The following is a 72089-nucleotide window of genomic DNA, read 5'->3' as shown; positions in this document are numbered from 1 at the left end:
CGAAAATAATACACAGCTGAAACAATTCTAATCGTTTCCTTTTTATACAGAACTGTGTCGCTCCAAACAATCAATGTAACTTATGTGCAGAGTTGTGCATGCATTGACCTATCTCGTAAGAAGTTTTCGGGACAATATATGTAAAGAGTTGTATATGCAATGACCTATCTCATAAGACGCTATGAACAATTAATACATGCAGAGTTGCGCATGCATTGATCTACTAGTATCTCATCAGAATTTACTGTAAACAACATATATGTACAGAGTTGTATATGCATTGATCTATCTCATCAGACGTTTCCGTGAACAACATATGTGCAGAGTTGTACATACATTGGCATATTTCATCAGCAATTTCTAGGAGCAACATATGTGCAGAGTTGTGCTTGCCTCGACCTATCTCATTAGAAACTTCCGTGACAACACATGTGAAGAATTGCGCATGCATTGACCTATCTCATCAGACGTTTCCGTGTGAACAACATATGTGCAGAGTTGTGCGTGCATCGACCTATCTCGTAATACTGTTTACTCCTCAATACAAAAAGGACATTTTAACAAATTTATTACGGTTATTGTTTACATTAAAACCCATTAGTAGACCAAATTTAAATAAAAGGACCGCCTAAATGCGAAACAAAAATATTATCACAAGTGTCGTTGCGTATTATCGAAGCATGTAATGCTGTGATAATCAGTTTTAAGAGAACAAAAGCTACCATTTCGCCCTCAATGCATTGGTCAATTGAAGAGTTTAATTACAATAACTGACAATATGTTTGACTAATACCACCATACTTAGGCGCTATTCCATTACTCCCGACAAAGCCTGTAAATACCCTTGGAATGTTCTTCTATACAAATTTTATTGGATTCGATTAATACTTTAATTAATACACTTTGAATTTGATAGATACAACTTCGATAAGACGAAAGTTTAATGAAGTAGTGAAAATGTACATTTTAATAATTCATTAACAAGAATAATATTTTATCAAACATTATATATGATTCGATTTTCCCCTTGTAAATAACTATTTAATTTAAGTTTTAAAAATCTGATTGAAGAGTCAACAATTTATTTTGTTTTCGTCGTGATTAATGTAGGAAAAAGCTTTGTATAAGAAACGTCTTTGGCATTGTCTCGAAATCGTACACATTTTGTCACCCAAAATAAAAAATATGTAAATGAAGCAAAATATAATTAGTTTCATCATTTTGAAAAACATTAATAATTGTTTGAGGCATTGACCGTCAGAGATCTTTATACTGGTTCTCTTTTGTATAAAGATATTCGTATTGCCTCCTTAGTACCGTCTTCCTAATTTCCTTAAGAGTATACTTGTGTATTGAGAAACAAAATTAAGTTACACTTCGGAGTTCAAATAAATCGGTGCAGTGAGCAGGTTATAGAGGTAGCACGTACAAAAATCTATACTTAACTATTCTTTAAAATCAGAGGTATTTTTAGCAAGCACTTAAAAACCCTTTCCATTTCAATTTGTCTTATAGTGATTTTTAAAAAAAAACACTTTTGATGTTCTTCCTTTAATATATATCAGTCAGTCTTTCCTTCTTCTTTTATGTTTTTTTTTATGGGAAGGGTTAACAGAATAATTATCACTGATTACAGAGACATATAATACAATTGTATTATATGTCTCTGCTGATAATATATATTTTCTTAAATTATGATGTTTTTAAAAATAAAATACAAATAAACAAATTGAAAAGGGCACGAGTAACAGTGACAGAACTATAGCTAACGGGATAAAATCGTCATCACTGGCTCGTGCTGTCAATTAGGTTGTGACAGGACAGAATTTAAAGGATTAAATCATATCTTATGTAAATTTAATTATGTCATCAAGATTTCATTTCCAGATTGAAAAGAGTCAATTTCAACGAAGAATCTGCCTATACAAGACTGGTCGTATCGTTGAATGTTTTTTGCTGGAGGGATACATCACAAAATAGTGTCACTTTTATCTAATTATGGTGATCTCTTAATCCTATGTCAATGTTTACATGATGAGATAAGATTTAACTTAAGGGTTTTAGCTACTCCTAACACAAATGCACATGTACACCTCAGTAATTAATATCATAAATATGTTTTTATTGTGTATTGAATGAATTTGAAGTAATAAATCGAACTGACAATATTTTTACTAAAAGTTAAATCATGATTGCATAGATCGGAAATATTGTTTAAACTACAAAAATATTTAATTGAAACATTTGATAATATCTTTTTAGCAAAAACATATTTATTACTTAATTCATGCAGGTGAAAATTATAACTTAAAATATGTTGTCTAACCAACACGCAAGTCATTATGATTTTTTGACACTCTAAATGATATTTTTTAGATTTCAGAAGAGCCTTGGAGAGACACCTTGGGTACTATTGAAACTGCAATTATAAAAGGAAAGAGAAGGAATTATTAACATCAACAATAAATAATTTAAACAATTTGAAATCAACATCCAGGCTCTGATTTAGGGCATATTTCAAATATATAGATGAATTAGATATTAAAGTTTTTGTAATTGAATATTTTTATCATTATGTTTTTCTTTATAAATATTAGAATGTACGTTTCGCAATACAAACGTTCTAAATTAAATTTATAAAATGTTCACGTAAACAAGAAGTATATAATAGTATTATACATTAGTATATTTGAAGATGTTATACAATTTTCTCACATCGAAAAGACTGGAGTAGTATTCCGTACATTTGTGTTACATTTGTCAGTTTCAAGCTGTATAAACAACACGTCGACACCAAACTAAAACCAATCAAGTATATATAGTGCTATTCTTAATGTTTTTCATTGTTTCGTAATTTTTCGTTAAAAATTGCGTCAAATATTTCACTTGACCTAAGTGAAAACTTTTGACACTTTTATTGGTCAATGATCATATTTTTATAGCAATATAACTGTTAATGGAAATTAATGGTCGTTTGAAAGAAAGAAAAGTGCTCCGGATTTATGATCTTATTTACACAAATTAATATTTCACAAAAAGTCTTCGAGAGGAATTTGTTGCAAATTTTTCAGCGATGACAAATTTTAAGAAACACTTTCATTTATTCTCACATCGATATTCCCTTGTTGATAAAATGAATTCCACAGACTTTTGTAATTATAATTAGATTTTAATTTCTTTGAAATTTGGACGAGAAATAAGAAATCACAAACTACTTTATTTGGCATATTTTTAAAAATTCAAGCAAAGACATGAAGAGCTTGTAGAATAAGGAGATCTAAGCAGAATGTTGTGTGCAATTATTAACATTTTAGAAAAACTGTAAAAATTATCTAATTTGAACTATATAGCGTGTATACATGTATAAGATAATGTTTGGTGTCATTTCAGAGCTGCTTATTTTTCTGAACTTTTTTGTTGATAATTACTTGTAATATATTTTTCTGTCCTTAATTTTGATTTGAAAAATGAACTTTATGTCTAAAATACTTTATTAACATTGTCGGTCGTATTGAAATTTATTCTAAACCGGCAAATAAGGATGCATTCCATTTAAATGCGTTTAGGGTTTGAAAACTGCACCCTTTCAATGTACCTATGCACTTCCTCATTTAGGTTAAACAGAAGAGATAAGTAACTGCGGTAGCGTTAATAAAAATCTTTCAGCATACAGCTGAATACATGATGAAAAGGTGAAAACGGGAGATTATCCTAAAAGAATTTTCTTGTTTGCAGTGATCGAATAAATAGCTGCAAATACGATTTTTGCGCCAATTACTGTTTTTCATGGGTATCATTTGCGCCAAATTTTGTTTTCCAAATGTATCGTTTGCGCCAAATTTTGTTTTCCATATGTATCGTACGCGCCAATAATCGGAACGCATTTGCGCCAATTTACGTGTACACATATCTATCATAAATATTAATAATTAATATTTATTCTTATTTTTGGCTTAAAAAGTATCATATGATCGGAGGGATTTTTTACGCCAATTACTGTTTTTCAGGGGTATCATTTTCGCCAAATTTTGTTTTCCAAATGTATCGTTTGCGCCAATAATAGGAACTCATTTGCGCCAATTTACGTGTACACATATCTATCATAAATATTAATAATTAATATCTATTCTTATTTTTGGCTAATCAAAAAAGTATCATATGATCGGGGATATTTCACCATAAAGATGAGCATCTGGAGAGAAATTACTTGAAATGCAGTAGACAGTTCATGTACAGAGAGTGAGACGAAAAGTTATGGCTTTGCTGAATATTTAATACAAGATATGCCAAAAAAGAAGAAAATATAAGCGTTTGGTGATTATGTTTTAGCAACATACGTTGATGACACAGTGTTTTGCTCCCACCACCCGTATGGGCTGAAACTCTATCTTTATCGCAAGACGTACTAGTAATGGATCAGAGGCATTCCACGGGGAATTAGTATGAACTTTCTGAAACATACTTTCTTCTCATTACCGCTGCATGGGTATTTCCTAATTTTTTTTAAAGTGAAGTTTCAAGCTACTACATACATTCAATTAGGAAATACCCATGCAGCAGTAATGAGAAGAAAGTTTGTCAAGTTCAGAAAAGGAAACATTTGCCGTTTCCGAAAAAAGGTTAAATGAAGTCAATTTTCTTCTAATTGGCGCAATCATATGTTTTATTTTTGGCGCAAATGATACCATGTAATTTTAAAACAGGTGGCACAAACGTAACATTGGAGAGAAAAGTTTTGGCGCAAAAGGACGCATTTTTAGCGCAAACGGTTATCTCCCGTTCAAACCGGGGATGTGATATATATGTATCGCTGAATACAATCCAGGCTTTACTGTCTTGATAAATGACCCTGCGGTTCGAGAACAGTTATTTCGTAGTAATTTCTTATAGACAAACAACGCAAATTAAAAAGAATACACCCATGCTCTTTCCAAAAATGATTGTTAAAGTGTAGTGTACTTCTATTGGGACAAATGATTTTTTTTGATATGTAATTTCATCCCTTACTTACCTTTTTATGCATAAAATATAAAGAAAAAATTCTGGAAGGTGTATTAAAATATTTTGCAAGTGTATAAAATGTCCTATAATTGTTAATTTCCACACTGGTGTTATTTTATTGTGACAATGTAATATATTTTGATATTGGTTACTTGTTTCGCTTATTACTAAAAAAATATTCATTATGTATACACAAATATTTTTTTGTAGTTGCACATTTAAAGCCTCTCTAATATTAGATCTATTTCGTATCAGCCTCCATCTTCGCTAGCCCAGAGGTACGATCCATTGGATCCATTTGATCGTAACTCTTGGCTATGGCGAAGATGTTCAGCTTCCGACAATGCACCTATATATTGTATATCTTTATGTAGCGGCATCATTATGAATGTTAAAAGTTGTCCTTATATTAATTGTATGAAAAGTATATGTTCTGCCAAGCAGTTGATAAAACATGTGCATTTGACGTAAGTAAAATAACTCCAAGGTTCTGTTATGACTAATACGATCCCTTGAGCAATAGAATCATATAGTTCACCAATAGAAACAATTAATAAATGAAGCTTAAGTCCAGTAGTCCGAAGACAATAATTAAATTTGAGACACCTGTTTAAAAGGAAATGACCGTTTATAATTTAAAACTGAAAATGAAATGGATAAAATGAAGTTACAAGAATATATTGACACAGGGAATTAAACCCTAAGATTTCTTAATTGACAAAAATCAACAAATAAGAGATTAATAAATTCAAACTATTCTGCTTGATCGGATGTCAAAGAATTCCCACGAAATTTTCTCCCCTGTAGCGAATTCTAGGCCTTCATGTAGTAATTTGTTTGGCCCTCAAAATATTTTTGCTCCTATAGTTGGAATCGATTTAAGTCTGTAGGTATATCAGGTGTAAACATGCTAAAATATTTATACTTTCTCCAATAATATTTTCCCCAATTCCGAGTATAACATTTAGGTAGCTCTTTTTAATTCATTCATTTGCTCTAAATATTTACGTTTCTACGAAAAACAATTTTTACAAATAATTGACAATATTGATATTTTAATATAAAGTTATCATATAAAGCATCAGGTTTCTAATGGATCTGCTACACGATTCCAGCTGTGACAAGATTTACCAACATTAGATACTCTCTCTGTGGTCAATCGAATGTTTTGTTTGATAGAAGTACCTGTTACATGTTTGTTATTGTACTTTGGTATCGTTGACATATTATAATGTTTCTAACTTTATAGTTGCTCGAATACTTGTCACTGGATCTTACCTCTACGCCTACTGTTCTATTTGTCCGATCAAATATTCGTTTTGGCAAGTTTGACATTGTTTTTTAAAGCTACATGATACTACAGCGGTTTCAGCGTAGCATATTTATATATCATAAGAATGCCAAGACATTAAGTATTATCATTGTCCATCCACAAAACTGTTCATATATCACAAAATTGGTTTTGGTCGATTAACTTAGTTTAATTTTACCAAAAAGCATTTGTGGATTACAACCAGTCTTGGTACAATTTAACACTTGTTTTTTTCTTTCCAGAACGACGCCACTTGGTGCTTTGAAAGTTAAGAAATCAATTTGGGTGCTTCATATATGAGGATTTATAAAAAAAAATTAGAGCTAGGACTTCAAATAAAATGTAAAGCCGTTAACGTCAGATATATGGGAATCAGTCAGAATATAATTGTAAGTTTAAAGCTGTGTGGTATGATTTCAAATACAGCAACTCTTTACAAGAGACAAAATGACACAGAAATTAAGAATTATAGGTCGCTGTACGGCCTTCAACAATGAGCAAAGCCAATATTACAAAGTCAGCAATAAAATACCATGAAATGACAAATTAAAAACAATTCAAACGGCAAAACTAAATATATAACGGCCTAATTTATGTAAAAAAAGAATGAACGAAAAACAAAATGCAACACAACAACAAACACCACTTACTATGTCTACAGGCTCCTCATTTAGGACAGGCACCTACATAATTTGGTGGGGGTTGAAAAAGTAAGTGGGTACCAAACTCTACCCTAATCCTGGGCACCAAAAAATTACAGGAACCGCAAATCATAAACAAACAAACGCATATGATCAACAGCAACCAACAACACCCACTCATATAGGCTGCTGACTTGGGACAGGCACATGTAGAATGTGGCGGGTTTTAACATATTAGTGGGAGACCAAACATTCCATAACTTGTGACAGTGGTGTAACAGTACAATATAAGAGCAAACTACAAAAATTAGTTGAAAAGGCTTTACTCATATGACGAAAATACATATGACAATAACACAGAATGGACGCGGCCGGGCACTTGTACATCCCAACAACCAAAAGACATTAAGTACAGATCTGATAGTACTCACAGTTACTGACAGCTAGTTCAAAGCCACTGAATAAGAACTAAAAGAAATCATTCATCTAAGACTAAATTATCAATCATAACATCCAAAATCCAATGCATTAATTTTAAAGACGACATAAACTGTCAGAGAAAATATGACCTCATTCAATGTCAAGATACAGGTAGACATTCATGGCACATCCACGTTTTTTTGGAGATGTTATTAACCGAGGCGGAGTCCGGAAATTTAGAAACGATCCTGATAATCTTATCGATCATTTAGAAAAAAACATTCCAAAAGGATACTAAATCCTCGGCTAGTTTAAACTAGTCTACCAAATCATCACTGTAATTAGATTTTTAAATATTGTTTTTATTGGTATTAATATTGATTTCATTATCAGTATATAAAAAGAAAACTATAAAATATTAATGTTATATACATACTAGTATACACATTCATGGCTCTACAATCAGTTGACACTTGTATATTTTTTTTTGGCGAATCAATTTTAATCCTTAAAATTATTAGACCCAAGGATGAAGGGAGAGGTGAAAGATATCAAACACGTTATTCGAAAATAAACTGACAACATTATTGCTAAATTTGAAAAGAGCAAAAGACAAACAACTGTATGCAAAACACAACATAGAAAACTTTAGACCGAACAACACGGGGATGATATCAGGTGCTGCGGAAGGGTAACCAGCTCCTGCTCAACTTGTTTAAGATTAAGTTATCTTTGCTTGTCAGGAAAAATGTGTGAAGGGTGTGTCTAAAACTAATCATTGCATATAAGGGTATATTTCTTTAAAAAGCTGGCCATCAGTTCCATTTTTCATGGATTTTGTTCTTCTTACACAAATATAATAAAACAACATATTTTTATATAAACCAAAATACATTAAGGCGGAAGTATTTGATATTCATGAAAACAGGCATTTCCTCCAAATAGAAAAACAGCATTACAATCAATAAAGCCACAGATGTTTTAAATTATGTCAATGTTTACTGAACAAACATACTTTAAAATTTTAAGACCATTTTTTAAAACTTCGTCATTTTAAATACACATTTGGAACTCGCACCTGGGCATGGGAACGATCAGAAACCGAAGAGATGAAATTATTAACAAGCACTCCCGCCTCCTTAACGAGCAGTTACAACAATATATATTCAAATTGATACATAGATTTAACTAATTGAAATTTTTCTATTTAGTTAGTTCAAAAGTTGAACAAATATTTGTACTCAATCTGTGATTTAGCGATTCTACTCTGATTAATAATGTAAATATTTTCAGCATTGATAGTGTAACAAGTATGGTCTCTTTATTTGTCCAGAGACTCGGACAATGGTCAGATTCCTTTAGCAAATATCAAAAATATGTCACCCAACTTCTGACTTTTGTTAAAATCTCAAAGAACTAAAAATAAATGTGACAAATTCCGACCGCACAAACATTGTGTTGTTCAGTTTTAACACTTACTCTTAAATCCAAAAAGAACAGATTCGCAGACTTCATTCAAATGCCAGAGACAACCTTTATTCGTTGAAAACAATTTTATATTTTCAAAATCTCATCAAAGCAAAAGAGGAATGCTTCTTGATATAAATTTAGAGTCAAAATAAAACATTACCAAAGACATGTCATTACAGTAACTTGTATCTAAATCAAGAAAGCATTTCACATACTTCACACATTCATTAATAATATCTTTTAACTGTGTTGTTGGGTGCCATCGGATTTCAGAGGTGGATTTAGGGGGTAGGGGCCCCGGGCCCCCTTTTTGGGGAAAAATTGGGACACTATGTCATCATGGCTAACACATAGGCTTTATATGAAGTAAAGTATGTTTCTGGGCTCAGATCTTGTTTATAATGTATTTAAATGAGTAGTTATTGTTGCAAAATCCATTAGAAACTTTAACTGAGATTAGTTTTGGAATAAGGGAAAGGGGGATGTGATTAAAAAAATTGGGTTCAATTTTTCTCATTTGAAATTTCATAAATAAAAAGAAAAATAGAAGTACACCCTTTCAAGTTATCTTTAACAACAATCCAGTGGCGGATCCAGACATTTTCATAAGTGTGTGGGGGGGGGGGGGGGGGGGGGGCACACTGATTGCCTAAGAGGGGGCCGCTCCAGTCACGCTTTAGTGATTTCCTATATAAGGAACCAAATGTTTCAATCAGAAAAGAATTAGAAATATAGAATGAAACGCAACAAAATAAAACATTTCATACTTTTCTATTGTAATTTTCTTTTTCCTGCACGTTTTTATTTTTTCCCCTTTTTTTTGGGGGTCAGTTCTTTTTGTTGTTGTTGTAATTGCTTTCTTTTGTATGGGGTATTTATTAAGTTTTGTTTGATTCTGATTTCTCTCTTCTATTGGGCCATTTCTAATTCTTTTCTGATTGAAACATTTGGTTGCTTATGTAGGAAATCACTGAAGCGTGACTGGAGCGGCCCCCTCTTAGGCAGTCAGTGTCTCCCCCCCCCCCCCCACTTATGAAAATGTCTGGATCCGCCACTGGATTGTTGTTAAAGATAACTTGAAAGGGTGTACTTCTATTTTAAAATACTGGTACCTTATCAAAACACCTGCGATTTGCAAAAACAAAAAACAAAATTTAATATAGTATGAAACGCAACAAAATAAAACATTTCATACTTTTCTATTGTTATTTTCTTTTTCCTGCACGTTTTTATTTTCCCCCCTTTTTTTTGTTGTTGTAATTGCTTTCTTTTGTATGGGGTATTTATTAAGTTTTGTTTTGATTCTGATTTCTCTCTTCTATTGTTATTATCGTTACCAGTATTTCTACAATTGTCATTTTACTGTCTTGATTTTTTGACATTTCTGTGGTATAAAATAAACATCAAATTGTTGTGAAAATACGGTGAAGAATACTTATGTCATAATTCCAGTTTAAGCTTGTAATTTGTAAACTCATCACTAAATAAACATCAAAATAATATGACTTAATATTGAATTAAGAATTACAATTAAAGTAATTTCACGGTCAATGACATTTTCAGGTAGCCCCTCAAGGCTCTCTTGTTTTCTGTAATTGCTTTATCAACTTTTACCACGTGTCTTCCAAAACACAAAGGTGCAATGTAAGACAGGCTAATAGGTAATAATTACAGGTGTGATATGTCAGCTGATCGCTGATGACATTTCTTTTTCTATGTATTCTGACATGACATTCTGGAAATTCTTCTGTGTCAATACACGAGTTACTTCCCTGTTATTGGAAAACTCGAAAATACGCAAAAATTCGGAGATTCGAAATCTCCTTGGATCTGCAAATCTTTTTTATTACATTTTTTTTCTCAACAATATAAGATTAATTTGAAAACAAAAGACAAAAAAATAAATTAAAGCGGCATGGGAAAATCAGGAGATCACATTTTTCTAGATATGTCTGCAATGATTAAAACGATTAATCCAATTAAAATTAACTATTTCTTTGTCGGTAAACATATCAAAATAATATTTATATCTTTTTTCCGTAACACAGTGTTCTTACAACACATAAGGTGTCTGCAATCAATTTTTTATTCTTATAATTTTCATTTACATTTTATTTTTCAGACGCAGAAATGCGATTATAAAAAAACAACGATTATAATAATCCTTCTTTGTATTTATATTTGATATTTACATACATTTACATATATTTACATTAAAGCATATTTATTTGAATAACTGTATTAATACGTACTTACCGTAATTGTTATTGTTTATTAGCTTTATATAACATAATTCAGTTTGTTTAATCAATTGTCGAAAAAAAACAATAATTAAAAGTAGTACATTTTTTACTTTTTAAATAATGAAATATTTGTTGATGAAGTTGAATTGAGTCAAAAAGAAATTAATGTTATGTGTATGTTCCAAGATACTATGACTAAAGATAAACATGAAATTACATAACAATTTTTGTTTGGTTTAACTTTCATTTTCAAAGTGTGCATATTTTGTAATACACACTTAATAATATTTATATTTGAGGCCAAATATTGTCAATAGATATCGTCTTCCGTTTTTTTTTTTTTTTTTAAAGACTCTTCGACAGACTAAGATTATGATAAGCGTAAGGTGTATAAATACACAGTTAAATATAAAAATGAAGATGTGGTATGATTACCAATGAGATACTCTCCACAAGAGACCAAAAAACGCAAAAATTAACAGAAGTCTTTGTTTTGTACAAACAATTGTTTTGACATGTTGGTTTCACAAAATAGTTTTGGACATTTTATAAACATAGGAGCTTCCATATATAGGCGACCACGAAATACTTTTGTTCAAGAATATGCTTGTTGAAGACCGTACTTTGACCTATAATGGTTTTTCTTGCACAACTTGTTATTTGGATGTAGAATTTCACTCATTTGCACTAATACCACACCTTCTTATATCTATTGTTAATTTACCAACAAAACAAATAACTGTTACAGTAAAAAAACATGACATGTACCTCTAATTTCATTATTTTTCGGAAGGGATGTTCACATTTCATGTTCATTTTTTCAATATTTCACTGTAGAAGAGCTCAATTTACGACTGAATACAACCGTTGAATGTCTTCGGAATCAAGGAAGAAATATACCCTTATTGCATTGCAAATAAAACTTTTAATTTTGTACAGTTCTTTAAAGGAATATAAAAAAATAATACAATTCACAAATGATATGTTTCAGTTATAACATCACAGCAATATATCTCAAACAAATTAGGGAAAAAAATTCTCAAAGCGGCGTTAAAAGTGTGTCTTAGATATTGTATAGAGACAAAAATCTCTTAAATCCGTGGCTTTAATTTTTTTTCTCTTTGAGGCATTATAGTAAGCTGTTACCCAAAAGCAACCGACTTCCATCTATGTGTAAAAAGTTGGACTTAACTCATAAGATATACATTTACTCGCAATAATCCTCTATCCAATTCGTTTGTTAGTTCATAATACAAATTAACTTTTTTTCTAATCCGACTGATCGTAATTAATCTGAAGTACCTTTTTTGTATTTGCATTATTTAGTAAATTGTTTACCATGTAAACACTATCTTTAATCTTGATCTCATAAAAAGTAATTGGATTTAGTAAATATTAAACACTTAAAAAAGATTATTGAAATATTTGATGTTTGCCGATTCGAATGAAAATGCTATGAAAAATCTAAAGAAGACTTTTGAAAAAAACATTTTCCATGATTTTTTTGGAAATTTATTTCAAAGCAGTCAGGAAAAGAGAAAAATTAACAACAGCAGTTTAGCTTCAGTAGTATCGCTGCATGAATGCAACAGCCGAAGCTTCGAAGAAACAATTTAAGCAGTAAATTTTCCCTGAAAAATAAATGATGAAAATTGGATTGCTTTAATTTCTCTGTATTTGATTCCTTTAATTTCAAAATTCGAAAGTTGACGAAACCTTTTTGAAATGAAATAATATACAAGTGTCTGACAGTCTAAGATAGTAATTTCTAAATGTAATTCAATTTATTTATTTGAAGCATAAAAATTGAATACTTTATTTCAGTAATAGTTTTAAATCGAGTGAAATCTGGAATCAAAGGACTAATTTGGTTGTTAGACAAGATTAAATATTCTTCTATTCAAACTTTATAGTATTGGTTTGAATCGTGCTTTTTTTGTTATTTTTACAAAATCATGGGACCTTTTTTAAGCTAAAGTTATCGTAAAGAATTCAAAATTCGAATAAATATTCTGAAGTGCGGGATAATGTTTTCGAAGTAAAAGTGCATAGTCTAATTCTTGAATTGTCAAGTACAGATTCAACAACGTTTGGAAATTAGGGAAAACTAAAACATCTAAGCGTATTTCTGTGCAATTCCTTGAGGTGCACATTCGAAACATTTGATTAATTCGATATATTAGTTGGCCGAATGCTGCTGAACGTCCAGTCACACATATAAGTACATGCATATTCTCAGACGATACATATGCTTGTGTAATATAAAAATACCTATTTTGTAAAAGACCGAAAGTCGCACATTTATAACTTGTTAGTCCTTTTCATCAAGAAAACATACTACGAGATTACTCTTAACTATTGTCCTTCATTTTAACGGAGATGAAACACATTTTATTTCAGTTTAAGTTTTAAATAAAGTTCAATTTTGCACGCTATATAAGAAGCAAACACTTCAGAAACAGTTTCAAAACTTTCATCAGTCCTCTTACAGTTTGAAAGATGATAAATGTATATGGTCTTGATGTGTAACAATATAAAGAGACTGAAATATTTATTTGCTAAAGACATATGGTTAACATCAGCGCAACCATTATTTTTTTGGGGAGATATCCGTCTACGCCAAACTGCGTCCTTTTGCGCCACAACTCTTTTCTCAAATGCTACGTTCGCGCCACATGTTTTAAAATTTACATTATATCATTTGCGCCAAAAATAACATACGTTTGCGCCAATTAGAAGAAAAATGACTTCCCTACTCTTTTATTCGGACTTAGAACCGGCAGTTTACACGGCGGCAAATGTTTCCTTTCCTGAAACATATCTTCTTCTTACTACTGCTGCTGCATGGGTACTTCCCAATTTAATCTATGTATAGTAGCTTGTAACTTGTCTTCACTTTATTGTCGAAAAATACAAACTTTGAAGGTTGAAATGCATAAAACAGTTCAAAATAATTTCTAATAACAATAAAACCCATACGCATACTGGAAATAAAGCACTGTGTCATCGACATATGAGGCTAAACATTATCAGAAAAAGTTTCTATTTTCTTCTCTATAGGTATATCTTTATTTAATACTCAGCAAAGCAATAATTTTTATTCTCTCTCTGTACATTGACTGTCTAATGATTTTTAAGTCATTTCTCCCCAGATGCTCAACTTCATGGTGAAACATCTTCGGACCTATACTTTTTTAGCCAAAAATTAAAATAATATATATAACTATAAATATTTATGATAGATATGTTTACAGGTAAATTGGCGCAAATGAGTTCCGAATATTGGCGCAATTGACACATTTGGAAAACAAAGACTGGCGCAAATGATACCCCTGAAAAACGGTAATGTCGCGCAAAAAGGACTGCTGCCATTTTTTTACCGGCTACTTTTTTCCCACGATGGAACTCAAAATAAAGGATACTTCAATTGAAGTCTTATCCATCTACATTAAAAAAAACACCACACACACAAAATTTAAATTATATTGTTCAAAGTGCAGGATTCATTTTCAATTCTCATAAACAAAATTGCCTTTATCAGATAGCGAAAAAATAGACGGTCTTTTTCAACTGCTTTTTAAGTCAACTTTTCCCGCCTGACAATACATATTTTTGAATGGTTATTCATCTCTAACAGTTCTAGTAAGAGGTACTGCTTCAAATTTTCTCTTTTTTGTGTATTGTCCAAGAAATAAAATAGGAAACACCAGTGGTTCCTTATTGAAAATGTATAACGAATTATTGCGCACTTAACCTACAACATTTTTTTTACACAATGATCAATGCATTCTAAAATATTAGTTGTTGTGTTAATATTGAATTTTAAATCGTTTCTAACCGAACAAATATTTTATAAACAATCATGAAATATTTTTACTTGTAATTCAAATATTTTTCAATTTGTTTTAATGTTTACCCGTGTTTATTTCAAAATAAATAAATACAGAATATGTACAGTATGATTAATGAATGATTAATGTCAATGTTATTTGTTTCATGAAAAATAAGCAAAATAAATGTTTATAAAGAAAATAATATTAAATTAAAAAGTAAACTGGAACAATAACTCTGTGACTCAAAGTTGAAGAAAACTTGGTCCACCTACAAAATAGCCCGCGGACGGATTAAGTCCCGTTACATGTCATGACAATTGTTGTGTAGAAAGGGGCGGGATTAAATTAGTCAATCAAATGACCACTGGCTACTCTTCATGAACTCTATTATTAGGTAATTAAAAAATTCAAAAGAATATTTACAAGTCAATTGAAATTGTAAAAAGTCAGAAACGACCTTGTCGACCAATCAAAATCACACTGACCACTGTCCAACGAGCTTAAAACAACTTCTTCTAAATATTTTTTCAGTAGCGAAAGTTTTACTTATCCAAACAACATTATTGTTATAATTCAGTGATTTGAGTTGAACAAACATATTTGAACATTTGAAAAAATATTGAAGTTACGTTTTGGTAGTGCAACCAGTAAATTTCTATAGTGCAGAAATGGTTATGGAAAATCTACATAGAAAATTCGACATGAACGACGAAAACCCCGCATGCATGTTATCTGATTCCAGCTTCTTACATTCAACATCACGACCAGAAGTTCCAGAGAGAAGTTGTGATACAAGCAACGAGGATATTTATCAACAAAAGAATGACTCTTCTCCACTAAATTCTTCCGATGAAGAGGATGATGAAAGTAATGGACAGTTTTCTGGAACTTCAACCATGTCGCAACATAAGAGACGATTCGCTGATGTTAAACCACCGTATTCATACATAGCTTTGATCACCATGGCAATAGAAAGTTCAACTTCTGGAATGATGACCTTGAACGAAATCTACAGCTTCATTATGAACCGTTTTCCGTACTTTAAAGAAAACCAGCAGAGATGGCAAAACTCTATCCGTCATAATCTATCTTTGAATGATTGTTTTCTGAAAATTCCCCGTGCACCAGGGCGTCCTGGTAAAGGAAACTATTGGGCATTACATCCTGGGTGTGGAGATATGTTTGGAAATGGAAGTTTCTTGAGAAGAGCCAAACGATTTAAACTTAAAAGACAACAACAGGAAGAACAGGCTCATATTCAACACGTCAGTTCATATGGACATTTTAATCTTTATGGTGGACCACCGTCAGGATACAAACCGTACCCATTGCCAGCATTGCCATCATTTCCACAGGGCCTTCATCAAACACAGCAGTATGGACTTCCGCCCAAATCTGAAGCTTGGAATACTCCATCAACGTCTGCTTATTCATCTTACTACAATACCGGTAACATCACCAATTCTTTTGGATCGTCATTCGGTTCCTCTCTGACAGGTTCTCTAGGAGGTGGTTATTTGTCGGGTACAAACGTTCATTCCGTACCTCCGACGAACAATGCATTAACAAGTAGTTTTACCAACAATTTGCCTAACTACTCATCACTGCAGCAGAATCCTTACTGTGCACCGCAATATCCAGGACAATTAAGACTTCAAGCAACATAAAAGGACAAAGACATTATAACTTATCGTGTGTTTATCAAACTGTCTCAGAACTCAAGGTAAATCTTCGCAAGAACTTTGTTCGCATATTTATATTGTTTAATATTTATTTTTTATGTGCTAAATGTTGATTATTTTTGTTGAAAGTTTTATTTGTAAATATAATATATTGTAAAATAGCATAGATGGCGAGAAAATTCGCTGCAATGTTAATAAATGGTATTTTCACAGTATTTTCTTTTTATATATTTTAAATTATGCAGAAAATTGTCTAAAGTGCAGATACATGGAATCATTAAAAAAGATTTGAAATTTTTCAAAGATGATTTAGAATTGAAATGATTTACAAAAATTGTAATATGTTAACTTTCAAGTGAACATGTATCTATACCTAAGACAATGTTTGAAATGGTTTCTCTATTATGAAATTGCACATTTGTTGTTCGTTGGTTCTGGAAATCAATAAGATGTTCTGTGTTCACTGCAAAACTTCAAAAGGTAACCGTGGACTTTCAAACTTCAGTTGCGAGAGATTATATGGAATATAGGTATTCCAATGTACATTGGTTTTGGTATTTTTCATCATTTGGTTCAAAATGGTCTGAATTTTTGATTCTCTAATACAAAAAAAATAATATCGTATTAAACCGTTACAATAATAAATTAACAAAAACACAACACGTAGTTGCATGTAAACAAAATATAATGATATACTGAACACGATACCGTTACCGTGGCAAATAAATAACACACCGTTTCACAAGAACCTTAAAACAGCACAAAAGGAAACCAAATAATAGTGAGAAAATTCGACGATAATCAAATTACAACAAAAACTGAATAAGAATGGTGTATTTACAAAAGCTGGTCTCACAAAAACAGACATTACGAAAATTTAATACAAGGAAAACAAGCGAGGAAAGGCAATAAAAAGGGAAAGAAAATTAATTGCATCGAAACAAAGTAAAAATGGACAGACAAAAGAAAAAAACCTGAAGAAAAGCAGTAAACAAGGAAAATAAATTACAACGAAAAACAAAGTAAAAACGTGAATTTATAAAAGTTTGACCCTTAAAACAGACAAATGGAAAAGTAAATAAAATGGAAAAGAACAACAAAAAAAAAACAATACACAAGGGAAACTGATTTACAGTTCAACAAAAAAAACTCAATAAAAATGGTGTATTTACAAAAACTGGACTCTTTAAAAACAGACAACAGAAAAACTTAATATAAGGAAAACTAAGCAATAAAAAAGGAAAAGAAAATCAAACCAAAAATTAAAAAAAGTGAACTTATAAAATCTGGACGAAAAAATATAAAAACAGAAGGAAGAGTAAATCAAAACAAAAAAAAAAACAGGCAAATCTTTAAAAGCTGGACTAAAAACGGAAACGTATCACCCATTAAACCAAAACAAAATAGAAAAACACCTAAACGAAACAACTTTCCTTTTGGATTGGCGAGTTTCTACGACAATGTTTATATCCGATTAAAACGTACAAACCCGGAAAGCAATAACCGCTGGAACTACCAGACAGGAGCAGTAGCTATAAAGTGGTATAAAGCAAACGGGTTCTCGTTTGAATACTATACACTTTGTCCATTGAGCGTATTGTAAATGCGCTTCTCTTGCGGATTCCAGTATTGGAAAATTGAATAACTATATATGTACACTGTTTCAAGGTATACAGCAACACAGTGTTGTGTGCATGAAAATATAGTTCCCTTTGGTATAGCTTGATCTAACAGGAAAATTTGTTCAAGATAAAAGAAAATTTGATTGAGTTCATTGAAACCAATATGCTGACTGCTTGACTTGTACATCGCATGTTTTTAATCCTATTTTTTATATCAACCTTTTCTTGCATTTGTTAGTTCACAGAAAAAAAGTGTTAAAGAATGCGTATATGAAAAATGAGTCAAATTAGAAAAAAATTATTATGCAACTTGCTTTTAAATTTTGTAAAAATATCGTGATGACATTATTGCCAATGAAACAACACTCCATTAAAAGGCTAAATGACAAATGACTATTAAACAACTACAGTTCAGCACACGGCTGTAACAATGGTTAAATCGAAAACCTCGTATAAATTATAAAAGTCAAATGGTTGACGTTGCTTGGTTACACATATTTGTTAGCGCTCTATCCCTCCCTCCACAATTAAAAAAAAAAACAACCTGGGCGAAATGGAGGCTATGCACACAACACCTCATTAACCGTGCCCCAAAAATGAATACTTGTGAAACATAGATACAAACATCCAGAAACATGAGAAAAATAAAATTTGAAAGTTAATACTTATGTATCTATAACTATTAACGGAAAATGTTACTTATAATTGGTTAATATAAGTATAATTCGTAACGATAGTAAATGTATTTCTATTAAATATCTGGTCAGAAATGGCTATGACTGAAATAGTGTTTGTTTTTAATGTCTCTTATCCAAAGACTAGTAATACTATGTATTCATTTGTGCATGCATTTAAGCAATAAAAATGCTCCTAATGCTTTTAATCATTAACAAAAATGCGTTTAAAAGTTCAAAATATACATTTTCAATTTTTTAATTATAAACCTAATTTAGATAAATGATTTCAAATGTCTATTGAGATATAAAAAAAATTCCATATACTACAGTGTTACGTTTCTGAAGATCATAGAAACATTTGATTTGAAAAAAAAACCTCAAACAGATATCTAATGAAAAAATCACGGCTATAGATAAAACATCTACTGCTTCTAAAAATACCTTAATTGTGGCAAAGCATTACAATATCCAAGGACTTCAACAATGGGAAAACTCATACCATTTGGTCGGCTAGAATGCCAGGTTACTTGCAGTGTATTGGTAGCTATTAAAACCACAGATAACTTTATTAACTCCATTTGGAGCACTGAATTGAATAAAGTATAGGCTTTTTAAAGCGAAAAAAACCCACTATTCATATTTGTATTAAAAAAAGCCGGTAAAAAGTTGCCCATAACTGCCTGTAAGCCTAATATGTCAATTATACTATTAAAAAACCTGTCCTTTTTTATTTTGATGTTTCACGTATTTTACAAGTGAAACTTTTGGTCTCTGGGTACAGGACGTTTGCTCTTTTTTACCTGTAAAACGATAGGACATTTGCGCTTCAAATACTATGGACATTTGCGCTTTAAATTTTGATTCAACTGTATCAAATTGACCGGACATTTGCACTTTTTACCTCATTAAAGTCGTCCACCGGAAGTAATAGTACGTAGATGAATAACTTAAATTTGTTATTATTAAGACAAATGGTGCAGAATCCTTCCATGCCCACATCAAAGAACAGTTCTACTCACTCATTCTGCTATCTTTTAACAACGGTCGGTGAATTACATTAACGTTTGTTATATATTTATGAACTTGCACCCCAGAATTGAGAAACATGATTATTTATTTGAAATATAGGCGAAATACCAGTAAGAACAGATAACAAGAGCTATCATTTTCAGTACTTGGGCTTCAGATATCAAGCAAAACATAATGTTTTCTTTTACTAGTGTTAGCTGAATATAAGCTTTTCAACATATTTCAATGTGCTATGAAATGTGCTATGCAAAGGTTTTCAAACTGTAAACTCTGCCAGGTCAAACCTGACAGTCCCAAGCCCAGATGAAATAGGATAGTAATAAAAACCAAATATTTCAAAAGCGCAAATGTCCTATGTAAAAAGCGCAAATGACCTTTTTTTTTAAAGCGCAAATATCCTATGATTTGAAGCGCAAGTGTCCAAAATTAAAGCGCAAATATTCTATGAAAAAGCGCAAACGTCCCGCGCCGTGGTCTCTATGGTTCACGATGAACACTATAGTTAAGAAATAAGTTGCGTGAGAATTGAAATCGGTATTATATACAATGATCAATGAACCTTTGGAATGATCAAAGACTATTCGGAGTATTCCATTGCCGGAGAAAAAAACAACCTCTCAAATCGGTTTCAGTTTCATGGATATAGATCATTAATTTTAGAGAATGTTACAAGCATAAAATGAGTCATTTATCAGTCTAAAGCTTGACAAAATGTTGTTGTATATTTAGCTGCTCTAAACTCAACTATCTCTCCGCTTCCCAACTCTGACACTCCAATGTGTTAAGTTGTTGTAAATGATCATGATCGAATAGAGTTTCTTTATCCGATCAACAAAATAAATAAAAAGAGGCTGTTTAACATAAAGCACTTGATAGGTGTTTCCTTACATTTACACGCAACATTACTTAAACGTTGTCAATTCGTCGTGTATGGAACGACATAAATACCAGTCAGGGAGCATATCTCCAATTCGAACGATATGTTTATATGGAATTTTGCCTCCTTTTGGAACCAGCAACAACACAATAAACTGAAGAGCCTTTGTTTAACGGTTCTCAAGATGTGAACAAAAACATTTTAAGATACCACTTCAATCAATCAAGAACCATAACTCAAGAAAGACATTTTGCACCATGTCCTAAGTCAGAAATCTGATGTTCAGTGGTTGTTGTCTGTTCATGTGGTTAATAAGCGTTTCTCTTTTTTTATGTAGATTAGACCATTGGTTTTCCCGTTTGAATGATTTTACATTAGTTACTTTGGGGGCCCTTTATAGCTTGCTGTTCGGTGTGAGCCAAATGGATCCGTTATGAAGGCAGTACCTTGACAATTAGTAATTTACTTTTACAAATTGTGACTTGAATGGAGAGTTGTCAAATTGGCACTCATACCACATCTTCCTATATCTATATACACGGTTATTGTCAATGTAGAACTAGACCTCAATCAAAATTTGAAAATCATCGATTGAACGGTTCTCAAGTCACTGCATATAAACAGATAAAGCCATCCATTCACAACGCCCGCCGTACTACCCCAAATAAATACCACGAAGTAAATCCAGTTGAAATACGAGTTGTTTTATACTCCCATATAGTTTTAACAATTAAAAAAATACTGCAGGAGAAATATGAAAACTAAATCATTCAATCATTATGTCAGCGGAAAATGCTGAAAATACTAATAAAACATGACAAAAGATGACGATTTTAATAAGTGAGGTTAAGAATAAATATGCTTGTTATTAAATAAACTTAGCACATGGATTTATGGTTCGCATTGGTGACCTAATCACAAACTTTGGCAGTTGTATACATGCTTATAATTTATTCAGAAGACATAGCGAGTAATTCTTTTATAAAAAGGAAAAATGGAACAAATTCAGCGACTTTTATAAAAAGGGAAAAATATTAAACCATTAAATCGAATAGTTAGAAGGTGTCTTTCTGTTATAGTTCTTCTCTGACCGTATTTTTAATTTGATCATTTGTTTCTTCTTGAATATTTTCGTCATTCAATGTTAATTCGAGTGATTTTTTAGGATTTAAAAGGAAACTGACGTCATCTTCCATCTCTATCCTCATTGGTTCTTTAGTGTAATAGTTGTTGTCAGGCTGGTCATTATTACTGGCAAGAGCATCTTGGTCATTGTTCGTAAAAAAGGATTCAAAATCTGGCATTTGTTCAAACATTTCAGCATAATCACAGGTGTGAAATTCACCCATCGTTAACATACCATTCTTATCATTGTCAATTATATCAAACATCTGAAATTTAAAAAAAGACACTATTTATCCCAAAAAGAAAAATATGAAAAAAAAATTCATGATGCAGTTTTAATATGTGCTTTACTTGTATTCTTTGTTTGGTAAAAAAACGTGACGAACGTGGCAGCTATCGGTAAAACTGTCGTATGTAAACTTGAAAAGTGTTGTATAATGGCTTCGGGAATTAAATACAATGTAATTGTACACTTATATGTCATTTCTTTATATCTGTTAAAATAAGTTAAGTTTTTAAGTAAACTGCCATTTACAAAAATATTTAGGTTTACTTACGACATTTTGGAAGCATGCATTTTAACCTCAAAGCCTGTTTGTTAGATCATGAAAATTGGAATATAGCTACGGTAATATGTGGCACAGATATTCCATAATGATCGACCAAAGAAAGGATGACTTCAGCTTTACAAATCGAATCCCTTGTTTCTATAGATTCATTTGAAGAATCATCCCTTTATCAAAGAAATGATGTTTAAACTTCATCTTAAATGTCACAATGATGAAAATTTATTTATCTAGTGCAATATATGTTAGTTTTACAAATTATTACTTTGATGGTGAGTTGTCTGATCGGCACACATACCACATCTTCTTTTATCTAGTAATTTGTTTATTCTAACCTTAGTTAGGGCATCGTCTGGTATTTCCTTTACAGTAATCTTTCTGATTCTACCTGCAAATTCTCCAAAATTGGCATTTGTAAGTTCGTCCAATGCATCCAAAAACATATCTCTGAAAAAGGCGGGAAGTTTGTTAAGTAAATGTGCATTTTCCAATGCAGTTAATGTGAACTTGTTAGTAATATTTTAGGGTTGGATGCGGTATTGTTCAACTTTGTATATATATATATCTATAGAAGTTTAAAGTAAGTATATGAAATGTAGGCCATTGAGGCTTTAGTAACGAAATCTGATAAACATTTAAATTTATATGAATTTGCGTACTCGAAATCAAAGATCTATCTTTTTGATGATTCAAACGTTATGTGAATGATGCTATTAGAATAAAATAAGCAGTATCAAATTACATTATTTTTGTAAAAAAAAACTGTTTATTTTTTTCCACTAAACAAGATTGGACTTTAAGTTCAAATTTCATACCTGTTGGACGAAAATTAAACACGCTAGTCATATTTTTTTAAAAACTTTAGAACAGAAGCTTATATACTAGTATACTAGAAGCGAGTCATTTGAAAAATCCTAGGACTGTATGTCGCAGTTTTGGTCTCTAGAAATTGTTGTAACTTCGAGTGGGCAGATAAAGTCTCTACTTTTGAAATTAAAAATAATTTTCAATGTTTATCTAATTCGTTTAGGTTTATTCTTTTTAAGGGCCTATAATATATTACCAAGGATTTGTACACCAAATAAATTCTTGACATAACTGAAACCGTTTTCTTCACATCCAAAATACGAATGCATATGTTGAACAAGAATTAAACAACATTATACCAATCAGTACACTCACCGTATTTCGTCGTTTAGAGATGATTCTTCGTCATTCTTTAACTCTAAACTGTTCAATGGTTTTGGTTTGAGTTTGTTTTCACTTTCTTTGCATGCGGTTTTGTCAAACCAACGAAGATGGTTAGACCAAATGTTAATAGCCAAATTACGCCCGGAATGAGAATACACTTGATGGTACCATCTAAAAGTAACATATCATTATTTCATTTATTTGAGATTCGGAGAAAAGTACACATTGTTTAGATTCACCAGACATTTTGAAGCAATTATTATGATTAAAATGTTCGCTAATGCTCAGGAAAATAAATTTTTGAAACCGTTACTGGAATGTGTGTTCTTTGGATCTTCATTATTCGTCGGGTATAATTTTTTAAATATTGCAGTCGCACAAATGCACGATTACCTTCTGAGGCAGAGATTCCAATTTTGGGGTTGATTTTTCCCAGTCTTTAGATTTGGTATTACTTTTCCAATAAGGCACATATATGTTTATAGCTTTGTGTAAATGAATATTCTAATAAGACGTGCTTCTTTCGCTTTGTGAACAAACCCATGCTCTAAATCCAATAAAATTTATTTCGTTTATTGACTTTTATCGAATGATCATGCACTTAATTTATTTACACTTTCAACCTCTTAAATGGTGCACATGATGTTACTAATTCATTTATTTTGACTGGAGTGTGTTGCATTCCGAAATTGACATATTTGACCTATATACGACAACCGTTCATACTGGCTTTTCAAACTCCTCGCTCTGAAAAATCACAGTGCCAGCCGTTTGCTTCTTTACAAACAAAAAATGGAGGTTCATGGAAGAGCTTACACAAAATACCTATCGGACATAGAAATTGCCTTACTTATCGTATTCAGTCCTACTCACTATCGCTCGGGCAAAAATAATCACAAATGATGTAAAAAGATGTATGTTTGTAAATAGGTATCAAAGGTACCAGGATTATAATTTAGTACGCCAGACGCGCGTTTCGTCTACATAAGACTCATCAGTGACGCTCAAATCAAAAATATGTATAAACCCAAACAAGTACAAAGTTGAAGAGCATTGAGGATCCAAAATTCCATAAAGTTGTGCCAAATACGGCTAAGGTAATCTATGTCTGGGATAAGAAAATTCTTAGTTTTTCAAAAAGTTCAAAGTTTGTAAACGTTACCTAAAATATTGCCTAAACGAAGTAGACAGTCAAAACAAACAAAAAAATGAATTTTCTTTTTAACTGAAAGGGAGGATAACATCTGCATATATTTTTTCCCAAACGTTAATAGTTCTAAAATTTTAAAATATATAAAAAGGAAATGGTTGTATGGAAAGTTTTAATGGATACGAACTGATATGGTATAAACAGACAATCTCCTTTGGTAATGTTTGCCATATACCATGGTAAGTCACGTAGCTTAGGAAATTTCTCCATGTCCACAGCCTCGACATCAACACTACTATAGGCACCATAGTGCACGAAATGATCCGCTTCAATCTCAGGTTTGTATTTCTAGAAATTCAAAATACATCTAGATGTTAACGAATCAGATAAAACAATGCTGGGAACAGTATATATCTATCTATATATGTATGTTCCAGAGCAATGTCAAAAATCAATAATAAAGAGGGACACTAAAATAACGAAAAAATGAATAAGAAATCACGGAAGACTGCAAAACAGCATGCACAAAAAAAACAAATAAACGGACCAGTTGATAGAACTATCACACCGTTATGAAATAATGATACACAATACCTTGCAATTACATGTGTATAAATGAAAACAACTATTATATTCAATGTTAAATGTCAAATCATAGACGCCAAAAAAAATTCTAGAAGAGAAAAAAGAGTAGTCAAATGAATACGATTGAAAGTCCTGTTTACGAGGGAAACATGACAGTTAAAACAATTTGAAAGATTTGTATATAAATCCTTGGTTAAAATACTAAGTTGTAAATATTGCACAAACGTAAGTTTGTAGAGACAGAAATGGTACAACACACAGAAAATCTTCAAAAACCTTGATCTTTGGTGTCTGAACTCGGTAAATTATACTTCATTTTGTTTTTTGAGAACAATGGATATTTCTATTTGTTAATACCTTATGAAACATGATCAAGTCTTTGTTTCCATCCAGTAAACAGTTGATGTTGTCGAGTCCATCATTATGGAGAACGGACCTTGTTCCGCCACTGCTGAACCACATTATAACGGATTTTATAGCCTTTTCGAAACCTCCACATTGTAGAGATACTGGTATTGTTATATCAGCTACAAGAAGGTAGACAATGTTCAAATATGATACAATGGTGTATTTCTATTTTTCGTAGAGAAACAAAATTGATATTGGAAAATTGAAAAGAATATATGTGTGAAAGTATTAGATTAATATTCATATAGCCCATATTTACGTATTGATATCAGAACCATATATGTTGTGTCCAAAGACTACTAGACAGTCCTGATGGTAACCCTATTCATGTTCAAATACTGTGAAAAGATTACATGTATCATATTAACATATCACAATATAAGTTGATTTTTAGAGAGAAAAAAAATGTTCAATATTGATACCTTTCATTTCATTAGCAACGTCATGAACCATGTATACATTTGATTGGTTGTATATCTGAAGGAACTTTGACATGGGCATTGTGTAAGCCTGTGCTTTACGGTCCTCTTTCTTGCCTCCTTCCACATCCACAAAAAGGCTTCCATATTCCTTCCTACAATACGATAGATCATGATGTACATTGAAATCGTAATTGCGTTTGTTATAACTGAAACACTCTCTACAATAGCCGGTCAATAAGTTACCACAGGCGCTTAGTACATACATGTGGAAAAATAAGTAACAGAAAAATCACTAGCCTAGTTTGATTATCATTTAGTTGTTCGTAAAATTCAATCGATTTAGGAAATTGTCGGTGTCTTGCTAATACTAAGCTTTTGGAATGCTGCTTGTTGCTGTCTTCAAAACTTCCAGTTGCAAATATTTCATGCATGTCAAAGAGTCACAAGGAATAGTGATTGTGCTAGTCATAATATTTTTATGGAAGTATGTTTGACATAATACTATCTTTGGAACTGAGATAGTAACAAAATATACACTTGGAAATGTTCCAGAAATGATAATTTCTAATGGAACAGTGTCATTCAATCATGATAACATTACTCGAACTGTTCCTATCACAATAACCTTCCTTGAACTTTGCCATTCACAGCAGGTTTCATAAAACCTAACCATGCAGTCACAATAAAATGCCTGGAATTCTGCAAGAAGTTTCCTAGAACTGTTGCAGTCACAATAGCATTCCTGGAACTTTGAAACTCACAGCGAGTTTCCTGAAACTGTCCCACTGCCAACAGTACCAAACACAACAAGATTCCTTACGTGGATCAAAAACAAAATCCGGGTTCAAACTTGTTGTGTGAGTATTCGACTCCTTCGCTATAATCTTGACGAAAATTTGATAGGGTCAAAGATGCCAAAAAAATAATAATTTTAGCTTATTTCAGATTCTTTATATTTACCCCACGTTGTCTTTTTTGTCTTTAATTTTTCCAACATTTCTCCATACTTTCTATTTGTTTATTTTATTTTCTACGTTGTTAACCCCCGTCCTTCAGGACCACAACAGTCATTATAGTTATAACGATATAATTTATTGGTGTTTTCCTTATATATATCATGGCCGCATTTTTTTTTATGTATGTTCTGTACAGATATATGCGTGGATTTCATTGGGTTTTTTTTTTTCATACCTTTTTCCATCAATATTTTTTGAAAAAAAAAACATTAATTTGTAAAGAAATGATTATCCCATCTTTGTATTTGATCTATTAAACTTCGTTTATAGAATTGCATGTTTTCTTAGCCAGTACATGTTTTATTCCAACAATTGTCTCTCAATAAACAATAGAACATACATTCAATGTATAGGGTTTATGCAGAGTTACACAAATTTGCATTTTCAATGGTAAATGATTTTTTTTTTAATTTGAATGAGACACAGATCCAACTGATATATTTTTACTTGTTATACAGTTTTCTAATTTATTATTGATCGGATAAACATATAGTACATATAAACAGTACATACTCTAAGTATTGGTCAGTCCATAACTTGTATGCTGGAAATTGTCCGTTTTCTAGAACACCTTTCACAATAAACGGTACACTTTTGGCAATGTAATTTTCATAAAAGTCTGTAGGAGATGGAAATTCCTTCAATATGGTAACCCCTCCAAGAGATTTTCTGTGATGACCAAGAGGCTTTAAATGTCCATGTACATTTTCGCACACAGTAAAAACAAAGAATGTTGAAAAACATAATAAGGAATAAATGATGTTGTATTTTCCAACTATGAATACTGCCATGTTGAAAATTTTAGAAACAACCGGTAAAATCGACTGTGTACGTATCCTGTTACAATTTAATGTACTAGTATATTACAAAAAAATCCCCTTCAACTATTTACTATTTCTGACATAGTCAATACCTAGAAATGTATCTAAAATATAACGTTGACACGTGTCTGTATACTAATATTATGTTTTACATATTTGTCAGCAAGCTTGTTAATGATTTTGTTTTGTATCATGATAGTTTTTTTCTGATTAGTGTAGACATTAGATCATATATTTGAAATAAACTATACATATGTCCTGCAGTGTATACTAACTTACGTGCATGTACGTACAGGATGTTTATATTAAAGTATATATGTTGATAAATCATACATATTAGTTACAAGGTGAAGTACGTTGCATCAAAATCATTTCCTAATGTCATTTTAAAGTAATATCAAACCTCAAATTAAAAAAAATATTGATGCATATTTATAACTTAATGGATGGTTTTCATTATAAAACTTATGTGCATATACAAAAGAAGACTTGGTATGATTGCCAATGAGACAACTGTCCACAGAAGACCAACATGACACAACAATTAACAACTATAGGTCACCGTATATACGGCCTTCAACAATGAGCAAAGCCCATACCGCATAGTCAGCTATAATAGTCCCCAATTTGACAATGTAAAACAATTCAAATAAGAATACTAACGGCCTTATTTGTATATAAAAAAAAATGAGCGAAAAACAAATACATGTAACACGACAACCACTGAATTACAGGCTCCTGACTTAGGACAGGTATATACATAAATAATGTGGCTGAATTAAACATGTTAGCGGGATCCTAACCCTCCCCCTAACCTGGGACAGTTGTATAACAGTACAACATAAGAACGAACTATAAAAATCAGCTGAAAAAGGCTTAAACTCATCAGATGGACAATATACAAAAATATATGTTTTTCTGACGAAAGTTCTCTATAATTTGTATACATTTCGAAGAAGTTTACTTTATTTTAATTGCTTGCTACCAGTAAGCAATTCACCGAAATGTTTTCTGTATAAAAAAAATAAATAAAAGAGTTTTGGGAATCAAACTGGCACATCAAAATAAAACTACGCAGTGTTAGCAATCCTGGCTACCCTTGAACCATTACTACCACATAGGTGCTTAACGAGCTTGACTACGCACAGGGTCGAACGGTAAAAAAAAAGAAATTCAACTACAGTACTGTTATTCGCTATCTTTTATTGTACAAAAAAATCGAAAACAATCGGTCTTTTAATAGATTCACTTTGTTTCTTCAAATTTAGCCTTGTAAGGAAAAAGTTAAATCACAAAAATACTGAACTTAGAGGAAAATCAATACGGAAAGTCCATAATCACATGTCAAAATCAAATAACAAAACGCATCAAAAACGAATGGACAAGAACTGTCATTAACTCACGATTGGCAGACTAACGTTTAAAAAGGGATATGTATATAAAATATTTGGTACCATTAGATAATTGTATTAGTCACAGAGTCATTAATTTGACCTGCCTTGTTTTGAAGAAGAAAAACGAATCGCGTATCTCATATTATTTTTATTTTCTTAAAGCACACACTTAGAGCTTTGTTTAGTTTTTGTTTTAATTCTTAAGTATAGTTTTTTTTTACAACAGCTGGTTCACACACAGTTTTTTCCTTTTATAACTTTTACCAGATCTGTCAATCAGTTTGAACCACCAATAATTCTGTGACTTCTTATTTTTTTGTGTTATTGGCATTTTTGAAAAAAATGTCATTTATACAAACTGAATTCAGTTGACAAACTCCTTAATTTAAAAACATGATTCAGCCTTGAACATGTTGGAATGGTTCGAAATTTTTATGTTCTGATTTTTTTATTTCTAAATCTTTGCTCTTATACTGTCAGCTCTGCAACTTTGTCTGTTCAATTTGTTAATTAGTCATGATACTACTTTCTATATCCCTCCTACTGTTTGGCTAATTATTTTTTTAGCGTATATAGATCTATATATATAATTTTATATGAATTAGTTTAAACTTTTTAATTTCAGTTACGTTGCTGAGATGCTGTCAGACTATCCAGTAGAGGTGCTTTTCACATAATCTGCTGATGTTTTTGAAAAAAAGTTCTTGGACTATTAAAATTTATATAAATCAGAGACATATATAAAAATATGTGTAGATAATATATATGTCTCTGTATAAATTTCATGATAAAATTGCCAGAACTCAGTCTGAAATTTTGCAAGTTGTCGCATGGCGTTAGATATGCACGATTTTTTAATGATCGATATATTCTTCTTCTTCTTCTTCTTCCAGGTAAGGAACCGGATTCATTGCTGAATGTTAATGGTTCCGCGCGAAAACTTTACACAGTATTATCCATATGTCTCTGGTCATGTCTTTTAGTCGTTATATTTCTCATTTTTCTGTGACCATCTGTGTTTATAGACTTTATATTCTTTTGTTATTTTCTTCAATAACCGGAAATTTGACGATTGCTAAACCGAAAAAGTTTTTTCATTATTTCCGTTTGGTAACTTCCGTGAAACCGGCGAAAATGTGAAGATTTTTTTTAGGGAAAAATGGGACAAAACTTTAAATGCCTTTTCCTTTTATGCTTTCTAATCTTACTTTACGTTTGTGGGTTGCTTATATTTGCCAAAGGATTTCTTTTGAAGAGAGTGGTTGTAGAAAGAAACAGTACCTGTAAAGTTGACTTTGCCATGCAAAGTGACATGCACGGAGAAAAGGGTTGTTGGATGCATGTCCGTTATAAGAAGGCTATTATAATCGTAATAGACGCACTAAGATATGATTTCGCTTCATTTGACCCCACAGCAAATGATTCAATTCCATATAAAAACAGATTAACTTTTATTAAAAATTCTCTGATGAAACCAAACAATGCAAAACTTTACAAATTTATTGCCGACCCACCTACGACGACACTACAGAGATTGAAAGGCCTGACTACGGGAAGTCTTCCCACATTTGTTGATGCTGGAGCTAATTTTGCTAGCTCTGAAATAACAGAGGATAATTTTATAGATCAGTTAATTGTCCACAACAAAAGAATAAAATTTCTTGGTGATGACACTTGGATTGGACTGTTCCCTAACAGATTTAATAAACAGTTTCCATTTCCATCATTTAATGTGAAAGATTTACATACAGTTGATGATGGTGTCTTGAAACACCTGTACAAAGAACAGAGCAAGAGTGACTGGGAAGTGTTGATTGCTCATTTCCTTGGTGTTGATCACTGTGGTCATCGGTATGGTCCAAACCATCCAGCTATGAGAGACAAATTGTCTCAAATGAATGATATGATTAGGTAATGAACAGTACACAGATCTGCATATTTTTATTATCCTGCTTATGCATGCAATGTATATATTGATTTTATTAAAAATATAAGACAGATGTTACCTGTGAAAGGGGACGAAGTCACTTTCCATATCAATTACATTTTTTAAAATCTAACATATATTTTAATAATCAAAACAGATGGAAATACAGTAACAATTCGGAGGTTGGTTCTGTTGTTTACAATACTCAAAGTCTCATGACAAACAAGACTAGGAGAAAGAGTTTTCTGCGCAAATGCAGGAAAATGAAAAGTTACAAAAAACAAGTTAACGATTTTAAGTTCATTAGTACATTGGAGATAAATTTTTTTTATTAACATGATTGCAATGTTTTATAATCATAAAAAAGATTGGGTTATCCAAATGTTGCAAAGCACCTGCCACCTGCCCTATCTCTATGACAAATATGTTGTTGTCCATGCACACAAATGTATAAAGTCCTAAATAATTTTATTATTGTGTGTAAATATATTGTCTTTCCAAAATTTTTACATCTAGTATGTCTAGCAAATCTGATGACCTGAGACCCATCATTACTTGTGTTTGTCTTTCTATCAATTCTTATGATAAGTTAACATTATTTGTTAAATTATAGCAACCTGTTTTGTCCTTTGCTAGCTATATATAGCATATCATTGATTTTTATACTGATGGTAATTCTAATTCTTTTAACTTTTAATATGCAATTTTTGTCATTTTATTTTCAAGGAATGTGACAAGGTTGATGAAAGATGACACAATATTATTTGTGATGGGTGATCATGGAATGACTAAAACAGGAGACCATGGAGGAGACAGTAAAGATGAATTGGAAGCAGCATTATTTGTGTACAGTCCAGCACAGATAACCAGCCAACATAATCTATGGGTAATAATTAAGTTGGAAAAGAAAAAAATCTTTTACCAACCTTTAAATTGTTCAGATTTTTATGGTTCACTCAATAGTCTAAACTATATGCTTTCATGGCTTTGAAAATAACTACGGTACTAATTCTCTAAGATTGGTACTTTGTGTCCTTTTGTTATTTGTGCTAATTACTTACATTTTGTAAGTTAAGTCCTTTCCAATTAAATTCTATTTTTTACAGTTTGTTCTTGTGTTGTTTTGTAATTCAATTGTTGTCTTTGACTGTATTTTGCCATATACTTATTTTCTTCGTAGGCTGATGTAATTTAAATCAGGGTGCTGGTTTCAATTTCATTTTTTTTCAAATTTTGAGTGGAACTCTTTAAAAGAAATTTTTATTTTAGTTTCTATAATTCTCAAGATTTTCCTTCATCTACCGAAATGTTGTTCCTACCCTTTGTGGACTAGTTCTAGGTCTTCTTTCATTGATGGAATATGAGAATTAAAAAGAAAAGCATATTAATAAACACTGCTTTGTAAATGTAGTTTAGTTTAAACATATTTATTTATAGTGGATTGGGAAACAAGTTTTGCAACTTATATTAATCCCTCTCCACTTTGCGGGTGCGAGTGCTGCCTTGTAGCGGCATATTAGCCTACTCTTTTTCGAAATCTACAAGGGTGTCTTTAACGTGGAAGAGATGTGACTCTCTCTTAACACGGGTCAGCCATTTATCGTCCCCGTCAGACGGACTATCATCGTTTCCTCAAGACCATAATCGCAAATGGTGTCAAGGGAGAGCCGAAAATTGAGTAAATGTAATAAAGAAGATGTAATATAATTGCCAATGAGGCAATTCTCCATAAGAGAAATAATGATATAGAAATTAACAGCTACATGTAATAATAGGCCACCAACAATGACCAAAGCCCATACTGCTTAGTCGGCTATAAACATGATAAAGGCCCTGAAATCACAAATATAAAACTATTCAAACAAGAAATCTAACAGCCTAATTAATGTAAAGAAAAATGAACAATTAAAACTAATATGTAACACAGCAACAAATGACAACCACTGAATAACAGGCTCCTGACTTGGGACAAGCACATACATGTACATGCAGAATGTGGCGGGTTAAACATGTTTGCAGGATCCCAACCCACCTCTAACTTGAGACAGAGGTGTAACAGTAGAACATGTGAACGAACTATAAAAAATGTAAGTTTATTTATAAAATGTAAAATATTCCTCCAAATGCTTGAAAACAATAATATGGCATCTGGTAAAGAATTGGTTGCTGCTTCTTCACAATCAAAATTAGCCAAAAAATAAATTTGAGTACAACTGTTCATCTCACTTTCCCTATGAAGATACAAAAATTATTGCTTATACTTGAACTTATATATTGTAGAAAGAAAGGGACACAATATCCCAGATAGATTTTGTACCAACCATCTCTCTGCTGTTAGGTATACCAATACCTTTCTCTAACTTAGGCCAGGTGATAGAGGAACTATTTACACATTGTCCATGGTGGCAAACTAGCAGTGATATCAAAAAGGTAATTATGAACTAAGCTAAAGTAAATGTACATATTGTACGCGGTGGGGATTCATTTTTTTGTGGTTACCAATTTTTGTGGATTAAGGGAGAGTTGCATGTTCGTGGATATCTTAATTCGTGATTTGTTAAAAAAAAACTGTGTACCAGCAAATACAAAATTTGTCATGCTTTGAACATTTAATTTTTTGGTTCACTTGTACCCACGAATTCCATTAAAATTGGTATTTAACGAATAAAAATGAATCTACAGTATATCACATGGTGAAAAATTACTAAAACCACAACAATAAAATAATAGACTGTTGCTTTAAAGATATGATGCCTGTGTACCCTTTTCACAATTTTTTACATTTTTATTATACCAACTCTGCCCAAGTAGAAAAACAGCAAGCAGGCATCTTGCTTCAGCCATGCTATTGACTTTAGTTCCAGTGGAGACAAAGACATGTAGGAGTGATCAAATGCACATTGCATAATACAAAATGTATGATTGGATACACATACTAATAACTTGAAAGTTCTTAATTGCAAAGTCTTAAACAGTGAGTCATAAATAAGTTCCTACGAAAGATAAAATGAAATGTTACATACACAAACACATACATAGTTCAATCAGTTGTGGCCATGGAGAGACAGACATTGTCATTATTCTTGTGATTTCATATGGCTTACAATTTAGCTGTAGTTAGATAATGAGTGTACATGTTTAATTAGAAAAACAAAATGTAATTTTAATTCCCGTACATGATTTGATAGTGTTAGTTGCAACAGAAGTTAATAATATTATTTTTGGAAAAAAAATCATTTTTCAACAAGGTATTGTTGGTTAATTGATGTAAAATGCAAATCTGAAAATCTATAACAATTGCAACTAAATTTTTCTTGTTAATGTTTTTATGGCACATAATTATATAAATTAACATATGCAGAGGCTTGTTAATAGTATTTTAATTGATTTTGTTGTAATGGTACAATTTTTATTTTTTTCTATAAATGATGATTATACAGTGATGTAAGCTGTCATTACTTGACAAATTTAACAACATTTTGTTGTACATGTATTTAAAATATATGCATATTATATTGTTACAGAATAAAATACTCTTGATTAGGAAAAAATCAAACATAACAGAGCCTCTTAGTAAATACATTAAAACCAAAATAATGCAGACTGTTAATTAATATACACAGAAGGTATCTTACATTTCAAGTTTTGTCAATGTTAAAAACAATTCAGTAATATAATAATTCTCACTAAGTCCTGGACTCATTAAAATCTGTCTGGACTCATCATTTCCAAAACTGGTGCGTCCACAGATGCATCAAGATTGAAATAATTTGTATAAACTGAACACAGTTAAACACAAATATCATCATTTTATAGCTTTAGTTTAAAAGAAATCTGAATTTAATCTCATTTCATTGCTGTGGTAGGCCATGGAGACTAAAATATTACATTGTATTGCAATTAATTATATTCTTCTTCTTGTTGGACTCACCATAGCCAAAAGTGACGAGTCCCTGGACTCGCCTTCAAAAATTCTTAGCGAGAACCTTACATTATATGTAGTTTTGATTGATAATTGTTGTTTGCTTAATGTCCAGTGGCAAATGTGAAAAACTTCTTTTGATGCCATTTTTAAAATAGAAATACTACTGAGCTATAAGAAGAACAAGAAGATGTCTTTAAGACATCTTCTTGTTCTTCTTATAGCTCACGTGGCCCACATTTTAGAATTTTATATTAGGATAAAATTTGTACCCACTGAAAAAAGCTAAATCTACAGGAAACAGTGTTTCTAGATATAGTGATACATAGAAGATTCAATTGCATAAAATTCATTTTAGACTGAATCTGACAATATACCAGAGATTAGATTTATGTCTGCTGTACAATGTATATGTTATGTATATGTTATGTATATGTTGCATTTATTGATTGATTTGGACAGCAATCAAATGCAGTCTCCATGTGTCAATTAAACTGATGATTACTGTACTCTCACTCTCATAATGTTCAAAAAGGATTTATTCATATTGAAAAATGATTGTATTTTCATTTTCTGTTTCTAGGTATACCACAGCACCAAAGCCTTGAGATTGAATGCCAAACAAATCAGTTACTATCTTACATCTTACTACGAATACTCATCAGACTTTCCAATACAAAAGTATTATGAACTACAAAATCTTTTAGATCATGCTGAGAAAGACTTACAAGCTTTAGTTACCGCTATGGTAAAAGATGGAGCCACAAGGGACATAACTGAAGATTTGAAAATTTTGAGAGGCCATTATATTGAATACATATCACAAGTTGGGAAAATCTGTAAAGGAATTTGGGCCAAATTTGATATGATGTCAATATCAATAGGAATATTGACACTTCTTTTGGCCATTTCAACCAATATATATTACATAAGAATATCGGATAGTAGTGAGGTGCCAAATACTGTTGTCATTTTAATTCTATATTGTGTGGTTTATTTGACTTATGCAATGTTTCAGACATTTTTTGTGGGAGAAACATTGTCAGCGTTCATGGTTTATATTCTTGCAGTAGTTGGTATAGTAATGATATGGATTTTAACCTATAACTTTTCTGCACCGGAAGCAGTACCAGAAACATGCCTTTCATTAAACATCAATAACATCTTTTCATGGATGATAATGTTATTATATTTTGTATTATTCTTTTCGAACAGTTTTGTAGTGCACGAAGACTCTGTAACATTGTTCTTTACTCAGACATTAACGTGGATATTTTGTTTTAAAAGTATTCAGTCATTTCTAGTCAAATATGATACTTCACAACTGGACCAAAAAAACAAAAGACACAAAACACAACACAAAACTTATGATATTATGAGAACTTTGACTCAGCCATCAATATTAGCAATATTTGCAACACTACTTTTAAATGTGCTAGTCAGATTTTCATCAAACTTTAGAGCATGTCGTGAAGAACAATGGACATGTTCTTTATCACTGTTTCTGTATCCATTAGCTAGTTTACCCGAGGAGTTAACAAGCTACAGAAATGTTAGATACTTTTTTAGTGTAGGTTGTGTCATTTTCTTTCTTCTTGCAATCCGTAAATATGTAAAACATTCTGGAAATTTTCAAGGAAATTCTGCAGGAATTATATGTATAAAATACATATATCCTGTATGTGGTGTTGCGATAGTTTTGCACTGGGCTTTACAAGGACTACCTCAGCCAATACTAGATGCTTTACCAGTGTGGCAGCAGATATTTTTGCCAAGACTTGTGTATATACTTCTATTCTTATCATTCATAGCTACCACCATTAAACCATTAACAATTCATTTACTACCAAAGCAGGAGAAATTTTCAGTACAGGCTGATGGTACAGTCATACCACTAGTTTACAACAAATTGAAGCAAAATTTTAAAGAGGAGAAAGAGGCTGAGCATCCACCAATTGTGTTTGGTCTCGGAACAACATTCTCGTCAGCGTTGATCAACTTTGTTGTTATCTTCTACTTATTACTTGTTCTGCTGCTGGGAGATGGCCCTTCACCTAGCTTATTATTTGCTTTCTTATCAGTTTGGTTATTTTTAGAAGTATATACAGCTTCAGGAACGTTTACAAAGATGATTTTCTCAGGAGATGAAAGTTCAGGATTTGGGCTGACTAAAGCATGTAAGTATTTTGTTTCACATATGTAAATCTACATGTATAAGTCACAGGTAAAAGAGAAGACTTCAAATTCATGTAATTTCCTTACATTTCATATATAACAATGCTTGTGTCTTATGTTATTATGTCACAGCAAGAACTAACTGGTCAATGATTGACTTAGTTTATGGGGAGTCCTCATGTCAATCAAGGTTACTCATTCTTTAAAAAAAACATTATGGGGTCAATCAGAGATCTAGATGACAATCTGATGAGTCATGGGAAATATTTTTAAAAGTAGTGTTCTACTTAAATATATATGTTATACGATATACAGTACAACTACTTTACAAATGTAAAACATAAAATTTTCGTCATAGCTTACTGTTAGGCATACACTTATATAATGTTCTTACATGTTGTTACTTGTACACAATTAAAATCAACTGTTGGAATTTATTATAATTCATTATGTTTTGGCAACTGCCATATTGTCTGATGGTACCATGATGGCATCAACTATTTGAAATTGGGTTCAATCCCCAGTCTCAATAATCAGAAGATTTGAAAGTTGGTATTCACTTCTTCTCCATCAAACACACAATAATGTAAAGAAAGAGACAATACTAGCCACCTTGGAGTCTGACCAATGTATCCCATTTGGATATCATGTCCTGGGATTTGTCTTCTACGGATGTACATGTAGCATATTAAAAACCAATTTCTTATTGTTACTGTATGTATCTTAATTAAATTGAGAAAGGAAATGGGGAATGAGTCAAAGCGACAACAACCCGACCATAGAGCAGACAACAGCCAAAGGCCACCAATGGGTTTTCAATGTAGTGAGAAACCTGTAGTCGTCCTTCAGCTGGCCCCTTAAAAAATATGTATACTAGTACAGTGATAATGGACGTTATACTAAACTGTGAATAATACACAAGAAACTAAAATTAAAAATCATACAAGACTAACAAAGTCCAGAGGCTCCTACATGTATCACATTAACATGTCAACTTTCAAAATATGATTGTACTATTTGCCACTTGATGGCAGTGAATGCCAAACAATACTCAATCAGTTATATCATTTATATCATTTTCGTATTGCAAGAAAGCTTTACATGAATAACAAAATCAAATTTATTTGTAGGTAAAGTTAATAACATCTGGCCACCAGTAGTGTTTATGTCAACATTGTTTGCCACATTATTTTATTCTACTGGACATCAAGCTACAGTGCCATCAATTAAGTGGGAATCTGCATTTACTGGTTTCCATGGTGATTTTGACAACAATATCATTCCTGCTATTCTGATCACTTTAAACACTTTTGCGGCAGAAGTATTCTACAGTGTTCTGTGTCCACTGCTTGTCATTTGGCCACTGACCGATGGATTGTTTCTTAAATCCATGGCAACAAAGAAGGAAGAACCAGGACATTGGAAGGGGGACTTCCTTTTATTGGAGGATGAAGATGTCTTTAAACAGATGCTGTTTAGACTCTTTTCTTCTATGTTTCTTTTTCAGGGAATCAAGGTAAAGTTCTAGAAATTATCTTAGGCTAGAAGAACTTTATCTAAAGAATTCTTATATAAAAATAGGAAGATGTGGTATGACTGCCAAAAAAGACAACTTTTTTTTAAAAATTTTTGCAATGAAATTAAAAGACTTTTATATAATTTTTCATCTGTTTGAAACCTTTTACAAGAGTAAAAAAAAACAGAAAACTGCTGATAAAATGAAGATATGATTTTAATAAATGAACCTTTTTAATTGCAATAAAAAATAACTAAGCATAATAAATCTATCAAATAACATCATCCAGTTATTCACAATACAAACGTCAAACAAACAACATTCATAACTTTCAATGAAACACACAATAATCTCACAGAAAATATTTTTAACAGATTGTAAACATGTTATTTTCTTTTTCATGTGACATTTTTAAAAGTAATATACCTTATGAATTAATGTGTAAAAAATCATAAATATAAAAACTCTTTTTCAGGTTTTTGGTTCAATGTGTGCAGCCGCTTTACATAGAAGACATCTGATGGTATGGAAGATATTTGCTCCAAGATTCGTCTTTGCTGCCGTATCAAGCTTTGCTGTATTTACTTCTACATTATTGACATATTTGATTATTATCAATATTCACCATGCATTGACAAGATGGGTTAAGCAATTAGAACATAAAAAGAAAAAATAAGGAAAAAGACATCCTTATTGCCATAACAGCAGAGTGTTTCTAGGTAACAGCATATCTTGTTTCCATGGTGATTGTTTTGCCCTTCACCTTCAGTCATTGGTCATTGATTTGTACATGTAGATTATATGCTGCCATTTTATTTCATTATTTTCAATCATTATATTTAACACAAAAGAGACATGTCTCTGAGTCCACAATTTTTTTGTCTTGTAAAACAAAAATGATGCAGCCTATTTTGAGACAGAAAAAAATATTGTTTTTTTCATTTTCACTTATATTTATTGAACTATCTTTTTTTAATTGACATGAATTATTTCCCTTTCAGCAGTAAGGTTTACAACTGCATACTAATTTTATAAAATGATGAATTTCCTAATGATTTTGGCATGGTCATTTGTATGTTTGTTTGAAAATAAAGAGAATTACTTATTTATAAGTTTTATATTATTTCCACAAGAATGGTTAAATACCATTATGCAATGGATCAATTTTAAGGTACACATAATTACAATATTAAGTTCATTTCAGAAATGATTTAGAAATTGATGTTTTGTAAGGCAGCAACCATTTGATTTTTTTTGGGGGGGGATGGGGCTATCGTTTTTTTTTTCTGTGCAAACTTTTTTTTTCGCCTCCGGCAAAAGAACAAATTATTTTTTTAGCGACAAACCGAAAACAATTTTTTTCTTTCAATTTTAGCATTACATATAGTGGCAGCTGAGGGTGAAACAAACCATTTTTTTTTCTCAGGGTCCAAAACAAATTATTTTTTCACCAAAACCTGGAAACAAACTTTTTTTTCCAAAAAAAAACCATAGCCCCCCCCCCCCCCCCCAGAAAATCAAATGGTTGCTGCCTAAGTATCATGCAAACCATTTCTTTTTGTAAGCTTATGTGTACTCTTGTTGGAAAAATTGTGTGAATGGAGATTTATTTTTATGCCCCACCTAGGATAGTAGAGGGGTATTATGTTTTCTGGTCTGTATGTCTGTTCGTCCGTCCGTTTGTCTGTTTGTCCCACTTCAGGTTAAAGTTTTTGGTCAAGGTAGTTTTTGATGTAGCTGAAGTCCAATCAACTTAAAACTTAGTACACATGTTCCTTATGATATGATCTTTCTTATTTTAAAACCAAATTAGACTTTCGACTCCATTTTCATGGCCCACTGAACATAGAAATTAAAAGTATGTGTTTCAGGTTCAAGTTTTTGGTCAAGGTAGTTTTCCATGAAGTTAAAAGTCCAATCAACTTGAAACTTAATCATGTTCACTTTTGGTTGATCTTTTAACTTTTAAGGCCAAATTCGATTTTTTTACCCAATTTCACGGTCCATTGAACATGGAAAATTATAACGCGAGAGGGGCATCTGTGTACTTTGGACACATTCTTGTTAGTTGCAATTTAGAAATTTATATGTATATAGTATCAGATATCAAAACCAATATTATTTGTATGCTTAAGTGTAAAAAATTTGGAATAATCATGTGAATGGAGATTTATGTGTAGTTTAAATGTGTCTGGTGTTGGAACATTATATCAATTTATATTAATGACAATGAGATTTAATTAATCAAGAAACAGTAAATGGAGATTCTGACAGAGAAAAAACTGTATTTATGATAAAATTAATGCTTTAAGTGCTATGTAAAATGACATGGTCATTTTTGCTATAATCTTCTTGGTGCATTTGATAATAACTTTATATATGTTTTTTTTAAAAATTTTCATGTTTAAGTGTAAATACACAAATGTAAATGACAATGGCAAATTCTGACAAAGTAGTTGTTGTCATGTTTATATTTGAAATAAAAGTGCTGTATTTCTCATGTCCTAATTATTGTATCATACATCGTTGGTTATCTGCTGGAAACTTCGTTGAATTTACCAAAGTATCAATATAAAAACATAGGATCTGGGGTATATATCTATGACACAAAATAAGTACATACACAACAAAAAAAAACACATGTTCTTCATCTAAAAGTAATAACGAGGCCTTCAACTGGAGCAAAAAAGAACCCGTACCTCACTGCACTAAGATGGGCTGGGCCCTATCACTGGCTTGAGCAAAATTCTTTGCAAAAAATTGGGATAAAAAGAACATAAGAAAAGAAGAACATATTTAAAACAAAGTAGTTCCCATGCAAAGGTGTAAACCTAAACCATGTAGCATACATTTTAGTAATTAAGGTATCAGATGAAAGAGGAAGGAGTGGTGATCATGTAGAACACTCAATTCACTGATAATTCTAAACAATACAAAGATGTCTGAATGAATTAAGGGCATATATAGCCTATTTCTCAAAGATGAAGTGTCTGGTTTGGTGTATTGAAAATTCTGGTAACAAGTGCAATACAGTCGAGTATATTTTAACAAAAAGGTCAAGGACAGTCAGACTCCAGGTCAAAAGGCATCAGAAGTATAAGGGTTGTATACAAGTAATACCAAACTCAAAACATTTGGTAATTATATGGATTGAATTTTGAATGAGGTTATTTGATTTTTAGCTCACTTTCAGGAAAGGTGAGCTTTTGCCATCACTTGGCATCCGTCTCCGTCCGTCGTCCGTCGTCGTCGTCGTAAGCTATTTCAAAGATCTTCTCCTCTGAAACTACTGAACCAATTACAACCAAACTTTAGCTGAATGATCCTTAGGGTATCTAGAATAAAGATTGTGCTTTATTTTCCATTTGTGAGAAAAAAAACATGGCCGCCATGGCTAAAAATAGAACATGGGGGTAAAATGCAGTTTTTGGCTTATATCTCCAAAACGAAAGCATTTAGAGCAAATCTGACATGGGGTTAAATGTTCATTAGGTCAAGATCTATCAGAGTTGAAATTTTCAGATGAATCAAACAACCTATTGTTGGGTTGCTGCCACTTAATTTGTAATTTTAAGGAAATTTTGCAGTTTTTGGTTATTATCTTGAATATTATTATAGATACAGATAAACTGTTAATAGCAAAAATGTTAAACAAAGTAAGATCTACAAATAAGTCAATATGACCATAATTGTCAATTGACCACTTAAGGAGTTATTGCCCTTTAAAGACTTTTTTCACAATTTGTTCATCATGTTGACTTACTTTAAAAAATCTTCTCCTTTGAAACTGCTGTATCAATTTCAGCCAAACTTAGGCTAAATGAGTTTCAGAGTATCTAGTATAAATTTTATATTTTATTTACTTTTATTTCAAGAAACATAGCTCCTATGGCTAAAATAGAACAAAGGAGAAAATGATTAAATTTTTTTGGCTTTTGAAGAAAATAGGACGATTCAAAGAACATTTAAATAAATTGAAAAGCCCAAATAATCATTGATGAGAGAATTAACCAAAAAAATTAAGGTGAGTGATTCAGGCTCTTGAGAGCCTCTTGTTGAAGGTTTCAATCATTTTATAGGTCATTGTCTGGTTATGTATATGCATAGCTCCCTGTTTATTTAAAAATCTTTGGCTTTCCAACATAGAGAATTTTTTTTAAACATATTTATTTAAAGTGGATTGGGAAACAAGTTTTACAACTTATATTAATCCATTTCCACTTTGCAGGTGCGAGTGCTGCCTTGTAGCGGCATTAGCCTACTCTTTTTCGAAATCTACAAGGGTGTCTTTAATGTGCAAGAGATATGGCTCTCTCTTAACACGGGTCAGCCATTTATCGTCCCCTTCCGACGGACTATCATCGTTTCCTCAAGACCATACTCGCAAATGGTGTCAAGGGAGAGCCTAAAATTGAGTTCCTGAAATTTTCATCCCGAACGGGAATCGAACCAGGAAGAAGAATGAGGATGTGCATCAGAAAACAAATGTTTTACAAACTTTAAAATAATTTTACATTTATATTATATGTTGACGAAGCATTCCAAAATAGGTCAGTTTCTCAGTTACTTTAAATGATAGGTATTAAAATTATATCTGGTATTTAGAATAGTTGTTGCAGCCACAGGTATTTGGGGAATGGACCCCCCTTTTTTTTTGGACCTCACTAAAATAAAATTTTGGCGTTTTTTTTATTCATTTACAATTTTCTACAATGTATAAACATATATCAAGTCTCAACAATCCATTGCTAGTCGATTACAATATTTTTTTTACTATCCATACGAGCCCCAAGTGAAAGTATACATTGTAGAAAATTGTAAATGAATAAAAAAAACGCCAAAATTTTATTTTAGTGAGGTCCAAAAAAAAAGGGGGGTCCATTCCCCAAATACCTGTGGTTGCAGCCATTTGCCTTTCTGACTGGATTCATCTGACATTCCAATATGCAAGCATGACCTTATTTCATACATGTAGTTTTAATTGATCAATATTGATCTTTTGCAATTTTACAACAGATTCCCAATTACTATGAGTTTAATTCGGCTCAATTGTTTTTTGTATAGAACCATAGTAAGCACTTTAGTAAACTAACATCAGGAACTCACAAATCGAAATATTGAAAATGTCTATCTGAAGGTTCAATGATAATGTTAAGTTATTGGGATACCTGGAGTAAGATCTTGATTTTAAATTTCATTAGCACAAATGCTCAATCCTTATCAGTAAGACAGATGATACATTTGTATGTAGCAGCATACTGATAGGTTACAAAAAAAATAAGAGATCACACAGAAAGCAGCATGAAAATACATACAGTTTAAGACTTACGAGCGTTTAGTTTTAGAAGAAAATATGAAAAATTAAAGATACATTATAATAGGCTGAAATGAGATATTCTATTGAATATCTCTAATAAATTCAGTAAAATCTGATCCATAACCAAGTTTCCTATGATAAATAGGAACACACTGAACAAAATTCCTGATTGAATCATGATAATTTAAAGTAAGTATATATATGACTATCAATAGAAGAGATAATTTTAATGTCTAATTAATGGTCCAAATGGGACGTACAATAAAGCTGGCATTTATTTATTAACACGAATACTGGGATCAACTGGAATAGACGGAACAAATAGTGCAGAAGGGTATTTTTATTTGAGTTAATTGGTTTTGCATATTATTGATAGGTTGATAGGTTGACAGATTGACAAGTTTTATAATGAACTTACTGAGGTCGACAGGTTGACATGGTCGACTGGCTGACAGGTTGACACTGTCTACAGGTTGGCAGGTCGACAGGCTGACATGGTTGACAGGTTGACACTGTCTACAGGTTGGCAGGTCGACAGGTTAAATGTGTCAACAGGTTGACATGGTCGACTTGTTTGTTAAGATCGACATGGTTGACAGGTTGCTATCGTCGATAGGTTTACCGGTTTTTGTCTCGCCTTGACGAAGTCAAAAAGCGAGACACCATAGGTATGCTGTTTCCGGCGTCGGCGATGGCGACGGCGTCAACAATGTATTAGTTTGTGATTAGCTCAGTTTTATGGGGAACCACTAGTAGTATGTCAATGATAATTGGTATGCAGATGTATTACCATTGCCACATCTCATTGCCATGGAGATTTTTTGGCTCCGCCCCCTCAGTCATGGTCTATTGACTTTGAATGGTTTGCTTACTTTACAATCAAAATTACAAAAAGGCGAGACATATCTCTGTGATAACAGTTTAAGAAATAGGGTTTTGATTAACCCAAGGTTGGCAGATTAACATGTTATGTTTACGGTATGAGCTATCTTATATTTTTTAACCAATTGGAATCAAACGTAACACAGTCATAATTCCCAGTATATAATGAAAATGGATATACATGTATACAAAATAAATTTATCGTTGCCCCTTTGCCACAAAACAAAATATAAAACAGACAAAAACAAACTGAAAACGACCATGAAAGACACAAAAGGTTATGATGGCTGTAAACAAATGTGCAAGTACAACAAAGAAATAAAAAAATCATAATATGTTGAACAGGCATACCAGGAACAAAATAAACATACACACCACAGAATACTAGGTACTAAATACGAAATACATAAACCAAACAAACTGCTTAAACAGAAGGATTTATTTTCTATATACTCCAGTTGAGCCACAAACTGCTTTAAAAATTAAAAAAAAAACAGGATTTATTTTAAAATGTTCATTGAAAGGATGAGCAGTTTTTTACAGGTTGTGTCTAAGTGCAACCTAGCGCCGTAATATATAATATAATATAATTTTTTATTAACCAAAATTTGAGCTATACAATCAAATGAATGAATTACAAAATAAAGCACAGAAAATGATTAGAATGATTAAAGTACATTTAGACAACAAAAAATAAAAACAACACATGAATACACATTTACACTAATTAACCTGATATAAACCAAGTTATTAACAAAACATAGTTGTTATGGGTGCCACTGTGACCTGGAGAAATGACATAATTCTTTATAGTACTAGGTCTATGGGAGACAACTCCTGATCAATTTTATTTCCTATAATTATATATCTATCTATATTTTTCTTCTATTTATTTCTTTTTTGTTTTTGTTTTTTTAAACAACAATATTTTCTATAATTTTCTTTCGTTCTTCAAAAAGGGAGTGCAATAAATTAGATAAGTTTGAAGTTACAAACAAATCTTCAGATGAAAGAATCCAAACAAATTTCATTTCATCAGATAATCTTGAAAAATTTTTGAATTTTGAATTTAAATTAGATAGATGTTGAGATCGAGTATCTTTTAGAACAGGACATTTTAAAAGAAAATGTAGTTCGTCTTCAACTGCGTTCTTACATAGCTTACACTTTCTGTCTTCAGCTTTAATCCCAAAATACCTCCCTCTTTCGATTTCAAGATCATGACAGCTAGTTCTAAATCTTGTGATTATTTGCCTGTCTTTTTTTGAATTCATTTTTAAATATGGTTCAAACATAAAAATATTTTTAAATTTTCTGTAAGTTCTTAATTTATTGCCAGATTGTAAATTAGTACACTTCCCAGAATTGCTTTCTAAACTAGCTAACCAGCTTTCTTTAAATTTAATAGTTAAAGATGTTTTTACCTTTTTTAGAATATGGTTTTGTTTAAAGTTTGACTGGTTAACAAATAGATATTCTAAGTCTAGAAATTTAAATATATGTTTAATACTTCCTATCCAAGATTCCTGGTTATGTTTGACCATAGAATGAGACAGATTTATGGCTTCCCTTAGAATAATATTTGAAGGTTCAATATCTTTCATAAGATGGATCCAATATTTTATCATATTCATTATTACATAATACAGTGTAGGGAGTGAACCTAGTTCGCCTCTACATGCCATATTTGATGTTTTTATGTTAACTCCAAGTGAAAATTTACAAAGCTTAGTATGAATTTTCTCTAGTACAAGATAATCAGTTTCTTTTGATATAAAGTTATCCAAATGTATTTGTTTCTTATGTGGTATATAACCCCAAATTTCAGATCCATACAACAAGATTGGTCGGATTGTATGGTTATAGATGTGTAGTAAAGTACTAGGTTTTGGACTTTCTACTGAAAAGGTCTTCCTTAATTTGAAATATGCTTTCATTCCTTTGTTATAAAGTTCTTTCTTTGCTTTTTGGAAACTCCCAGATGATGAAAAATTTATACCTAAGTATGTGTAGTTTTGTACACATTCTAAAGTCTGGTTTCCTAATGATATTTTAATATTTTTAAGTCTTCCTGATTTGTTAAATACAAGAACCTTGGTCTTTTTTGTGTTAACTGTCATTTTATAATCAACTGTAAATTTATTTAATTTGTTAACACAATTTTGAAGTCCTTGCTCTGATGATGATAAAAGAACTACATCATCAGCATACATTAAAATATTTAAGGGATGTGTATTTAATGGGATTGGATCACATGTTTGGTCAAAATAGGTTGGCAAATCATTTAAATATATATTAAAGAGACAGGGACTGAGATTATCCCCTTGTCTTACTCCTATATTTGATTTAAAAAGGTTTGTCCTGTGTTGGTCTATTTTTACACAAGTTTCTGTGTTTTCATACATACATTTTATAATGTCATAAAATTTTGTTCCAACACCTATACATTTAAGTTTATAAAAAAGGTGGAGATGTGAAACTGAATCAAATGCACGCTTAAAATCTACAAAGCATGCATACAGAGGCTTCGAATCATTTCTCACAAATTTTTGAATGATGGTATTTAACACATACATATGGTCAGTTGTGCGACATCCTTTAGTAAAACCAATTTGCTCACTTCTAATTATATTTCTAGTTTTTAAAAATTTTGTCAACCTATTATTTAGAATTGAATTAAATAACTTGCCTATGTTATCAGCAATAGTAATGCCCCTGTAGTTTGATGGATCATGATTAGATCCAGACTTGTGAAGGGGGGTGATAAAGCCTTGGCCCCATAATTTTGGGTAAATACTACTTGAAAATACTAAATTAAAGAGTTTTTGTATTAGAGGGATACAAACAGTTTGGCTATATTTTATCATTTCATTCGAGATCATGCTGAATCCACTCGATTTAGAATTCTTAAGATTTTTTATTGCTTTTTCTATTTCCTCAGGTGTTATTAAGTAGTCAAGTTCATTAAAAACATTTTCATTTTGAAATGATTCAAGTTTCTTCTTAATCAAATCATCACTATATTGTTCATTCTTATTTAATTTTTGAAAGTATTCCTGCCATTCAGATGGGTCAATAGTATTCTCAGATTTGTTTTGACTATTATTTGAGATATTTTTAATTTTATCTAGTAGTTGCCAATAGGCTTTGGGATTTTGATCATACAAATTATCGAGTTTATTCATGATGTCTTGTTTGAATTTTCTTATTTTTGCTCTTCTTTGTTTTCGATACGATTTCAGGCATTTAAAAAAGGACCCTCGTACATAAGGATCTGTGTTGTGATTTTGCATTAATTTGTATTTTCGATATAAGTTTTGTTTTAAATTTATTATATCTTGATCTTGCCATTCTCTATTCTTTTTAATTTTCTTCTTCTTGCTTTTTTTTGGTTTTCTAATAATTTTCTTTAATGATAAATCTGCAGCTTTTAGGAAAATCTTATTTAAATCTTCTGCGGCATTATCAATTGAATCTTGGTCATAACTTTTATCTTTATACTGTCTAATAAAAATTTTGATTTCATTTGAATTTATGGCATCTTGAAATGCTGAGACTGAGTTTTCATCCCATATATATTTATCTGGCATTAAAGCTAGATTTAAGTTTCTTTCATAAATTTTTGTGTTGCATTTTAACATGCATGAGATCTGACAATGATCTGACAAATCAGGTAAATAATTATGAGTGTGAAAATATGTGAAATTTGGTAAGAGTTCCTCAGATGCTAAAAAATAATCGACAACACTACTTCCTAAAGGTTGGAAGCAAGTGTGTGCACCCATTAAATCACCCATTGTTCTGCCATTAAGGATACGCAATGATGAAGATATACATAGAGATAGGAGTTGTCTGCCCCTAGTGTTTATAGAAATATCTTTACTTTTTCTTTGAATTAGACTAGAATCACATTTATAATTGTCAAATAATGGAATATGTTTGTCTGAATCCATTTGGATATAATCAATTTCACAAGCAGTTCTTGCATTTAAATCTCCTGCTATCATGATTTTTCCTGATTGGGAATATTTTACAATATCATTTTCAATCATTTCAAGAATATTATAATTCAATTTTCTATAGTAGGAAGAATTTTCAGGTGGATTGTATACAAAACAAATGTATAAATCTTCCTGAAACCCGAAAAATGTTCTGTCTAACTTTAACCATATAAAATCATTTGTGGCATGTTCTAAAAATTTAACACCTAGTCTTATTGAATTAAGTATATATACTGACAAGCCACCATGTCTTTTCCCACTAGGTTTGGTTCTAGGTCTTATAAGATGAACCGGTCTTTGAAAATTTGGAAGTTCTAAACAATTATCCAGATCACAGTGGGTTTCTTGCAAGCAAAAAATGTCTTGCTGTAAAAGATTGTCAACAAAAGTATCATCTTCAAATTTGTTAAATCCCTTACTAATATAACCATTGATATTCCATGTTGAAATTTTCAAGTTTTTTTTTGTATAAATCATGTGTGCTTACAATGATCAATAAAATAAGCATACACTAAGACCAGTAAATATAAGTCATAAAAATATGAGTTGCATGTAACTGTGTACTACAGCGATTAGTGATGTATAAAATGAAGTACATATACATAATAATAATACATTTGTTTATATTCATAAAATTGTTCATTTTCTTAGGAAATGTATACATATATCAGCTGTTGCGTATATGTACATACATGTATTTCTATAATTTTTTTTTTTTTTTAATATTTATGTCTGAAGATATTGTAGACAGACTCTCTCTGTAGAGTAGAAGAGTTAATAATAAAAATCAAAAAAATGTTATTTATGATATACATTCATGACATTTATATTATAATTATTTATTTTATTTTTTCTCTTGAAAATGTAGTTCTCATTCATGTATGTTTTAACATGTTTTGCAAATAAAAAGTCAGTGTCATGATGGTCTTTTTAACTAATTTTATCTGTCCTGATTTTAATATTATTAACTTTTGTATTACCACATATCGTTTGCACCAGTGTTTTGAGTCTTTAATCTCACATTAAAAAAATTAAATAATAATTCATATACAGATCATGAAAACAGTGACCATGGTACTTAAATTCTTAACTAGAAAAGTACATGTATATGTAGGAAACTATAAGTATATAAACATCTATAATAATGCAAAAACAATAAACTAATTTAAGTCTTGTTACATTTTTACATATATGTGCCTATTCAATCATATTATCTAAAGTATGGATAATTCCAGTCATAATTGGTTTGATCTGATGTCCAACTACCTTGAGAGTTTCTATTTCTCTTAATATTAAGTGCTTTATATAATGCATATTTGAGGTTTGTGACAAAAACTTTGGTTCCTTCAAAGTTGAGGTGTACCTTGTCAAAATTTAGAAATCTATAGTTTGCATTGCCTCTGTACGCCAAGGAAGAATTATCACAAAGGTGTATGTACTTTTTATGCATGAATATGTGCTGCAAGATTATATTGCATTCTTGTATTTTTTTGTTCAAGATATAAGAGTCTCCTCGACATATTCCCAATGAGACTACTATAGAAGCAGATGGCCATTTTACATGTATGCTATCAACTAGGGAAGCAAATTCTCCACAGGCGTTCTCCATGTTTTCTTTGTTTCTTACATCATTTGTGAATAGGTGCAAGGCTATACAATCAAATACCTCAGTACAAGATTTAATATATGATTTGGTTTTTTCAATTGTGTAACATAACTGTTTTCTTACTGAGTAACCTCTAATAAACTCATTTGTTCTAATTGGTCTAAGGTGAGAGTTTCCTAACAATAAAATCTTTTTTTGTGTGTTTTGTTTGTTGATGCTACCACTTTTATAAGTTTGTTTTTCTATACTCTGCCTTGTGTGATCAGGGTTTTTTGTTGTATGACTACTTTGGCCTGAAATTCTGTTTTGTGTGTTGCCCTTTGGTGAAATACCTACAGAATTTTTATTTTGTGAGTTGCCCTTTGGCGAATTTACTACTGGTGTAAATGTATCATTGAGCTCATTTTTTTCATTAAAATTGGTACAAAGATTTTCATCACTATTACATATTTTATCAGATACCTTTTTAACATCAATATTTGTACATAATTTTTCATTTTCTAACAATTCAAATTTGTTTTGAACTTTGCATGCATAGTATGGTTTAGTTGTATTTCTGATATAAACGTGTGCATGGTATCATTTATATCTTCAAGCTTGCTCTGATGTTCTTCCGATGACGTTTTGATTTGATTGCCTAATTTTTGAACTTGTTGTACGACTCCATCCATTTTCTTCCTATCTTTTGGTAAGTCTTGTGTTGCATTCTTAATTATAGGGATCATCATACAGCTTTTCTCTACTAGCTCGTAGAGTGATGGTTCTTGTAGGGAATTAAGTACTTTAATGTCTTTTTGAATTTGATCTAGCTTCACAGAAGTTTGTTTTACTTTTTTACCCATTTCTAATAATGAAGCATCACTTTGTGCTCTTTCTTCCTTTGAGTGACTTAACATTGTTATGATTGTTGCAAGTTTTTCTTTTAGAATTTGCTCTATGTTGTTTACTTTCTCTATGGTAGGCTTGGTCAATGTACAACGATGCAATGTACTAGGGTTTGGGTTAGAGTTAGGTTAGTGTTGACGATTAAGTATCTGTATAACAGAACAAGTTCTTTTAATAATTCTAACATATCATGCATTAACATGATTAAGTACCGTTTTTTGTATTAAATAGCTTAATGTCAATAACTTATCTACCAATGTAGGCTGTGTCAATGCGCCGCCTATCCCCATAAGATGTTTTAATGTACAGCCTAGCACCGTAAGATGTGACATATGCCGCGTTGTGTTGTAGGCAGTTTGAATGTTCAATTTACTGTTGTAGTCTGAGTCAATCTGCAACCTTCCACTATATGTGTGGTCAATGTGCAACCTAGCACCATTAGCAGAAGGCAATGTGCAACCTACAACCATAGGCGTGGTCAATGTGCAACCTAGTGCCATACGCTAAGTCAATGTGCAACATACCACCAAAGACGTGGTTAATGTGCAACATACCACCAAAGACGTGGTTAATGTGCAAACTAGCGCCGTAAGCTAAGTCATTGTGTGCCGCCTATCGCCGTAGACTGGGCCAATGTGAAACAAGCGCCGTAGGCTGTGTCCTTGGGGTAGAGTTAGGTTAGTGTTAGATTCAGTATATTTGATAGAACTAGTGCCTTTATCGGTCTTAAAAAATACGCCTAAGGCATGGTTAGCTGTATTAAAAAATGTCATCTATCACCATAAGCTGTGTCAAGGACTGTTAATGTGACGCGCCTAGCACCGTAAGCTGGGTCAGTGTGCAACCTAGCGCCGTAAGCTGGGTCAGTGTGCAACCTAGCGCCACATGTAGGCTAGGCCAATGTGCAACTTAGCGTTGGAGGCTGCATCAATGTGCAATCTATCGCCGTAGGTAGCGTCATTGCAACCTGGCGCCATAGGCTGTGTCAATGTGCAACCCAGTGCTATAAGCTGTGTTAGTATGCAAACTAGCGCAGAAGGCTGTGTCCTTGGGTTAGAGTTAGGTTTGTGTTAGATTTATAACCAGTAGCTTATGGTTCTTTATATGATCTTCTCATATAAGAAAATATGGTACTTCCCGGAACAACATATAATTTTGATTGGCATTTTACTTACGAACTTTCTGTCATACTTGATGATTTTATGTACAGGTACAAATTTAGTTTTGAAGTTGGAGACATTTTGTAGAGATTGCTATTAGACATTGATATTTTTTTCGAAAAATAATGAGAAGTACATTGTGACAACATGTCAGTGTAGTGACAAATATATATATTTTACTTTACCACACTAAATTTGAACGTTAAAATGTACTGGTATAAACAAATTCCGACACCAAGTTGAATGAAGTAATTTGCAAAGTAGAGTAATAGTTATGATTCATCAGAAGTGGTCAGTGTTGAAACAATGACTTGTATATATTTATACATCAATGAGTAAAATAAAGGGGATTTTGGAATAACGCCAACATTTGCACTAGTGTTTGCCGTAAGACTAGTCCTAATGCCTCAGTAATAGTTTTAACACTAGATTATATATAACAGTTTGAGCGATTATATAAAAGTTCGAGCCTGAGATCAGAGAACTGTTGAAATAGTTTTCTAGAAAAAAAATGTTTTCTTTATGCTGCTAGTACGTTTTTTTTTAAGTCCAATTTAAAAATATTAAAATATGAAATAATATTGAAATCTGTAGCTCTAGAACTATATGACAAGATAGCCGGATAAACCGAACTTTATTTATGCTGCTACATGACTGATATAAAAAAATAAATACTAAGTCCGACTTATTGCTAAATTTAGAATATTTGGGGTAAAAATAAAATCATTTGAGATGATGCGCGTTATTATGAGTATAAACATCCAATATTAAAGCTGTAGCTCAAAAACTGTGAGAGAAGATAACTGGACAAATCATGTCCCTTTGATGAAGTTAGTTTGAAAAAAACTTGAGATTACTAAACTTCTAAGTCTAACTACCCTAGTATTAATTTCAAAGTAATTGAATATAATCAAATCCATGTTACTATGAATTATTTTTGCACACCTACAATATTATAAATATGGATATATAAAACATTATACAAAAAAATTAAGAGCTTCGAAATTATCGGAGGAGATAGCCTGGACCAGAAAAATCATACATTTTTATCCAGATGAACGGATAATCTGACCACGAAAAGAATCGAAGGCAACATCTGAATTTCAATTAATGCCAATTTGACAAAACTAATTTGGATGCCATTAATGTTACGACCATGTCAACCGATCAACCATGTCAACCTGTCGACCATGTCAATCAATGTCAACCATATCAACCTGTCGACATGCCTACTTTGTCAACCTATCGACCTGTTTACTTTGTCAACCTGTCGACCTGTCTACTTTGTCAACCTGTCGACCTGTTTACGTTGTCAACCTTAGTGTCGACCTGTCTATACTTCTATACCTGTCTACTAACTTTGTCAACCTCAGTGTTGGCTCTTTCAACCCTGTCAATCTATCTACCTTATCTACATGTTTGCTGTTAAGAAATTAATTTATTTTCTATAATTGATCATTTTTACTGAATGATTTGTTGCGTATGATAACTTCGTGCAACCAGAAAGGCCGAGTAGAGCTAAGTAACCAATAGCCAATCAAAAAGCTCAATTCTTTTCAAGTTGAAACGACAAAGAATACAAAATTATTAAAATATAAACTTTTACATTTTCTTACATTAATCGCAAAATAAAACATCTCTATAACAATTTCCACAAAAAATAAGGTAAAAGACTTTATTATTTTAATCAACCAATGAAATCACTAGCAGTTCATCTGAAGTAATGGCGGTACATGATGTCAAAAACAAAAATCAACAAGTTTTAGCAAAATGCATAACCATCAGTGGGGAAAAGTAAATTCTAGAACACAATTCGATTTAGAAAAGAGTATATATAAGTAAGTTTGGCTGTCATAGTCCAAAACTGACAGAAAGTATGTCTAAAGTGGGGTCGTCGATCCCGAAAAAGTTACAGATGAAAAAGTACGGGAACTATCAAAATAACAAGTCTCAAAAATTTAAATATAACAATATTCCTCATTTTCTACCCATTTGTTGGTACACTGTTAATTTACTTGAACCAACAAATTGGTAGAAAATGAGGAATATTGTTATATTTAAATTTTTGAGACTTGTTATTAAGCATTATCAGAGACATATAATACATTTGTCTCTGGGATTATGTACCCTTGTGTTGCTTCAATGCTAAAAATATGTATATTTAATGGAATCCACAGCCTTTATCTTTGTTCTCTAATATTTGGCAATTTGATGACCGATTGATATGTATAGATTATAACATGGCATTTTTCATATCAAACTCTTTATCGGCCCAAGGATGTCATATCAGACCAAGAGCCGGAGGCTCGAGGGCTGATATCATGAACGAGGGCCGATAAAGGGTCTGATATGAAAAATGACATGTAATTATCTTTTTTTATCATATATTTAGTACAAAATACAGCTATTTTGTATATCTAATAAAGGTTCGTTTTTCCAGTCTGTATCACCTACCCTGTATCGCATACCCCGTATCGCATGGTAAAATCCGTATCGCATACCTTTTTTTTTTTTACATGACGTCAGTTTTTTTGTTTGTTTTTGCTTTAGAAAAAAATTCCTCAAAATAGGTAATTTTTTTGAATGATGTCATTGTTTGGTATGTAATGTCACGAATGTCAAATTTCATATTGTATGTGACGTCACGAACATCAAGTTTTCATATTTTTTGGCACACTAAATGCAACTTTAAAAAATACAAAAATAAACAAAATATTTTTAAAATAACAGCATGCAAATTGTAAGGTAACCCAGGTGCTTCGTATAAATAATTGAGCAGTTATTTTATGGCTTTTGAAACAAGACAAAAACAGAACTGAAGGTAACCCAGTGCTATGGATCAGAAAAAAGTTCATATAATATAATACTCTTCTGTTGAAATATATGATAAAGCGTATAATACATGGCAAAATCCGTATCACATGCCGTATCACCCTCGACCAATATCATCCCTCGACCAATATCATCCCTCGTGCCTAAAGGCCCTTGGGCTGATATTGATGTCTAGGGATGATACGACATATGATACAGATTTTGTCATGTATTATTCTCTATATCATTATGACATATACTTCAGCAGAAGATATACAGACAAGAAATATTAAAATTTAATTTTTGTTTGTCTTTGCACTTTCAGAAAATATTTACAGACAACCAAAACAAATTCTTTACTTTAATTGTTTTATTGATAACAAGCATTTTATTTGTTTTTACATGTTCTTCAATAATATTGTCACCTCATTTATGTCTTTCAAAACAAGTTTAACTTAATTCATTTTTGCTCCTCAACTATTTTGGGAAAAGTCTTATCACTTGCCGTTTTCCGCGTTCTGTTGTCGTTTTCAATCAAATTTCCGGAAATGCAGGAAGTTGCATGTGATAAAAGGTGTTAAGAACTGAAATTTAGGGTAATTCAGTCAAAGAATTACTGAGAAATACTTCTTTGAATTCGTGTTTTTTCTTCAGGAAATTGGCCGAAAATTGTTGTCCGTTTTTCGGTCCTTTTCAGAAGGTGCCGCAATTTTGTCTCAGTTTTGAAAAATAATCATATTTGTTATATAATATTATTTACTGGTATATGTCTTCCATTTCAGCCATCTTTTGAAGTTTTTACACCTCAAAGTCATAAAACGGCGAATATGGGCCCCCCACTTTACACCTTTCATAGGGTGCACTCGACTTTAGTGACTCAGCACGAGGGATTTAGGAATTTTCAGGTTGTTTAGAACTTTTTGCAAAAAATTAACACTAGCACATCATAGAAAAGCAAGTGAGTAATCTATGTTTCAAATTTTATAACAAAAATCTCTGTATTAAAGCCTAATAAAGGCTGTGGATTTTCTATAAAAATCTTGATTTATTTGCCACTTAGTACTCTTTTTCTATTAAATGCAATGCAACAGTAAATAATAATGCTTTGCATCAAGTTTCCCCCTAGTAGATGTTCAAAGTGGCCTGTCTCTATTATTCATAATATCTGTAGTTTTGACACAATTGATGTTTGAAAAATTCGTACAAAAATGGCTACAGAAGGGTACATAAACCTTAAAGCATTTGCAATGACTAAATAAACATAAAATATGGAAAGTAGTTTTAATAAAATCTTGATGTTTACTTTACACCTTATCTCTATTTGTCCGCCATTACTGGATATCACACAGCTTCCCGTAAAATTTTGACTTCACCATACAATTTATCTGACACCACAATGGTATAAAAGTGATTGTTATATGCGTCAAATGTTCAAGCAGCCGGGTCAGCCAGGATAAGCGATAAGGTGTTTTTCATGCTGGCTGACCCGGCTGCTTGAACTATTGAACTATTGACGCATACAACAATGAATTTTCCATTGTGGCATTGTAAAGATTCGTTTTTTATTGTCAGGTTTGAGGTAACGGTAGGGTTTAGTTTATGTAAAATGTATAAAGGGGAGATAATCAATCCAAATGACTTCATAGGGGTTGAACAATAAAGATTTGTTTTATATTGTCAGGTTTGAGGTAATGGTAGGTTATACTTTGTGTATTATGTATTAAGGGGAGATAATCAATCCAAATGACTTCATAGGGCGTGAACATTAAAGATTCGTTTTAAATTGTCAGGTTTGAGTTAATGGTAGGGTTTACTTTGTGAATAATGTATAGAGGGGAGATAATCAATCCAAATGACTTCATAGGGGGTGAACCATAAAGATTCGTTTTATATTGTCATGTTTGAGGTAACGGTTGGTTTTACTTTGTGTATAATGTATAAAGGGGAGATAGTCAATCCAAATGACTTCATAAGGGATGAACAATAAAGATTCGTTTTATATTGTCATGTTTGAGGTAACGGTAGGTTTTACTTTGTGTATAATGTACAAAGGGGAGATAATCAATCCAAATGACTTCATAATGGGGTGAACAATGAAGTATAAAAAAGAAGATGTGGTATGATAGCCAATGAGACAACTATCCACAAAAGACCAAAATGACACAGACATTAACAACTATAAGGCACTGTACGGCCTTCATCAAAGGGCCTTCAACACTGAGCTAAGATTTGTTTTATATTTTCAGGTTTGAGGTAATGGTAGGTTTTACTTTGTGTATTATGTATAAAGGGGAGATAATGAATCCAAATGACTTCATAGGGGGTGAAAAAAAAGATTGGTTTAATATTGTTTTGTTTGAGGTAACAGAAGGTTAAATTTTGTGTATTATGTATTAAGGGGGTATAATCAATCCGAATGAATTCATATTTTGTGAACAACAAAGATTGGTATTATACTGTCAGGTTTGAGGTAATGGTAGGTTATACTTTGTGTATAATGCATAAAGGGGAGATAATTAATCCAAATGAGTTCATAGGGGGTGAACAATAAAGATTTGTTTTATATTGTCAGGTTTGAGGTAATGGTAGGTTTTACTTTGTGTATAATGTATAAAGGGGAGATAATTAATCCAAATGACATCATAGGGCGTGAACAATAAAGATTCGTTTTAAATTGTCAGGTTTGAGTTAATGGTAGGGTTTACTTTGTGAATAATGTATAGACGGGAGATAATCAATCCAAATGACTTCATCAGAGGTGAACAATAAAGATTCGTTTTATATTAACATGTTTGAGGTGACAGTAGGTTTTACTTTGTGTATAATGTATAAAGGAGAGATAATTAATCCAAATGACTTCATAGGGCGTGAACAATAAAGATTCGTTTTAAATTGTCAGGTTAGAGTTAATGGTAGGGTTTACTTTGTTAATAATGTATAGAGGGGAGATAATCAATCCAAATGACTTCATCAGAGGTGAACAATAACGATTCGTTTTATATTGTCATGTTTGAGGTGACGGTAGGTTTTACTTTGTGTATAATGCATAAAGGGGAGATAATTAATCCAAATGAGTTCATAGGGGGTGAACAATAAAGATTTGTTTTATATTGTCAGGTTTGAGGTAATGGTAGGTTTTACTTTGTGTATAATGCATAAAGGGGAGATAATTAATCCAAATGACTTCATAGGGGGTGAACAATAAAGATTTGTTTTATATTGTCAGGTTTGAAGTAATGGTAGGTTTTACTTTGTATAATGTATAAAGGGGAGATAATTAATCCAAATGACTTCATAGGGTGTGAACAATAAAGATTTGTTTTAAATTGTCAGGTTTGAGTTAATGGTAGGGTTTACTTTGTGAATAATGTATAGAGGGGAGCAAATCAATCCAAATGACTTCATCAGAGGTGAACAATAAAGATTCGTTTTATATTGTCATGTTTGAGGTGACGGTAGGTTTTACTTTGTGTATAATGTATAAAGGGGAGATAATTAATCCAAATGACTTCATAGGGCGTGAACAATAAAGATTCGTTTTAAATTGTCAGTTTTGAGTTCATGGTAGGGTTTACTTTGTGAATAATGTAAAAAGGGGAGATAATCAATCCAAATGACTTCATCAGAGGTGAACAATAAAGATTCGTTTTATATTGTCATGTTTGAGGTGACGGTAGGTTTTACTTTGTTTAATGCATAAAGGGGAGATAATTAATCCAAATGACTTCATAGGGCGTGAACAATAAAGATTCGTTTTAAATTGTCAGGTTTGAGTTATTGGTAGGGTTTACTTTGTGAATAATGTATAGAGGGGAGATAATCAATCCAAATGATTTCATCAGAGGTGAACAATAAAGATTCGTTTTATATTGTCCTGTTTGAGGTGACGGTAGGTTTTACTTTGTGTATAATGTATAAAGGGGAGATAATTAATCCAAATGACTTCATAGGGCGTGAACAATAAAGATTCGTTTTAAATTGTCAGGTTTGAGTTAATGGTAGGGTTTACTTTGTGAATAATGTATAGAGGGGAGATAATCAATCCAAATGATTTCATCAGAGGTGAACAAAAAAGATTCGTTTTATATTGTCATGTTTGAGGTGACGGTAGGTTTTACTTTGTGTATAATGCATAAAGGGGAGATAATTTATCCAAATGACTTCTTAGGGCGTGAACAATAAAGATTGGTTTTAAATTGTCAGGTTTGAGTTAATGGTAGGGTTTACTTTGTGAATAATGTATAGAGGGGTGAACAATAAAGGTTTGTTTTATATTGTCAGATTTGAGGTAACAGTAGGTTATTCTTTGTGTATCATGTATTTAGGGGAGATAATCAATATGACTTTATAGGGGTTGAAAAAAAAGATTTGTTTTATACTGTTATATTTGAGGTAGCTGTAGGTTATACTTTGCGTATAATGTTTTAAGGGGAGATAATCAATCCAAATGACTATAGGGGGTGAACAATAAAGATTTGTTTTATATTGTCAGGTTTGAGGTAATGGTAGGTTTTACTTTGTGTATGATGTATAAAAGGGAGATAATTACTCTAAATGACTTCATAGTGGGTGAACAATAAAGATTTGTTTTAAATTGTTGTCAGGTTTGAGGTAATGGTAGGTTTCACTTTGTTTAAAATGTTTAAAGGGGAGATAATCAATACTAATGACTTCATACAGGGTGAACAATAAAGTATAAAAAAGAAAATGTGGTATGATTGCCAATGAGACAACTATCCACAAAAGACCAAAATGACACTGATATTAACAATTATAGGTCACTGTTCGGCCTTCAACAAAGGGCCTTCAACACTGAGCTAAGATTTGTTTTATATTGTCAGGTTTGAGGTAATGGTAAGTTTTACTGTGTGTATCATGTATAAAGGGGAGATAATGAATCCAAATGACTTCATAGGGGGTGAAAAAAAAGATTGGTTTAATACTGTTATGTTTGAAGTAACAGTAGGTTAAACTTTGTGTATTATGTATTAAGGGGGTATAATCAATCTGAATGACTTCATATTTTGTTAACAACAAAGATTGGTATCATACTGTCAGGTTTGAGGTAATGGTAGGTCTTACTTTGTGTATAATGTTTAAAGGGGAGATAATTAATCCAAATGACTTCATAGGGCGTGAACAATAAAGATTCGTTTTATATTGTCAGGTTTGAGGTAACGGTAGGTTTTACTTTGTGTATAATGTATAAAGGGGAGATAATCAATCCAAATGACTTCATAAGGGGTGAACAGTAAAAGTTTGTTTTATATTGTCAGGTTTGAGGTAACAGAAGGTTATTCTTTGTGCATCATGTATTTAGGGGAGATAATCAATATGACTTTATAGGGGTTAAAACAAAGATTTGTTTTATACTGTTATATTTGAGGTAGCGGTAGGTTATACTTTGCGTATAATGTTTTAAGGGGAGATAATTAATCCAAATGACTATAGGGGGTGAACAATAAAGATTTGTTTTATATTGGCAGGTTTGAGGTAATGGTAGGTTTTACTTTGTGTTTGATGTATAAAAGGGAGATAATTACTCCAAATGACTTCATAGTGGGTGAACAATAAAGATTTGTTTTACATTGTTGTCAGGGTTGAGGTAATGGTAAATTTCACTTTGTTTAAAATAATTAAAGGGGAGATAATCAATCCAAATGACTTCATAAGGGGTGAGCAATGAAGATTCGTTTTATATTGTCAGGTTTGAGGTAATGGTAGGTTTTACTTTGTGTATGATGTATAAAAGGGAGATAATTACTCCAAATGACTTCATAGTGGGTGAACAATAAAGATTTGTTTTAAATTGTTGTCAGGTTTGAGGTAACGGTAGGTTTCACTTTGTTTAAAATGTTTAAAGGGGAGATAATTAATCCTAATGACTTCATACAGGGTGAACAATAAAGTATAAAAAAGAAAATGTGGTATGATTGCCAATGAAACAACTATCCACAAAAGACAAAAATGACACAAACATTAACAACTATACTATAGGTCACTGTACGGCCTTCAACAAAGGGCCTTCAACACTGAGCTAAGATTTGTTTTATATTGTCAGGTTTGAGGTAACAGTAGGTTATTCTTTGTGTATCATGTATTTAGGGGAGATAATGAATCCAAATGACTTCATAGGGGGTGAAAAAAAAGATTGGTTTAATACTGTTATGTTTGAGGTAACAGTAGGTTAAACTTTGTGTATTATGTATTAAGGGGGTATAATCAATCTGAATGACTTCATATTTTGTGAACAACAAAGATTGGTATTATACTGTCGGGTTTGAGGTAATGGTAGGTTATACTTTGTGTATAATGCATAAAGGGGAGATAATTAATCCAAATGAGTTCATAGGGGGTGAACAATAAAGATTTGTTTTATATTGTCAGGTTTGAGGTAATGGTAGGTTTTACTTTGTGTATAATGTATAAAGGGGAGATAATTAATCCAAATGACTTCATAGGGCGTGAACAATAAAGATTCGTTTTAAATTATCATGTTTGAGTTAACGGTAAGTTTTACTTTGTGTACAATGTATAAAAGGGAGATAATCAATCCAAATGACTTCATAAGGGGTGAACAATAAAGATTCGTTTTATGTTGTCAGGTTTGAGGTAACGGAAGGTTATACTTTGTGTATAATGTATGAAGGGTAGATAATCAATCCAAATGACTTCATAAGAGGTGAACAATAAAGATTTGTATTATACTGTTTGTTTTTAGGTAATGGTAGGTTATACTTTGTGTATTATGTATTAAGGGGAGATAATCAATCCAAATGACTTCATAGAGGGTGAAGAATAAAGATTGATTTTATACTGTTATGTTTGCTTTAATGGTAGGTAATACTTTGTAAATAATGTATAAAGGGGAGATAATTAATCCAAATGACTTCATGGGGGGTGAACAATAAAGATTTGTTTTATATTGTCATGTTTGAGGTAACGGTAGGTTTTACTTTGTGTATAATGTATAATGGGGAGATAATCAATCCAAATTTTATAAGGGGTGAACAATAAAGGTTTGTTTTATATTGTCAGGTTGGCCCCCCAAGGGTGACTGGGGTATAGAAATATGGTCACTTGGTCTTCTCCCGACCGGCAGTAAAACGCTTGCCGAAGTGGGGCTTCCGTTTGGCTGTGCGGGATGTATCAAGTTCGCAGTCACGTCCGGTCAGAAGGGGGACGTTAAATCCGATGTCTTGTGTAAGGAGAGCGACACGCTCTTTGCACGTTAAGAACCCTTGCAACAACTCTTTGAGGGGTCCGTAGGTGGCCTGTTGCAAGGCAAAATTTCTGTCCCTATCCAATATACCCTCCTTTTCTGGTGGCAGTCCAAATTTCCCTGACCATCATCCCAGATGGCCTCTATTGTACAACCTACCTATTGTATTTATTGTGAATTTGTTCTCGTCCTGAATATGCATGAAATATTTGCCACTGGACGTTAAGCAACCAACAATCAATCAATCAATATTGTCAGGTTTGAGGTAACAGTAGGTTATTCTTTGCGTATCATGTTTTTAGGGGAGATAATCAATGTGACTTTTAAGGGGTTGAAAAAAAAGATTTGTTTTATATTGTCAGGTTTGAGGTAATGGTAAGTTTTACTTTGTGTATAATGTATAGAGGGGAAATAATAAATCCAAATGACTTCATAGGGGGTGAAAAAAAAGATTGGTTTAATACTGTTATGTTTGAGGTAATAGTAGGTTAAACTTTGTGTATTATGTATTAAGGGGGTATAATCAATCCAAATGACTTCATATTTTGTGAACAACAAAGATTGGTATTATACTGTCAGTTTTGAGGTAATGGTAGGTTATACTTTGTATATAATGCATAAAGGGGAGATAATTAATCCAAATGAGTTCATAGGGGGTGAACAATAAAGATTTTTTTTATATTGTCAGGTTTGAGGTAATGGTAGGTTTTACTTTTTGTATAATGTATATAGGGGAGATAATTAATCCAAATGACTTCATAGGGTGGAACAATAAAGATTTGTTTTAAATTGTCATGTTTGAGGTAACGGTAGGTTTTACTTTGTGTAAAATGTATAAAGGGGAGATAATCAATCCAAATTTTATAAGGGGTGAACAATAAAGGTTTGTTTTATATTGTCAGGTTTGCCCCCCAAGGGTGACTGGGGTATAGAAATATGGTCACTTGGTCTTCACCCGACCGGCAGTAAAACGCTTGCCGAGATGGGGCGTCCGTTTGGCTGTGCGGGATGTATCAAGTTCGCAGTCACGTCAGGTCAGAAGGGGGACGTTTCAATCCGATGTCTCCTGTAAGGAGAGTGCCACGCTCTTTGCACGTTAAGAACCCTTGCAACAACTCTTTGAGGGGTCCGTAGGTGGCCTGTTGCAAGGCAAAATTTCTGTCCCTATCCAATATACCCTCCTTTTCCGGTGGCAGTCCAAATTTCCCCGACCATCATCCCAGATGGCCTCTATTGTACAACCTACCTATTGTATTTATTGTGAATTTGTTCTCGTCCTGAATATGCATGAAATATTTGCCACTGGACGTTAAGCAACCAACAATCAATCAATCAATATTGTCAGGTTTGAGGTAACAGTAGGTTATTCTTTGCGTATCATGTTTTTAGGGGAGATAATCAATATGACTTTAAAGGGGTTGAAAAAAAAGATTTGTTTTATATTGTCAGGTTTGAGGTAATGGTAAGTTTTACTTTGTGTATAATGTATAGAGGGGAAATAATGAATCCAAATGACTTCATAGGGGGTGAAAAAAAAGATTGGTTTAATACTGTTATGTTTGAGGTAAAAGTAGGTTAAACTTTGTGTATTATGTATTAAGGGGGTATAATCAATCTGAATGACTTCATATTTTGTGAACAACAAAGATTGGTATTATACTGTCAGGTTTGAGGTAATGGTAGGTTATACTTTGTGTATAATGCATAAAGGGGAGATAATTAATCCAAATGAGTTCATAGGGGGTGAACAATAAAGATTTGTTTTATATTGTCAGGTTTGAGGTAATGGTAGGTTTTACTTTTTGTATAATGTATATAGGGGAGATAATTAATCCAAATGACTTCATAGAGGGTGAAGAATAAAGATTGATTTTATACTGTTATGTTTGCTTTAATGGTAGGTTTTACTTTGTGTATAATGTATAAAGGGGAGATAATCAATCCAAATGACTTCATAAGGGGTGAACAATAAAGATTTGTTTGATATTGTCAGGTTTGAGGTAACAGTAGGTTATTCTTTGTGTATCATGTATTTAGGGGAGATATTCAATATGACTTTATAGGGGTTGAAAAAAAACATTTGTTTTATACTGTTATATTTCAGGTAGCGGTAGGTTATACTTAGTGTATAATGTTTTAAGGGGAGATAATTAATCCAAATGACTATAGGTGGTGAACAATAAAGATTTGTTTTACATTGTTGTCAGGTTTGAGGTAATGGTAGGCTCACTTTGTTTAAAATGTTTAAAGGGGAGATAATCAATCCAAATGACTTCATACGGGGTGAACAATGAAGTATAAAAAAGAAAATGTGGTATGTTTTCCAACGAGACAACTATCCACAAAAGACCAAAATGACACAGACATTAACAACAATAGGTCACTGTTCAGCCTTCAACAAAGGGCCTTCAACACTGAGCTAGGATTTGTTTTATATTGTCAGGTTTGAGGTAATGGTAAGTTTTACTTTGTGTATAATGTAAAGAGGGGGGATAATGAATCCAAATGACTTCATAGGGGGTGAAAAAAAAGATTGGTTTAAGATACTGTTATGTTTGAGGTAACAGTAGGTTAAATTATGTGTATTATGTATTAAGGGGGTATAATCAATCCGAATGACTTCATATTTTGTGAACAACAAAGATTGGTATTATACTGTCAGGTTTGAGGTAATGGTAGGTTATACTTTGTGTATAATGCATAAAGGGGAGATAATTAATCCAAATGAGTTCATAGGGGGTGAACAATAAAGATTTGTTTTATATTGTCAGGTTTGAGGTAATGGTAGGTTTTACTTTGTGTATAATGTATAAAGGGGAGATAATTAATCCAAATGACTTCATAGGGCGTGAACAATAAAGATTCGTTTTAAATTATCATGTTTGAGTTAACGGTAAGTTTTACTTTGTGTACAATGTATAAAAGGGAGATAATCAATCCAAATGACTTCATAAGGGGTGAACAATAAAGATTCGTTTTATATTGTCAGGTTTGAGGTAACGGAAGGTTATACTTTGTGTATAATGTATGAAGGGTAGATAATCAATCCAAATGACTTCATAAGAGGTGAACAATAAAGATTTGTATTATACTGTTTGTTATTAGGTAATGGTAGGTTAAACTTTGTGTATTATGTATTAAGGGGAGATAATCAATCCAAATGACTTCATAGAGGGTGAAGAATAAAGATTGATTTTATACTGTTATGTTTGCTTTAATGGTAGGTAATACTTTGTAAATAATGTATAAAGGGGAGATAATTAATCCAAATGACTTCATAGGGGGTGAACAATAAAGATTTGTTTTATATTGTCATGTTTGAGGTAACGGTAGGTTTTACTTTGTGTATAATGTATAATGGGGAGATAATCAATCCAAATTTTATAAGGGGTGAACAATAAAGGTTTGTTTTATATTGTCAGGTTGGCCCCCCAAGGGTGACTGGGGTATAGAAATATGGTCACTTGGTCTTCTCCCGACCGGCAGTTAAACGCTTGCCGAAGTGGGGCTTCCGTTTGGCTGTGCGGGATGTATCAAGTTCGCAGTCACGTCCGGTCAGAAGGGGGACGTTAAATCCGATGTCTTGTGTAAGGAGAGCGACACGCTCTTTGCACGTTAAGAACCCTTGCAACAACTCTTTGAGGGGTCCGTAGGTGGCCTGTTGCAAGGCAAAATTTCTGTCCCTATCCAATATACCCTCCTTTTCTGGTGGCAGTCCAATTTTCCCTGACCATCATCCCAGATGGCCTCTATTGTACAACCTACCTATTGTATTTATTGTGAATTTGTTCTCGTCCTGAATATGCATGAAATATTTGCCACTGGACGTTAAGCAACCAACAATCAATCAATCAATATTGTCAGGTTTGAGGTAACAGTAGGTTATTCTTTGCGTATCATGTTTTTAGGGGAGATAATCAATATGACTTTAAAGGGGTTGAAAAAAAAGATTTGTTTTATATTGTCAGGTTTGAGGTAATGGTAAGTTTTACTTTGTGTATAATGTATAGAGGGGAAATAATGAATCCAAATGACTTCATATGTGGTGAAAAAAAAGATTGGTTTAATACTGTTATGTTTGAGGTAATAGTAGGTTAAACTTTGTGTATTAGGTATTAAGGGGGTATAATCAATCCAAATGACTTCATATTTTGTGAACAACAAAGATTGGTATTATACTGTCAGGTTTGAGGTAATGGTAGGTTATACTTTGTGTATAATGCATAAAGGGGAGATAATTAATCCAAATGAGTTCATAGGGGGTGAACAATAAAGATTTGTTTTATATTGTCAGGTTTGAGGTAATGGTAGGTTTTACTTTTTGTATAATGTATATAGGGGAGATAATTAATCCAAATGACTTCATAGAGGGTGAAGAATAAAGATTGATTTTATACTGTTATGTTTGCTTTAATGGTAGGTAATACTTTGTAAATAATGTATAAAGGGGAGATAATTAATCCAAATGACTTCATAGGGGGTGAACAATAAAGATTTGTTTTATATTGTCATGTTTGAGGTAACGGTAGGTTTTACTTTGTGTATAATGTATAATGGGGAGATAATCAATCCAAATTTTATAAGGGGTGAACAATAAAGGTTTGTTTTATATTGTCAGGTTGGCCCCCCAAGGGTGACTGGGGTATAGAAATATGGTCACTTGGTCTTCTCCCGACCGGCAGTAAAACGCTTGCCGAAGTGGGGCTTCCGTTTGGCTGTGCGGGATGTATCAAGTTCGCAGTCACGTCCGGTCAGAAGGGGGACGTTAAATCCGATGTCTTGTGTAAGGAGAGCGACACGCTCTTTGCACGTTAAGAACCCTTGCAACAACTCTTTGAGGGGTCCGTAGGTGGCCTGTTGCAAGGCAAAATTTCTGTCCCTATCCAATATACCCTCCTTTTCTGGTGGCAGTCCAAATTTCCCTGACCATCATCCCAGATGGCCTCTATTGTACAACCTACCTATTGTATTTATTGTGAATTTGTTCTCGTCCTGAATATGCATGAAATATTTGCCACTGGACGTTAAGCAACCAACAATCAATCAATCAATATTGTCAGGTTTGAGGTAACAGTAGGTTATTCTTTGCGTATCATGTTTTTAGGGGAGATAATCAATATGACTTTAAAGGGGTTGAAAAAAAAGATTTGTTTTATATTGTCAGGTTTGAGGTAATGGTAAGTTTTACTTTGTGTATAATGTATAGAGGGGAAATAATGAATCCAAATGACTTCATATGTGGTGAAAAAAAAGATTGGTTTAATACTGTTATGTTTGAGGTAATAGTAGGTTAAACTTTGTGTATTAGGTATTAAGGGGGTATAATCAATCCAAATGACTTCATATTTTGTGAACAACAAAGATTGGTATTATACTGTCAGGTTTGAGGTAATGGTAGGTTATACTTTGTGTATAATGCATAAAGGGGAGATAATTAATCCAAATGAGTTCATAGGGGGTGAACAATAAAGATTTGTTTTATATTGTCAGGTTTGAGGTAATGGTAGGTTTTACTTTTTGTATAATGTATATAGGGGAGATAATTAATCCAAATGACTTCATAGGGCGTGAACAATAAAGATTTGTTTTAAATTGTCATGTTTGAGGTAACGGTAGGTTTTACTTTGTGTATAATGTATAAAGGGGAGATAATCAATCCAAATTTTATAAGGGGTGAACAATAAAGGTTTGTTTTATATTGTCAGGTTTGCCCCCCAAGGGTGACTGGGGTAAAGAGATATGGTCACTTGGTCTTCACCCGACCGGCAGTAAAACGCTTGCCGAGATGGGGCGTCCGTTTGGCTGTGCGGGATGTATCAAGTTCGCAGTCACGTCAGGTCAGAAGGGGGACGTTTCAATCCGATGTCTCGTGTAGGGAGAGTGCCACGCTCTTTGCACGTTAAGAACCCTTGCAACAACTCTTTGAGGGGTCCGTAGGTGGCCTGTTGCAAGGCAAAATTTCTGTCCCTATCCAATATACCCTCCTTTTCCGGTGGCAGTCCAAATTTCCCCGACCATCATCCCAGATGGCCTCTATTGTACAACCTACCTATTGTATTTATTGTGAATTTGTTCTCGTCCTGAATATGCATGAAATATTTGCCACTGGACGTTAAGCAACCAACAATCAATCAATCAATATTGTTAGGTTTGAGGTAACAGTAGGTTATTCTTTGCGTATCATGTTTTTAGGGGAGATAATCAATATGACTTTAAAGGGGTTGAAAAAAAAGATTTGTTTTATATTGTCAGGTTTGAGGTAATGGTAAGTTTTACTTTGTGTATAATGTATAGAGGGGAAATAATGAATCCAAATGACTTCATAGGGGGTGAAAAAAAAGATTGGTTTAATACTGTTATGTTTGAGGTAAAAGTAGGTTAAACTTTGTGTATTATGTATTAAGGGGGTATAATCAATCTGAATGACTTCATATTTTGTGAACAACAAAGATTGGTATTATACTGTCAGGTTTGAGGTAATGGTAGGTTATACTTTGTGTATAATGCATAAAGGGGAGATAATTAATCCAAATGAGTTCATAGGGGGTGAACAATAAAGATTTTTTTTATATTGTCAGGTTTGAGGTAATGGTAGGTTTTACTTTGTGTATAATGTATAAAGGGGAGATGATTAATCCGAATGACTTCATAGGGCGTGAACAATTAAGATTCGTTTTAAATTGTCATGTGAAGTTAACGGTAGGTTTTACTTTGTGTATAATGTATAAAGGGGAGATAATCAATCCAAATGACTTCATAAGGGGTGAACAATAAAGATTTGTTTGATATTGTCAGGTTTGAGGTAACAGTAAGTTATTCTTTGTGTATCATGTATTTAGGGGAGATAATCAATATGACTTTATAGGGGTTGAAAAAAAACATTTGTTTTATACTGTTATATTTCAGGTAGCGGTAGGTTATACTTAGTGTATAATGTTTTAAGGGGAGATAATTAATCCAAATGACTATAGGTGGTGAACAATAAAGATTTGTTTTACATTGTTGTCAGGTTTGAGGTAATGGTAGGCTCACTTTGTTTAAAATGTTTAAAGGGGAGATAATCAATCCAAATGACTTCATACGGGGTGAACAATGAAGTATAAAAAAGAAAATGTGGTATGATTTCCAATGAGACAACTATCCACAAAAGACCAAAATGACACAGACATTAACAACAATAGGTCACTGTTCAGCCTTCAACAAAGGGCCTTCAACACTGAGCTAGGATTTGTTTTATATTGTCAGGTTTGAGGTAATGGTAAGTTTTACTTTGTGTATAATGTATAGAGGGGGGATAATGAATCCAAATGACTTCATAGGGGGTGAAAAAAAAGATTGGTTTAAGATACTGTTATGTTTGAGGTAACAGTAGGTTAAATTTTGTGTATTATGTATTAAGGGGGTATAATCAATCCGAATGACTTCATATTTTGTGAACAACAAAGATTGGTATTATACTGTCAGGTTTGAGGTAATGGTAGGTTATACTTTGTGTATAATGCATAAAGGGGAGATAATTAATCCAAATGAGTTCATAGGGGGTGAACAATAAAGATTTGTTTTATATTGTCAGGTTTGAGGTAATGGTAGGTTTTACTTTTTGTATACTGTATAAAGGGGAGATAATTAATCCAAATGACTTCATAGGGCGTGAACAATAAAGATTTGTTTTAAATTGTCATGTTTGAGGTAAAGGTAGGTTTTACTTTGTGTATAATGTATAAAGGGGAGATAATCAATCCAAAATTTATAAGGGGTGAACAATAAAGGTTTGTTTTATATTGTCAGGTTTGCCCCCCAAGGGTGACTGGGGTATAGAAATATGGTCACTTGGTCTTCACCCGACCGGCAGTAAAACGCTTGCCGAAATGGGGCGTCCGTTTGGCTGTGCGGGATGTATCAAGTTCGTAGTCACGTCCGGTCAGAAGGGGGACGTTAAATCCGATGTCTCGTGTAAGGAGAGTGCCACGCTCTTTGCACGTTAAGAACCCTTGCTACAACTCTTTGAGGGGTCTGTAGGTGGCCTGTTGCAAGGCAAAATTTCTGTCCCTATCCAATATACCCTCCTTTTCCGGTGGCAGTCCAAATTTCCCCGACCATCATCCCAGATGGCCTCTATTGTACAACCTACCTATTGTATTTATTGTGAATTTGTTCTCGTCCTGAATATGCATGAAATATTTGCCACTGGACGTTAAGCAACCAACAATCAATCAATCAATATTGTCAGGTTTGAGGTAACAGTAGGTTATTCTTTGCGTATCATGTTTTAAGGGGAGATAATCAATATGACTTTAAAGGGGTTGAAAAAAAAGTTTTGTTTTATATTGTCAGGTTTGAGGTAATGGTAAGTTTAACTTTGTGTATAATGTATAGAGGGGAAATAATGAATCCAAATGAATAAAGGTTTGTTTTATATTGTCAAGTTTGCCCCCCAAGGGTGACTGGGGTATAGAAATATGGTCACTTGGTCTTCACCCGACCGGTAGTAAAACGCTTGCCGAGATGGGGCGTACGTTTGGCTGTGCGGGATGTATCAAGTTCGCAGTCACGTCCGGTCAGAAGGGGGACGTTAAATCTGATGTCTCGTGTAAGGAGAGTGCCACGCTCTTTGCACGTTAAGAACCCTTGCAACAACTCTTTGAGGGGTCCGTAGGTGGCCTGTTGCAAGGCAAAATTTCTGTCCCTATCCAATATACCCTCCTTTTCCGGTGGCAGTCCAAATTTCCCCGACCATCATCCCAGATGGCCTCTATTGTACAACCTACCTATTGTATTTATTGTGAATTTGTTCTCGTCCTGAATATGCATGAAATTTTTGCCACTGGACGTTAAGCAACCAACAATCAATCAATCAATATTGTCAGGTTTGAGGTAACAGTAGGTTATTCTTTGCGTATCATGTTTTTAGGGGAGATAATCAATATGACTTTAAAGGGGTTGAAAAAAAAGATTTGTTTTATATTGTCAGGTTTGAGGTAATGGTAAGTTTTACTTTGTGTATAATGTATAGAGGGGAAATAATGAATCCAAATGACTTCATAGGGGGTGAAAAAAAAGATTGGTTTAATACTGTTATGTTTGAGGTAAAAGTAGGTTAAACTTTGTGTATTATGTATTAAGGGGGTATAATCAATCTGAATGACTTCATATTTTGTGAACAACAAAGATTGGTATTAT

The 72089-nt window shown here is 32.4% G+C and overlaps 3 protein-coding genes across 3 annotated transcripts; 2 read left to right on the top strand and 1 right to left on the bottom strand.

Moving 5' to 3' along the window:
- Window positions 1-15417: 15417 nt before the first annotated feature.
- Window positions 15418-16817, top strand: LOC134715719 (forkhead box protein B1-like). The gene has a single exon (XM_063578081.1). The coding sequence runs from the start codon at window positions 15589-15591 to the stop codon at window positions 16585-16587; it is 999 nt and encodes a 332-aa protein (XP_063434151.1). The 5' UTR covers window positions 15418-15588; the 3' UTR covers window positions 16588-16817.
- A 4809-nt stretch (window positions 16818-21626) lies between these two features.
- LOC134715718 (uncharacterized) lies at window positions 21627-28332 on the bottom strand. Its single transcript, XM_063578080.1, has 7 exons — window positions 27784-28332; window positions 26255-26406; window positions 25782-25951; window positions 25027-25187; window positions 23681-23860; window positions 22834-22945; window positions 21627-22198 (listed from the first exon to the last, which is right to left on the bottom strand). The coding sequence occupies exons 1-7, from the start codon at window positions 28059-28061 to the stop codon at window positions 21881-21883; spliced, it is 1371 nt and encodes a 456-aa protein (XP_063434150.1). The 5' UTR covers window positions 28062-28332; the 3' UTR covers window positions 21627-21880.
- A 2269-nt stretch (window positions 28333-30601) lies between these two features.
- On the top strand, window positions 30602-40524 carry LOC134715717 (GPI ethanolamine phosphate transferase 3-like). The gene is made up of 6 exons (XM_063578079.1): window positions 30602-31396; window positions 32139-32298; window positions 33693-33842; window positions 35918-37511; window positions 38640-39025; window positions 39501-40524. The coding sequence occupies exons 1-6, from the start codon at window positions 30645-30647 to the stop codon at window positions 39699-39701; spliced, it is 3243 nt and encodes a 1080-aa protein (XP_063434149.1). The 5' UTR covers window positions 30602-30644; the 3' UTR covers window positions 39702-40524.
- Window positions 40525-72089: the final 31565 nt, after the last annotated feature.

Source organism: Mytilus trossulus, chromosome 4 (assembly GCF_036588685.1).
Source record: "Mytilus trossulus isolate FHL-02 chromosome 4, PNRI_Mtr1.1.1.hap1, whole genome shotgun sequence".
In the NCBI taxonomy this organism is placed as follows: domain Eukaryota; kingdom Metazoa; phylum Mollusca; class Bivalvia; order Mytilida; family Mytilidae; genus Mytilus; species Mytilus trossulus.
Note: the sequence above shows the minus strand (reverse complement) of the source record. Positions and strands in the feature narration are given on the sequence as shown.

What these genes read in the sequence shown, in the direction of transcription:
- LOC134715719 (XM_063578081.1), top strand. Translation starts at nt 15,589, where the DNA reads ATGGTTATGGAAAATCTACATAGAAAATTCGACATGAACGACGAAAAC.
- LOC134715718 (XM_063578080.1), bottom strand. Translation starts at nt 28,061, where the DNA reads ATGGCAGTATTCATAGTTGGAAAATACAACATCATTTATTCCTTATTA. An exon ending in TGGACTGACCAATACTTAGA is followed by an intron (nt 26,407 to 27,783) that starts GTATGTACTGTT and finishes ATCGTATTGTAG; the next exon opens with GAAGGAATATGGAAGCCTTT. An exon ending in CGTTGCTAATGAAATGAAAG is followed by an intron (nt 25,952 to 26,254) that starts GTATCAATATTG and finishes ACCTTCTTGTAG; the next exon opens with CTGATATAACAATACCAGTA.
- LOC134715717 (XM_063578079.1), top strand. Translation starts at nt 30,645, where the DNA reads ATGGGACAAAACTTTAAATGCCTTTTCCTTTTATGCTTTCTAATCTTA. An exon ending in CAAATGAATGATATGATTAG is followed by an intron (nt 31,397 to 32,138) that starts GTAATGAACAGT and finishes TTTATTTTCAAG; the next exon opens with GAATGTGACAAGGTTGATGA. An exon ending in CTAGCAGTGATATCAAAAAG is followed by an intron (nt 33,843 to 35,917) that starts GTAATTATGAAC and finishes TTCTGTTTCTAG; the next exon opens with GTATACCACAGCACCAAAGC.